Below are 72,089 nucleotides of genomic sequence, written 5' to 3'. Positions count from 1 at the left end.
TTCCGATATTTGTTGTGCAATGCAAACTCTTGTCCCCTGTGACAATCTTACTGACCTATGCAACAAGAGCTGCTACGTTAGTATTACACCACTGGCTAATAATTAAAGCATCCTTGTACCAAATATTCTAATAAACATGCTACGTGAACTTGATAACGCAGAACAAAAAAACAAAAAAAAAACCACACAAACACTAACTATTCTAAACACATACGTAAATGAAATAAAATTACACTTGCTGTCCCTTCAGGAATAAAACATATAAAAAAATGTACACAGTTACAAATACAAATACATTATTCCCTGTCTTGCGAGTCACACGGAATCATTTCATTCTATGATTTTCTTGGGGTCAAAAAGTTGCTGATAGTTTTCCTAGAAACACTGTCTCGGTGTCAAAGCTCTCCCATGGTTACCCGGACGAAAGTCTTTCAGTCACTGAAATCGGCATTTTGAACACGCACTGAACAGTAAAGTGTATCTCACATTAAACACAAATGTCATAGTCACTCTCAGAGTACCATCCACACGAATCTGGTCGTCCAGAAATGGCCCTGCAACTACTATTATCCACGGTCCTGCTCTTTCAGTTCATGGTGTAATTAAGTCTTAAGTTCCAACAAACAGCACTTATTCCCACACCAATTAAAGAAATGTCTCCTACTACAAATGCAAATGTCAATGTCCCACTTTAGTTTCTTGCGTTCATACAATAATTAGTCACTGAACGACAACTGTCCTCTTTAAGTATACCAAGCGTCCCATATGCATTTTACAAAGCACATTTAACAAGTTACTGCCAAACGTTTATAGATCCCACCATTCGGTGGTCAAGACAAAACAAAACAATCGTCCTGTCTGCTAAAGTCAAAATCTTTTCCACCACTCACAACGTGGAAACACCAGTCCTTCACTTTCCACCTTATTGAGACATACGAGCAGTCATATTGTTTCATGGCTCCACAACCCAGTACTAGTTAATAGCTGCCGTTAAGGAAATGCCCGCCGGACTCTGCCGCACGTCGTTCATTCTCCCATCGCGCCGCCGCCACACGAGCTGTTGAGCAGAAAAAACCACCCGCTGTTGCCTCCGTGGGATACTGTCTCCAGTCGTAAGGGTGGCGCAACTTATGAATGGCCATCAGTAGGTGCATGTCGCCCCAGGCCGTTGACCTGTTGTAGTGGGAGCGTGGAGTGTACCTCGACTGGCAGTGGAGTGGGGAGCACAGCGGCTCTGTCGCCTCTCCCATGGCGACGTCAGCTTGGCCTCCCGCTTTGTTATGCTGTACGGGCGCGTTCTGCTTAGCACCTCAGCGCTACGACACCCAATCAGTCGGACCCTTCCGTGCATCTTGCAACATTACAGACAAAAAGATATTCTTACAATATTTAAATACTCATTAATTACATGTATGATCTATTAGATACATTGGTAATAAAAGAATCTTTGTTCTAAAAAACATAAAATCATACACCCTAGTTTTCTACACATACAGCATCAACATTTATCCCTTTTCTATATACAGCCCACACTTGTGCTATTGATTGTAACTGTCGTCCCTCATACAAAACATGAAAGTGTTAAAAAAAGGAATAAGAAACAATCTATACAGCTCATAATTACAATATCAAATAGTAGACTACTTTAACATCCTAACACAATAAACATTTTAGAAACTGATGACTCTAAATCTACAACATACACTGCACCTTTGTGCCTGTAACAGACAGAAATTAATATCTCTTTACATATTTTATCTTTTATTATATATAACAACATTTATAGGACATGCATATACCATCCACATGACGTCATATCCTGACCTGCCATCGAGGTTCATCCAAATCAAACAATAAAGCACAATAATGTTTTAGTTATGGATCGGTAGCATCCCCTTTACAGGAGTGTGAGCATTGATCACACTACTCTACGACTCTCACTCAACAAACACCACATTTTTCTTCTCATTCAATCCATTAATACACCAACAGAGTAGGTCTAGAAGTCAGCTAACCTTAGCACCACCACACTCACGACAACATACCATATCTTTGCTCCCTTATACTCAACCACATAACACATGGAGTTGTTTCGGAGATAGCATTCCAGTCTCCGAATTCGTCCTTTCACTCTGGCACCTCTCTCCATCAGCTTACCTCTGCATTCACGTTACCGATTATTCATCCTCCTAAATATCAACTTAGAATTGCAACATTTCATCTAAGAACAAAAAATACACAAATTATTCATCCTGCAAAATATCTGTACACATTCTTGGTACCATTTTGATTAGTTATACTGGTACCAGGGTTCAACAACAACAACAAAATATTATTTTTGCCATATTGCAAATGTTATGGTAAGAATTCGATTTACACCTATTCCACGACGTTCACCACCTGGATATCATACTCCCTTTATGTCCTTTCACGTTGTGCAGTTGTCCTCTTCTCTTCATTAGTATTTCGGCTCTACGTCCATCCATTACTCCATCATTTCCTGGTCTTCCTTCGCCATTGGCATCAATCTCTATTGCAGCATACACAGGCCTCTCTGTAACACACATCTAAGACATCTCCACATTATTCAATTCTACTCACCTTTATTTATCACTGTTTCATCAAGTCGAATCTCTTTTTATCATTCACACTGCTTCACGTCACTTCTCTCCTTAAATATCACCTTTATCCACTACTATTTATCACGTCGCTTCTCTCTCTATCTACCATCTTTATCCACTCATTAATCATCACGTCGTTTCTGCTTGATCCTTATTCGTATGACAAAAAATACGTACATACACCACTCTGTTGACTCCTGTTCGTGACTCATTCGAACGGTCTATTCCGTCATACTTCCTGACATCCCGCCTGAAAATTCTTATGTTCGATTTGACCCTGCACAACGTTACACACCACAAATAAATACACTGACTATCTACCATAAATTGCCTACTTTAGATCTATCCTTAACTTTTCCATAATTTGATGTTAGAAATGTGATGAAGCCCAGGCGATTGTTTTCCCTTGATCGTCTCAATCAGTACAGCATTTTCATGGGCAATCCGCCTCACTCTGAATGGTACACTATACACAGTAAAGAATTTGCTAGTTAGGAATCTGTGCTTACATGAAAATTAAATGTGTGCAGAGAATATACAAGCTGGGAAAAATGGGACAGCCCAAGTGTTAGAAACTCTGTTGCTAGTGGCCTCTTTCCCTAACATCAGATTCCGAACAACTATAAGCAGCACTTCATTATAACTGTCACCACGACAATGACATACTATAGATCAGATGGCAGCTAATCTAAAAACTTCGATCACATTGCTGATGTTACCTGTAACAGCAGTATAAATGTACCCCATGCCATACAGATCACAATGTTGACTTTTTTCCATTACGTGTTAAGTACCTGCACTAATTAAACTGGACTCATTGGCATTGTTACATAAGGTTTTTAGCAACTGTTTTTTTTTTAGGAAACAGTCCTTTTACTTTAGTGTTCCAAATAAAAATTTGTAAATTTTGCTCTGAGAGACCAGCCTAACAGATGCCATTACTGGTGTTTTATTCTATGATCAGAAGTATGATATTTGCATTCCTACATATCAGTAGAGTATGTCTGCTACATAGACAATTTTCAGTGCCAGCGGCATGTGTTTTAAGGCAAGATGCTAAGGGCTGATATGTTGGATTAGTTTCTCCTATCCATCAATCCATTACGACAAGAATGAAATGCCAGGATTCCATGCTCTCCTGTCATTCTGATAGTTTCTGCCGTTCCTATCCTCGACTCTGTCTGACCTATGTGTCGTGTCTACATTCACGATGTTGCTCTCATTACCCATTTCCTGTAACAAGTGCTGAAATGACGCAGAATCGTCTAAGCCTCTGCCTGCTATCGCTATATCTCTGCGCAATTTCACTGGCAACTTCGTTATACAGATCCTAATGAGGTTCGTATGGCACATCCAAATACCTATTTCGTCTCAGCATTTCCTGATAGCACGCTACTGGATCTCTTACACCACCTTCGTTACAATTTGGCATCATCAATATGCTTTGCTTAACCTGGTCCTGCTTACTTTTCGACCAGAATTCATTTAAAAACTTGTCACAAAATATCTTGTAACTACTACAGTCTTTAATAACTTCCTGCATTTTCGCTCTAGCCGCGTCCCTCAAATGATTACACACAAACTTCATTTTGAGGAGCGGTCCCCACGATGAAGGTAATGAATCTTGAAATTGAGACAGCCTTGGACTACATCCAGTTGGGTTTTCCACCTGTTTTATCCGACACAACCGTTCTTCTGACTCTCTGAGTTCGTCTTCCTCTTTCTGCCTATTTTCCTTTTTTGAATTTATCTGACTCTCCATCTGCAATCTACCTGGTGGTGTGTCACCTTCGCTACTGCACGTTATTTGCAACTGTGCTAGTTCTTCCCTATGTTTCCTATTTATTTCTAATTGTGCCTCTTTAAACTGTAATAGTGATTGTATCTCCTCCTGGTCGGCATAAACCTCTCGCTGCGTACTGTCAGAGCCTGTTTCGCCTCTTATACTGATCTTTTCTACATCTGCGCTAATCGTATTCATTCTGACCACTACCTCCGCAACTTCATCCCTGTGTTTATTTAGTACCACTTCCTGCCGGGTGACTTGAGCTTCCACGCTGTCTAATGCCCCTTGTTTATCTCCAAGTAAGTCCTCCACTATCGCTTTGATTCGCTCATCCGGCAACACGTCCCTACGTTCTGTAATATCACTCTCTATTGCAATTATTCGTACCTCCAAATTATTGGCTTTTTCTTTCACGGCGTCACATACTGGCTTCAACGCACCCAGATTCTTCTCCCCCTCATCTAACCGATTATTAACTGCGGACAGACGCTCATCGACAACTGTGTGTAGCTTCCTCATTGCCTCTTTATTTCCCTTATCCATCGCCTCCAATCTTTTCTTATTATCTTTATACATCGCTTCCAATCTTTCCTTATTCGCTTCCAATCTTTCCTTATTATCTTTATCCATTGCTTCTAATCTTTCCTGAAATGAAATGAAATGTCGTTTGGCTAGGGCCTCCCGTCGGGTAGACCGTTCGCCTGGTGCAGGTCTTTCGATTTGACGCCACTTCGGCGACCTGCGCGTCGATGGGGATGAAATGATGATGATTAGGACAACACAACACCCAGCCGGGAATCGAACCCGGGCCCTTAGGATTGACAGTCTGTCACGCTGACCATTCAGCTACCGGGGGCGGGCCTAATCTTTCCTTATACTCCCTATCTCTCTCCTTATTATTTCTATCCACCTGCTACATTCATCCCATAACCACTCTTCTCCATGGTGACAACACTTTTCGACTGCAACCTAGTTAATACGGACATTACGCAAAAAAAAATTATACAACGATCTTCCAGCCTTGGACGATATAGCAATCGATTACATAAAAAATAAAAGATCCTCACCAATCCAGAAAGAAATTGCAAACAAAAAATTTTACTTCTTAGCGCTATCACAATATACGTAAAAATCCTGACAAATCCCATCAAAAAGAAAAAAAAAATTTAACAGCAAACCCGAACAGCACAATCCTGGTAGGGTCGAAATTATGAAAGACACCTACATGCCTTTCTCATACTGTGGCATCAAGCAGTCAGGCCTGCAAGATGAGTGGTCTGCCAAGCGAGTGGATTCATTCTTATTTATCGAGTAACATGAGCTCTAGTATTCACAATTAAGTTACAAATTATTCTCCTGTTTGATATTACGCAACGGAAACGGATAACGCACATCTGACTATTAGTAATTTACACAGCTCTGATTGCTCACTACGCACTGGCAATACCACATTTTCTTTCTTACCCAACGGCTTTGATCAACATCATGACAACATACTATTCGAAGGAAAAGGCCATCGATATTTTTCTTTTCACTACCTCTTTTATTTAGATAAATTCTATAACCTAAACACACCATTACATTTTCTACAACAATTACACATGAGAAACTCCGCCCAGTGGGCATGAATTTACATTGGTGATTCTCTATCTTATGGTCTCGTAATGATCTAACACTACAGTGCACTTTCTGGATAGGATGGTGGATCTTTTGCTATATCTCACACTTCGACTCTCACGCCCATCATCACGAAAATTTCCTTCAGACCGAGCAGCTCAAAAGGAACATGCATAACCCACTACCTCTGAACCTATCTTGCTACTCTCCCATGCAAACCACACATACTTAAATTACATGAAATATACCACACTGGCAACATGGAATACAACACAAGGAATAGCCACAACGTTATACTCACATCACTTTCAGCTTTCCCACTTCAATTAGTATTCATCCCAGTTTCAGACGACACTGCCCCACTTCTTAACTTTTCTTTCCTACTCTGGAGGATATATGCACGTCTTCCTGTGCAATGCAAGCCAAGTGGCGTTGCTGGATAGACGGCTGACTCACCTTGCTTCTCTCTCAGAGTATTATAGTTTGAATCAAACGTCACGCGGAAACATAACACGCAAAGTAATATTAAGAACATATTCATCACATACGCGAGTGCTCAACTGATACCATGGACGAATACTTCTCTTTATCCTTTGTCTCATACACAGATTGAGACTCACACAGTACTCACCACGTGGAAGTACTCGTCTCTAATTTCAAGACCTTACACTCCATTTCTTAAATATTTCCAACTTATAGTACACACGCCAGTAATTCAGCTTAACTTAAGCACTCGGAAGTATTTCAACTTATTGCTACATGTGGTTTCATTGTGACCGTTGGTCACTTCCGAAGATTACTACGATCCCCTCAATATTACCTGCCTGACATTTAATTCTCCCCACAAAAGTTCCTGAAATAAAGAAATTATTATTCCAAACTACTCTTAAGTATTTCACATGCATACCATGTCTCCACTCTTTTGTCTTTATGGAGCACACCTAAGGCACGCCTTAACAGCACAAGATCCAGCGGCAGAGTGCTGAAACATGGCCGTTCTTCAGGTCATCTCGCACCTCTGTCGAGGTGGGGGAAGACCATGCTACCCATTGGTCAGCCACTTTTCAGGCGCTCAAAGCTCAGGTAAATTTCAACTCTTTGGTTCCACCAAAGGTGACCAAAGGACCGTCTCAAAGATGATCATATATTGAACATACACTATCGGCGGTTAGCAGACGACCATACATTCATTCATTTCGCAGATCTCACCAAATTGGGTGTAGGGATTTTTTTTGTGGGAGTGCACATGTGATCAATTAAATGAATAAATTGTCATTCTTTCCTACACTGGTGTCCGGCTTCGGTGTATTAAGTGAAATTGAGTTATTATTACAAAAAATATGTTGTTCTGACACGAATAACAAAGAATGTTGTACCGATTTTCAATGTCGGGCGGTACTGTACCCTTTCAATATATCTTATGAGTTATCGGCAGATGTTAATGGAATTACTTGTGCTTAAATTTGTAGTTATTCGGCGGAAATAGGGCAGGTTTACTGTAAGGCAAACGACGTTTTATGTTGTGTGGTTAGTTGTGAGAACATTACAGCTACTGGTATAGTTAATTCGGATGTAGGGGACAGTATATTTGATGCTTATGAGGATGATGAAGGATCTGAGGGCGATTTAAAGCCTGCAGATGATTTAGAGGCGGCTTATGAGAATATAGAATTGGATAATGGGGAAAGTATTTGTTTAGGAGACGATATTAATACTGGATGGCACGTCAAGCAAGAATGTGACTACTCTATAAATGATTGAAGATGGTATTCAGAAATATTGAAGTCATTACTGCCTCACTAGTGGGCATAGGAAAAATATAAAGTAGCAAGAGGTCTTGAAGGGAAGAAAGACGAAACCAGGGCGAAGGAAGTGTTTAACGAACTGTTTGATGGTGATAATGAAACTGAAGGTTGGTCTGATGTTATAATGTGTGCAATAGATATGAAGGAGAAAGGAAGGAACATTGAAAATGATTTTTCGAGGGAAAAGTGTTTAGAGACGAGTGAAATTAAAAATGTGCAGCCTGTTAGTGAAATAAAAGACGCTGATGAAGGAAGTGTGCGTTTCTCGAACTGAAAAGTGATGTACCAACAGTAGTGACAAATTTTATCGGTAAACGTAAGAGCCCGTTGGTGAACGAAGAAAGAGTGCTTGGATTTGAGCAAGTGAAAAAACGCAAAAAAGTGAGATTCAAAAGGTACTCACCTTGGGGTGGGGGGTAGGGAGGGGTGAGGGTGGAGGGTAAGTGTGAGAGGCAACGGCGGCAGAGTTACACTTTGTAAAAAAAGAGCGGCATGTGTATTAATACTGTGCAGATAAGTGTAATTTCATGTGTAGTTTTAAGAATTCTGGGGGTCTATTTCTGTTTGGTGTAAAGAGTAAACATGGTGACTTTTAGATGTATGTAAGATGTATGGAAGCAAGAGTGTTGACAGAACATTATTAATTTCGTTATAAATTGTACTGTAAGCAATATTTGGGGGGAAAATTCAAGGGGTAGTTAAATGTGATACTTCTAGTATTTTTATGGAATTCTGGTGTAATATGTATAGTTTATTTTAATTACTGTCTGCACAAAATTTGGTTTATGGAAGTCATCGCATCTCATTAAAACTTTAACTGCCTGTGGGAGTTAAATGTGAAGCTACGTACAAAGTATAAGTAAAGTTTTGGGGTATATTTCGTTCAGTAAATTTATAATATACGTTATTTTGGAAGGGTTTTGAATAGATTTATGTACGTAAAATTATGGGGACAATTTCGCAACATGTTTAAGAGACTAAATCTATGGTTACGTGTTTTCTTCCGCAAATAGTGTATATTCATGAGTTTAGAATGCAGTTATCTGTTGAGAAATGAAAGTTAAATGGATGATTTCTGCAGAAGATAGTATTAGATTTAAATATTCTTGTAAGACTGTGTAAAATTGTAGAGAAATGGTAGAATGTTAGTTGTTTCATGGCGTGGAACAAATTTCATAGCACGAAAGACGTGTTTTCTAGTGGGAACGTGGACAGAGTGTTTGACTGCCGAGCTGAGTCAAACGTATTCCAACCAGCAATCGTTCTTCAGCACTGGCAGTGACTGCGAGTTGACGTATGTTCGAAGCTACGATGTGAAATCAATTGTCAGTATAGATATAAATTCATTAGTGGCTAGACATACATCTCAACTGATACATGGCTTAACATAAACTGATGGATGGCTGGTATAAAATAATTGTTTGGCGCTAAAGAGTGTAGTCATTAGCGCCCTTTCTCAAGTTCGTGGTACGGGTGTATGAGTAGTTACTCCTGTTAAAACAGAAAGCAAAGGCCATTTAACTATAGCCACTGTATTAAGAAGTTTCACATACAGTCTCCAGGGTATCTACTCATACTGTTGTCACACCAATACAAAAACAAAAGCAATGAATTAATAAAGGAAATGAATTTCCAGCGTGATCCCGCAATCATTGTGAATATTTGTGACTAAAGCTTCCTAGGTCGCTAGTAAAATATTCTTTAATTATAGCGCCGATTCGGCAACCACCGTCGCCAAACATCAAAAAGCATAGAATTTGCAGAAAAAGGTTCACGACAGCGAAAACGGCGTCATAAATAAAGAGCTTTTTAATAGCGATCTAGGCGGTTTTATTCTCAAAAAAGGCTGTGAATTTTCCGTAGAGTTTTTATTTCTTTGTTCATCTACATCTATACCCAGCAACCATCCGGCAGCGTGTAGCGGAGTGTATTTCTGGTACGTGCACTCACACACACACACACACACACACACACACACACACACACACTTTTCCCTCTCTGCTGTATTTGCGAATGGAGTGTGGAAAGGATGATTGTCGATAAACTTTAATATTAGCTCCAGTTTCTCGGATTTTCTCGTTGCGGCCGTTTCCCAAGACGTGATGTGGGAGAAAGTAATATGTTGTTCGCCTTTTCCTGGGACGTACTCTCTCAGAATTTCCTCACGATACAGAGCCTCGATTGTAGCGTCTGCGCTGGAGTCAGTTGAACATCTCTATAACGCTCTCGCGCCGAATGAGCGATACAGTGACGTAACGTGCCGTTCTTAATCACATCTTACTGTCTCTTCAATTAATCCAATCTGGTAATGGTCCCAGATTGATGAGTGATGAACAGTATTCACGAACGTTTGAACAAGTGATTTATAAGCCACTTCTTTCGTGGGTGACTTACATTTCTTTAAGATTTTTGCAGTGAATCTCAGCATCCCATCTGCTTTGTGTGATCATTCTACGTTAGGTGTCACCAGACGATTACTCTTACGTATTTTATGGCGGTCACTGTTTACAGTGAAGATTCGCCAATAGCGTAATCGAACATTAGTGGCTTTCTTCACATGCTCACGCACAACACGTTACATTTATTTACTTTAAGGGGAAACTGAGGGTACCTACGAGGGAATGCTTAAAAGTATTGCCTCCGAATTCTACATTTTTATTTCTCATGTCTACATATTTATTTCTCATCATAGTCACTCCTTCCACGAACACATTTCTCCCAACGAGAGATCAGTTTGCTGATACTGTTACTGTAGAATGTTTCACCTTGTTGGTGGAGCCACAATCTCACCTCTGCCTACACCGCTTCATCACTGTGGAAGTGAAGTCTTCGAAGGTGTTCTTTAGTTGTGGAAACAGACGAACATCGGACAGGGCCAACTTGGCACTGTACGCAGAATGATCGATGACAGTCATCCCAAGGCGTCGTTTGTTTTAGATGTCTCAGCGGTCTTGTGTGGTCTGTAATTGTCATGCTGGATGACACGGTGTTACATGTGTGGACGAAGTTTCCTGCAGTTAGAAACTCAATTACAGTTCGTTGTCTTTGCACGCACCGACATACGCTATGTTATCAAAAGTATCCGGATACCTCCGAAAACATACGTTTCTCATATTAGGTGCATTTTGCTGCCACCTACTGCCAGGTAATCCATATCCGCGACCGCAGTCGTCATTAGACATCGTGATAGAGCAGAATGGGGTGCTCTGCGCGACCAAACGGTGCAGAGGATCCTACAGCCTCTGCCCACCGCAGCATCGTGAGCACCTAGCCGCCGTCACTGTCGGGATCGAACACAGGGATTCCTGGTGACCGAGACCGTGTCGAGCCCCGCCCTCCAGTGGATATCGAATCTCGGACCCGCAAGCAAAAATCACCCAAGCGACACAAGAAGAGGCGATTGTCAGTTGAAGAACGGGTCAGGGATGCGAAGCCGGAGGAAGACATGGATTTCGTTGACTCGTCCACAGTTGCAAAGGACTCCAGTGGCATCGTTCACCAGAAGGCGCCTGAAGACAAGGAACACTCTCCTACATCTGGTGGCCCAGAAAACGTGGCGCATTGCGTCGACTCCCAAAATGTAGGTTCCTGTGAAAGCGACTGGCCACCACTGAAATCACAATCCTCTCTTGGTGATTGGGCAGACGATATGGAGGCCGATGATGCACAGCAAAAATCGATATCGCCACCAGAGCCCATGGCTGACATTGAGCCCGGAGGGCTCTGCCAGTCATGGGATCATACAGCACAGTAATGCGCAGCATGCGGATGGATGGCTGTGTGGTCTGCGAGCTCACCGTGGGAGTGCCCCAGCACGCTGCATCCGCCACTTGATATGTCTCAGGCATACCGTGTGGGAACAGTCAATGTAAATGGTGTCCACTCCACTGTCAAGACCCGCATGTTACACGACATGATCAGAGCGGCAGACTTGGACATTGCCCTTCTCCAGGAGGTCCGTCCTGAGCTGCGTTTAGACCTGTATGGATACACCACCTATAGCCTAGCCTCAGGTGATGGCGCAGGAGGAACGGTCATCCTTCTCCGAGATGGCATAGACGCGACGGACGTGACGTACTTGCCGAATGGGCGAGGCATCGCTCTCACATTTAGCGCAGTCCGCGTCATTAAAGTCTACGCTCCCTCCGGTAATTCGCACCGTGGTGACAGGCAAGTCTTCTATTCGGAGGAGGTAGCCCCACTTTTGCAAGGAAATATGGACCATTATATAGTGGGCGGCGATTTTAACAGTGTTCTGCGGCCCGAGGACCAGATACCGCATTACGTCCCATGCCCGGCCCTACAAGCATTGATACATGACCTCGCGCTCCACGACACATGGCTCTTACATCATAGGAACCAGCGTGGGTATACGCACTTTACCAGCCATTCTGCCAGTCGTCTGGACCGGATATACGTCTCGCGTGCCCTCCGCACAGCAACCCGTGATGCAGAACTCTGGCCGACGGCCTTCACGGATCATCTCGCGTATATCTGCACTATCACTTTACCCCGACAACTCATAAGACACAGCAGAGGCCCGTGGGCGCTGAACGTCTCACTCCTTCGCGAGGAAGAGTGTCGGCGTGCAGTTACTGACACGTGGCGTCGATGTATCAGGCGCCTGCCCATGTATTCTTCCACGTTGCTGTGGTGGCCGGGATGTGTCAAACCTGCACTCCGAAAGACTCTGATGGCCTACGGCCGTGACAGATCGAACTGGCAAAGGACAACGTCGGAATGTTATTATACAGCGTTACGTGAGCTGGCGACGCAACCGCCGTCTCCCGAACGTCAGATGTCCGTACAACGCATCAAAGCTCGTCTACTTCGCATCAGAGCAGAGCAGCTAGAAGGTGTCCGCGTCCGTGGGCGAGTGCAAGACTGTATCCCCAACGAAACGGCATCAGTGTATCACATTGTGCGCAAGAGGCGGCACCGCAAACGTCAGCTCATTACGGCGGTAAACGCGGAGGAGGGCGGCCGCGCAGTGACACAAACGGATATAGCGCACACGTTCGCCCGACACTATGGGACCTTGTACATGGAAGATCCGCGAAATGTGCGTGACTATGACGAGCTGCTGCACGATTTTCCCGCCCCTAGGGACGTGGCACCCGATGATTGTCTGCTGTTGCCCATTACACCCGAAGAGCTGACATCGGCCTTGGCACGTGGAGCACCGAACAAGTCGCCTGGACCGGACGGATTACCCCTGGAATTCTACCGCACTTTTTACGACCTTATGGGCGTCAAGTGGCTCCAAATGTTTCGAGATCTGATCCGCCCTGATTTCACTGTCCCCACAGAATTCACAGACGGCATCTTGATCCCAGTACCGAAACCGAATGGTGGTTGTAGGTGGCAAGACTTTCGCCCACTCACACTCCTCAACAACGACTACAAGATCTTCGCCCGCATCCTCCGCGCACGTCTCCGCACCGCTATCGGGAAAGCCATCTACACCGATCAGACATGTTTAGGTGGTGTCAGCAACATTCAAACGGTGTTAGGAGCATACCGCGACGTAATTGCTTTGACGGCGGCCTGCAAAATACGAGGCGACCTTGTCGCCGTAGATTTTGACCACGCCTTCGACCGCGTCGACCACGGCTTCTTACACGCGGTTTTGCAACACATGGGCCTCTCTCCAGAGTCTGCACAGGTAGTCCTTCGACTGGTCCATGGAGCGCGCTCCCACATGATGGTCAACGGTTATCAGTCAGGTCACATTGTTGTTGGACGGTCAGTGCGACAAGGGTGCCCCCTGTCGGGTATATTATTTGCGGCAGCGCTTGAACCAGCTTTACACGGTCTACGGCAGCGATTAACAGGCATTTCAATAGGGGACGTGACCTTTCGTTGTGGTGCATTCGCCGATGACGTGGTGTTCCTGGGCAGATCAGAGGATGAAATGCATATGGCGCTACAGTGGCTACGCCAGTACGGGGCGGTCGTTGGGAGCGTCATCAACGTGAAGAAGACAAAGTACATGGATGTCGGAGGGGGGCTTTCCCACGCAACGGCGGTGCCCTTTGACAAGGTGCCTGTACTCAAGTGTTTAGGAGTGCAATTCTACAGCAATGTTCGCCGCACGGCGGCGGCAACGTACCGCCGGCTCCTACACCAGACACGTGCTCTGCTGCAGGACAACAAATTGTGCCGCTTGGATATGCTCCTCAGAACACGTTATGTCAACACCTATCTTGTCTCCAAACTGAACTATTTTGCGCATGTCCTTCCCTTGAAGGCTACGATGGCCAACAGATTTCGAGCAGCATATGGACATTTCGTAAGCACCGGCCTTGTTTTTGAAGTCCGATACGCCACCCTGACACTGCCGCAGCGGGCGGGCGGTATCGGTTTAATTCACGTATATAACCGTGCGCGATCACTTTATCTCAACACTATGCGTCGCACGTGGACCTCTGCCCACGCCACTCTGACGGGCACCCTGATAGCGGAAGTGGCACCACATTCTCTGCATCCCCCGGTTTCTGTAGGACACATTTCACCGGCACTCGCCCACATCAGAGAGTTCTTGATTGACTTCAGCTACTTACGGTCAGAACTGCCGACGAAACATATGGCCAGCACGAAAGACTATTATCGCCTCTATCAACAGCGGCACCCTATAAATACAGTCGCCCACAGATATCCTGAAGTTGCCTGGAACATGGTGTGGCGAGCAGTACACACGCCTTTTCTACCTACGACGGCGCTTTCATTGTGGTACGTGGTTGTGAATGGGAAATTCGCCACTCGTCAGAGGGTACATTCCATTCATCTGACAGAAGACCCCTTGTGTCCGACATGCTCAGTCGTTGACTCGGATGCACACCGTCTGATTGTGCCGCGACCAGCGAGTGCTGGCTACTGACGCAGTGCATGCTGGTATTACTCTTGCGGCGATTGCCGGAGTCTATCTCCCCTGATGATATATTGCGCCCCGACGGCGTATACTTTCCATCAGCCGGGACGAACGCCGTTAACTGGCTAAAAGGCATGGCCTTTACTACATATTTTGCGATGCTCACAAAGGCACACTTGACTTTTGGTCCCTATTGATGACGACACATGCAGCTTTCAGCCGCCACCCGAAGTACAGAACCCGTTTCGCAAATTATTAAGGTTCATTATTTGCGGATCCTCCTGCTCACTGGGGCGCTCCGGGTATGAGACGCTGAAAATGAAGAAGAAGCCTCGAGCATATTGATCCTCTACGGACAAATAGGGGGGAAACCTTCCCAACAGACGAGAAGATGACTCGGAAGTTCGGCTACGGCAGTTGTAGGATCTTTTTGTAATGAAACAAAAATAAATCCATAAATACACAAAAAAATTAAAAAATGTTATAAAAGTTAAAGAAATAAATAAATAAAACAATATAGACCAATCCACTACATCCTCTTCCTGATCCTGCGATCCTCGAACACGTTGCTTGGACGTGGCGGCGGGATGGCCAGGCTTCGGGTGTCGACCCCTGGCCTACCCGTCGTCTTGCTCCTGCAGCGGTTCCTTCTTTTTTTTTTAAAAAAAAAAACGAGGGATAGAGCCTTGCCATGTAAGCAGGAGATCCCGGGTTCGAGTCCCAGTCGGGGCACACATTTTCAACTGACCCCGTTGACTTATATCAACGCCTGTATGCAGGTAGGGGTATTCATTTCATTGTAATTTCTCTATATTATCTTCATAAACACTCTGACCAAAGTATCCGTACACCTTCTAAAGAACGTTAATATGGGGTGTGACCACCCTCCACCTTTATAACTGCTTTTCACTTTCTTGGAACGCTTTCAAAGAGATGTCTTAATGTCTGTGGAGAATGATAGCTCATTCTTCGTCAAGAGCTGAAACCAGAGGAGTTAATGATGTCAGATGTTGGGGGTCTGGAACGAAGTCGACATTCTAACTCATCCCAAAGACGTTCGGTGGGTGCACATCGGAAAACTCTTGGCAGGCCAGTACAGGAATGCAACTATCGGTAAACCATTGTCCCACATATGGCTTTATGAGAGGTGCATTGTCATGCTGATACATTCATCGTCTCGGAACTATTCCTCTACTGTACACAGTAAACAATGCTGTAAATATTCTTCTGCATTTAGCGTTTTTCTTTTTTTTCTTTTTTCTTTTTTTTTTTTTAGCGCAATAAGGGGACCACACTAACCACTACAAATACCTCCATGCTTTAAGGCCACCTCCTCTGAACTTCACTGTTAGCGCTATACGTGGTATTGTGTAAAGTTATCCAAGGATTCGCCTAACTCGAATCCTTACATCGGTTTGTCACAGCGCATAGAGAGACTCATCACCCCTAATCGGTCGTTTGCATTCAGCCACTGTCGTCGCTCTTTACACCAACTCACGTCTCACTGGCACTGACTACAGAAACGAGTAACTTATGAGGAGCTGCACGACCATTGTACCCCACACTTCTTAACCCCATACACACAGTCGGCGTGCTAGCTGAACTCTGGGTAGGGCTTTCGAGGTCACGAGCGATTCCTTCCGTTGGTTTTCTGGGATTTTTTTTTTTTTTACAACCACCATCCGGAATGTTTGATAGTCCTTGTCCATCAGTACATGTGGTGTGCCCAAATTTGTTTACCTGTGGTTGTTTCTTCTCGTTCCCACTTCTCAGACATGTCACAAACAGTCGACTTGGCAGCTTTAGATGGTTTGAAATGTCTCTGATGGATTTATCACTCAGGTGACATCCAGTGACTAGTTCTCGTTCAAAGCCATTGAGCTCTCCTGACCTTATACATTCTGCCGTTACCGCTTCTTTACTGACAATACAATACTGCCAGCCTTCTTATACATTGGCCGGTCAATCTCTCGTGACATCTAATGGTCAGTTCCACATTAAATATATGTGCCCACATACTTCTCATCTGATAGTGTATGTCTGAGCCTGGCAAACTCAGCAGTTTGCAGAACGCTTTGTATATTGCCATTTGATGTAATAAATGTGGTTTTTGTGTGAAATAAGGGGTATCATTGGAGTGGAAATAAGAGAAAGGTAGTGAGTCCTCTCGCACTAAACATTCGCCATGTAAGTGTACCAACTCAAGACCAGAGGCTTGCAAGTGAACAGATGCATACAGGTTTGTTGGTAGGAGGCCTCACCATTGTCCTCATGAGTCGGTTCTCTTTCCGCTGAAAGTGATTCTCAGGCAAGACTGAATAATCTCACACGAATGCTGTCCGTAGTGCTTACTACAATAGCACAACCAGGAAATTTACAGGCGATATTCTTTCTTTACAAGAACTAACTAACATCGAAAACTATTCTTCTCTTTCAATAGGACAGACTTTTTCAATGTTGAAGTTACTTTCTCTAAAGAACGTTTACCTATTTACCTTCTCATGTAAGCATTATGTCTACATTTTCAAACCGATTGCCCTGGGCAGCAAGAGCAAGGTCATCAGCATATATGAAACTTTTAGAGCCTCAAGGATGCAAAAGTTCCATATACGCTGATGACCTTGCTCTTGCTGCCCAGGGCAATGGGTTTTAAGATGTAGAGATAATGCTTACACACGGTCTACAACAGCTTGGTACTTAATATGAAAAGAATCAACTTGCACCCAATCCTAAGAAAACGCAAGTGTGTTCATTCCATCTGAAACAGAAACAAGCTGACAGAAAACTTGAAATTTTCTGGACTGGAATTGCACTAGAATATTGTTCCCATCCCATTTATTTGGGTGTCACTCTCGACCGTACACTAAACTACAAGGAACGTCGTCTGAAGCTGAAGCAGAATGTATCCTCCAGAAACTGCCTTCTTCGGAAACTGGCGGGATCGAACTGGGGTACACAACCACAAACATTAAGAACAACAACTCTTGCCTTATGCTGTTCTGCAGGAGGGTACGCTAGCCCAGTGTGGTACAATTCAGTACGTGCAAAGCCGGTTGGTGTAGCCTTAAATGACAGCTGTAGGATTGCTACAGGCTGCCTAAGGCCAAACCCCATGGACAAAGTTCAATGTCTCGCTGGCATTGCTCCATGTGACATCAGAAGAGAGGTCGCCGCTAACATCGAGAGGCATAAATCAAATACAATGACCTCACATCCACTCTTTGGACATCAACCTGCGAAGCCAAGACTGAAGTCCAGGAAGAGTTTCCTAACAGCTTCACAGCCCTTAGAAGGATCAGCAGCGGCTACCCGACTCACCAAGTAGGAAGAAAGATGCCAACACCTGTCAAACTGGATGACACCACAAGAATACCTGCCGCCTGGACACATGGAGAAGTGGGTCATCTGCAAGTCCTTGAACAGACTACGGGCCGAAGTCGCAATATCGAGGGACAATCTCCTTAAATGGAACTTCCAACTGCCAAACGCCAACACAACACTGTGCGAATGCGGTGAATTGCAGACAACCCGGCATCTCTTCAAGTGTAACTCACGCCCAATCAGCTGTAGCATGAAGGACGTAACAACTGCAGCACCCAATGCTGTCAAAGTTGCCCTATTCTGGGTGAATACTGTATAGTTCTGAAACTTCCTGGTAGATTAAAACTGTGTGCCCGACCGAGACTCGAACTCGGGACCTTTGCCTTTCGCGGGCAAGTGCTCTACCATCTGAGCTACCGAAGCACGACTCACGCCCAGTACTCACAGCTTTACTTCTGCCAGTATCTCGTCTCCTATCTTCCAAACTTTACAGAAGCTCATTCTGGAAACTGTATAGTTTTCTTTGTATGTATTGTATATGTGTACATTTTAGTGTACCTCTGACACGAATAAAGAAGACCCCATTTATTCATCGTATAGGCTTTTTATCTAAATGTTGTGAAAACTAAATGTCTTTTCTAGTTCAGATGTTTGGTATCTATTATGGGAGAACACTAAAATTATAAAATAAGTACATCCGTGTGTGTCCGAAGGAACACTGCATCGTTCTTCTTAGCAATGAAGGCGCTGTAATATCGTATTTATCCGCCAATACCAAGCTGCGACTTTCAATTAAAATGTCCTCCCCTGTACGGGAATTACATAATGTGTGTGTAAGAGTACAGGTTGTGACGCGGAAACGACGACGTATGGATGTTTAGGTCTGATCGTGACTCGTGCGTTGGTGGCTAAAGCAGTGAAGGCGACTGCTGGCGTAAAGCAGGAAATAGTGGTTCGTGTCCCGGTTCCGCACAAACTTTCATTGTCGTCATTCACTTTTTCGTATTCTCAATTGCGAATACATTTCATGTACTACAAAACAAGGATTAAGACGACAGAAAATGACAAAATTCACTACTACAGTAGAAGTGAGCACCGTGAGAATGCGTTTAACTTTGGATGTTAGCAGACGTTGTCATGGTCCCTCGTCTTTAGAACACGCTCGGTACAATCAATTGACCACTGACGTTACTGATTCACTTGCAGCGTGGGTGGCAGGAGACACGTGAGGCCCGCCCACCGTGAGTAGTCGATTTTGACCATAAAGTCGCTCGGGTAGAACGGGATTCAGATGCTATCGAGCTCTCGTCGGGAATTAGTGTGGTAAGCGTGCTGGCGGACGGAGTTGGCGCAGTTGAGACTTAGACTGTAGAGCGCCGTCAGCTGCGAGCGTCCAGGAGGCACGTGGCGGTGGCCGGTGATGGCCAACTCGCAAGTCTGCCGGTGCGGCGTGCCGCCCGTCAGCCGCAGGCGCTGCCCGCCAATCCTCCAGCCACCAGCCTCCCACTTCCCACCTTCCACTTCCCGGCAGCTCAGCGCCCGGAGCGACGTGGGCTGGCGGCGGACGTCCACGGGAGGGTCAGGTGCAGCCCAACAAATCATGCCTCACCTCTTCTCTGCCAGTGCTGTAGCGGAGACTGTTACATACAGCTGAGAACGGTCTCACGTTAACTGCACGCAGTGAAATCTGCACCCAGAAAACGTCTAGGGAGGGTTGATTAATACCCACGTCCCAATTCCATGAGTTGCCCGACAGGTAGAACACCTGAGAACCCCCCCCCCCCCCCCCACTTCCTGCCCTTACGTGGTGTGCATTTGAAGAGGACTGGAGATGCTCTAACGAGAACTGTATTGTCTAACCAAGTTGTGTAATACACTACTGCCATTAAAATTGCTACACCAAGAAGAAACGCAGATGATAAACGGGTATTCATTGGACAAATATATTATACTGAAACTGATATGTGATTACATTTACACGCAATTTCGGTGCATAGATCCTGAGAAATCAGTACCCAGAACAACCACTTCTGGCCGTAATAACGGCCTTGAAACGCCTAAGCATTGAGCCAAACAGAGCTTGGATGGCGTGTACAGGTACAGCTGCCCATGCAGCTTCAGCACGATACCACAGTACATCAAGAGTAGTGACTAGCGTATTGTGACGAGCCAGTTGCTCGGCCACCATTGGCCAGACGTTTTCAATTGGTGAGAGATCTAGAGAATGTGCTGGCCAGGGCACCAGTCGAACATACTCTGTATCCAGAAAGGCCCGTACAGGACCTGCAACATGCGGTCGTGCATTATCCTGCTGAAATGTTGGGTTTTGCAGGGATCGAATGAAGGGTAGAGCCACGGGTCGTAACAAATCTGAAATATAGCGTCCACTGTTCAAAGTGCCGTCAATGCGAACAAGAGGTGACCGAGAAGTGTGACCAATGGCACCCCATACCATCACACCGGGTGATACGCCAGTATGGCGATGACGAATAGATGCTTCCAATGTGCGTTCACCGCGATGTCGCCAAACACGGATGCGACCATCATGACGCTGTAAACAGAACCTGGATTCATCCGAAAAAATGACGTCTTGCCATTCGTGCAGGCGCTCCTGTCTGTGATGCAGCATCAAGGGTAACCACACCCATCGTCCGAGCTGATAGTCCATGCTGCTGCAAAAGTCGTCGAACTGTTCGTGCAGATGGTCGTTGTCTTGCTAACGTCCCCATCTGTTGACTCAGGGATCGAGACGTGGCTGCACGATCCATTACAGCCATGCGGATAAGATGCCTATCATCTCGACTGCTAGTGATACGAGGCCGTTGGGATCCAGCACGGCGTCCCGTATTACCCTCCTGAAGCCACCGATTCCATATTCTGCTAACAGTCATTGGATCTCGACCAACGCGAGCAGCAATGTCGCGATACGATAAACCGCAGTCGCGATAGGCTACAATCGGACCTTTATCAAAGTCGGAAACGTGATGGTACGCATTTCTCCTCCTTACACGAGACATCACAACAACGTTTCTCCAGGTAGCGCCGGTCAACTGCTGTTTGTATGTGAGAAATCAGTTGGAAACTTTCCTCATGTCAGCACGTTGTAGGTGTCGCCACCGCCGCCAACCTTGTGTGAAAGCTCTGAAAAGCTAATCATTTGCATATCACAGCGTCTTCTTCCCGTCGGTTAAATTTCGCGTCTGTAACACGTCATCTTCGTGGTGTAGCAATTTTAATGGCCAGTAGTTTAATTTGCAGAGAACAGTCCAAGTTCCAATATTACTTACTTTTTTATTTGACTAGTTTCGAGTCTAAGCTCTTCATCAAATCATCCACTAAGCTATGCAACAAAATCAATTACACAGCGACATGGCTATACATTTCTAGTTAAACGTGTCTTGTAAATTAGTGTAGGGCTGAACTTATTCATTAGTCAGATAGATAGATGAATGCAGTTGAACGGCCGGCCGGGGTGGCCGAGCGGTTCTAGGCGCTACAGTCTGGAACCGCGTGACCGCTACGGTCGCAGGTTCGAATCCTGCCTTGAGCACGGATGTGTGTGATGTTCTTAGGTTAGTTAGGTTTAAGTAGTTCTAAGTTCTAGGAGACTGATGACCTCAGATGTTAAGTCCCATAGTGCTCAGAGCCATTTGAACGATTTTTGAAGTTGAGCGCTGCACAGATTTACAAGATGAGTTTTACTGGAATGTACACACATTTGGCTGTCGTAATTGATTTTGTTGCATAGCTCAGTGGATGATTTCATAATCATAATGACATTAGGCTCGAAACTAGTCATCATGTAATAAAGAAAAGTAAAATTGCAACTTCGATGGTTCCCTGCAATTTCTTGGAAGGTAGGAGACGAGATACTGGCAGAAGTAAAGCTGTGAGTACCGGGCGTGAGTCGTGCTTCGGTAGCTCAGTTGGTAGAGCACTTGCCCGCGAAAGGCAAAGGTCCCGAGTTCGAGTCTCGGTCGGGCACACACTTTTAATCTGCCAGGAAGTTCCCTGCAATTTGTTGCATAATTTGGTAAATCATTCAGTTGTTGACATTATGCCGTCCAGGCTCCTGGAATTTAACATGCATTGCCTAAATTTTCACAATCGGAAGTGATTATAATTTTTCTTAATTTTCTGTCGAACCCAATAATAAATTATTGCTTATGACCAGATCTTCAGAAAATGCAATGAGAAACGTTAAAAGCGAATTACGAACACAGATTTTAAAATCTGTATTTCTTCTTCTAGACAGAGGACACTTTAAAATAAAATGTGGTCTGTACTCGTTGAATAGCGTATGGTACATGTAATGTACCTAAGATGCGTTGTCATTATGACGAAAAGGCTATTATGCATTTCTACAGGATGAAACAGAGCTCCTACGACAAACTTTCGGATGTTGTCCAGGAATATTTTCAGAATATTTTGGTATAAGAGATGCATCCACTCCTCTGCCTCTTTAGAGAGTAATTACATTTCGTTTGATTTCTTACCCCTTGTTACTGCGTTGAAAGCATCAGCACAACAACGAAAATATCGACGGCATGCGCAGTGTGTCTCGTTTGGAAACAAACACGTTCCATTTAGTCACGGTACTTACTGTTGACAGCACAAGGCCTGCTTCAGTCTGTGGCGTCGCAACTAGTGCGCGATCGCCCATTTGTCTATTAAAAGCTTTACTTCAGAATGTATGTGGGCTGCAATGTAAGCTGGTAGAGTATTATAGGGTCAGTAACGGACGAGTTGTGTCCTGCAGACTGACGTCACGACCATCTGTTGCAGCTGCACGTGTGAAAGCAGTGGAGTAGCGCTGGCAGGCCAGTTACATTATATGAAACTAAAAATATTAATGACTAATAAAGGAATAACCTGAGGAACGTCATATTTGATGTACAACCTTCTGTTGTGAAAACAAACAATATATCAAAGTCTGAGATCAAAAATAGTTGTATTTTGGAAGTTAGTAAAAGTCCATAAAAAAACGTAATTTTCCGACAGTCAAGAATTTAAATAAATACAGTGATGTAATAGTTCACCTTCAGTGACTATGTACGATGATCTGATAACACTTTCAGTGTTGATATATAAATTTGGGAAGTTTTTTAGTTTCAGAAAACCTCTGTGACTTTTCTATAATAATAATTTCAAGAATTCTAAGTAAATATGTGTATTGTGTGTTAGGCTGCGTGTGAATGAGAATGCGTGCATGAGAGTATGTGGGACGTTCGGCATCATTAAAAATCATTCATGTAATTCTCTACAGGAACTGGCAAGTGTTCCAACTCTGTAACGTGGGAACGAATCCACTAGTGGTTCCCCTACTAGTGAATGTCGGATGTCGCAAGTATGTATGCTTATGTATAATACAGCCAGAACATTCGCGACTACATAATAAATTTCCAGATGTAGAATAAAGCTTATAGTTCATTTTGTTTTGTTTATTTAATTAGAGAGTTTTGTGTTACTTAATTTGATGACGTCAATGAGCCTAGAGAAGTGGTTGGTGCTTGCTAGATTTTGGCGCGAGCCGCGCCCTAGAAGTGAGTTCTCATTGGTCGTAAGTGCTGACAGCCAATGAGAAGCGAGACGGTTGGCCGCCTAGCGAGGAGATATAATTTTGAGTGTGGGAGAGTGAGAAAGGAGTCGCGAGCTAGCTTAGATTGGAGGCGGTTATGCTGGATGTGACTTTTCGCATTATGTGTAAGATGCAGTCTTGGGATGACTTCCGCGTTATGGTCCAGTGTTAATGGTATCTGGTTGTGACCAGAAACTGTTTATGAAAACTTTAGAGTGTTGTGATAATTCGCTCCGACGAAAATCGCGAGTGAACTTTGAATTATATAGCGTGGCGGTACTGAGTAAATTCTTACTGAGTATTTTATGGCGAGCATAAACTTTAACTAAAGACAACCACTGAATATCGTGTGCAGAAGTAATTGGCCGATCATTGACTGTGTTACAAGTAATTGGTTTCTGAATTTGGGAAGGTAAAAGTTCTGGCTGTTTTAGGTTTGGTGATAACTGTGAGCAGAAGCTTTAGTAATTTTCGTAAATGTGGGCTGATGGTCTTGCTTAACGGCAATAAAGATCTATTGAAGGTTTAAATTTGAATTTCATGTTTGAAGTACGAGTGACATCCCCTTTCCGAATCATTTCTTTAAAGTACATAGACTAATTTCAGCAAATTTTCCTTATAGCGGCCTCCGGCGTGTAGCTATGAGGTTACAGTCTCCTCAACACTGCTTTTCTGTGATCTCGTAAGTAGCTGCAGTCAGGAGTTTAAGTGCGAAGATCTACCGCTGTAAATTTATAAAAGAAATTGCATTGCAGCAGCAGCAACGTATAATCCGTCGCAATTGGTGCATCGCACGCACGCACGTAAAAAAATAACGTCGCAAGTCTTCCACGTAAACCGCCAGATGCCAGACACTCAGATCGGTACCCACGATTTAGTTCGTGGTGTGTGCAGTCGTCCAGTAGAACGTGCGTAAACCGTAGCAACAGAGCTACGGAGCACAGGAAAAGCGTATCTGTGAGTGATTGAGTTGTAGAACTCGCGTGGGTGGGGAGGCAGAGCGTTCACACGTCGGACGAAAGGTCTTGCGTCCAAACCCCACTGATTTTTTTAACTGTTTACGCATGAAACTGTTATGTGGGAAATTATTCTTCTGTCATGTAAAATCACTTTTCATATTTTGTAGCAACGTTCTTTTGGCAGTCTGCTTTTGCTTCGTTAGTTGAACTTTATATACTTATTACTGACCTTATTATTTTGTATTATTAATTATTATTACTATTACTTCCACGCTCGTGATGCAGTTGTTCCTTTATTTTTCTGTTCTGATTGTATATTCTGTGAAACCACAAATGTACTCTACAGGTTTACTGTTTTCAAAGAAACGAAGCGATAGGAAACTGCCAAGAGAACATTTTTGTAAAGTCCAAACAGCCCATTTTCATGTCATAGACACTTTGTCCCATGTAACACTCATGCATAATACTGTAAAAAAATTGTCTTCATTGGGGTTTTGAGCTCGGGCTCTTGGTACGGCGATCTTATGCGCTATCAGCTTCCCCACGGAAGCAAAATAAGTGACTGATTCACAGTTTTGCTTTTGATGTGCTTCGTAGTTCTGTTGTTACCATTAATTAACGTTAACGCCTATTCTGCTGGACGGCAGCACATAGTACGAAGTAAGTCTGAATTTTGGTTGATACTCTATCGACATACCAATCTGAGTGTCTGACATCTGAAGGGTTGGGTGTTAGATCTCAAACTTGCATTCATTACTGCTCGGTCCATTCTCGGGTTGGTTTCTCCGGCAGTGTTAGCTGCACGTTAAGTGATACACAACAGTACCGTTAGCTTTACTGACGAAGAAACGGACGACGTGCGTTTAGTCTGTGGGTTCATTGAATGCAATGGAAAAATACACTCAGCTGTTTCTACAGGAACGGCAACCATATAACAATAGTTTTGCCTCTGTACACGGACGCCCAGAAATAACTGCATTCATTCCTGTTACTACGTTTTGATGGTCGAGTATTACAGAATTGTTCCACTGTTGTGAAAGTATATTCACAGAAACAAACATAACTATGGTAACAAAGTCAAATAAATCGCAATTACATCATTAGTGTGTAACAAGCCAGAGGAGACCACATGTCCATCGTACGAAAATAGTCACAAAATATTCCTCATCAACTTTAGAAATTTTCTCGATGGGGTTTCGGTTCATCCTTTACAGATGCTATGAGTTTACGTAGCTTCTTCTTTCACTCACAGCGTTTTATGTACGCCTCCTCTATATGGGACTTGAAACAAAAAACAATTTTCTTGATAACAGTAATTCTACATCCAAAAGTACTTCCATACTGTGCAAATCTGTGTAATGCATGGCAGGGGGTACTTTCCATTGTACCAGTTATTAGTTTCCTTGTTCCATTCACATATAGCTTAAATGCCTCAGTGGGAGCCGTGTTTAATCTAAGCTTGTCCTCACCACCCCTATATGAGCTATAAGTAATGGGTTGTAGCATATTCATAGAATCATCACTTAGAGATGGTTCTCGAAACTAAGTAATCTTTCTCGTGATAGTTTGCCTCGATCTTCAAGCGTCTGGCGGTTCATTTACGTCAGCATCTCCGTGGCACACTCTCACTGGTCGAGCAACTCTGTGACCGTTAGTGTTGCCTTTCCCTCTAAATACTAAATATTCCTTGTTGTTTCTATTTGGTACAGGTCCTATACACTTGCCTAATATTCTAGGGTGAATCACATGTGTGATATTTAAGATTGACTGCATTTCCCCAATACTGCGCCAATGAAACGAAGTTCACCACTTGCTGTACCTGCGAATGAGGCTCTGTGATCGTCCCATTTCATATGGTTTCAAATTGTTACGCCTAGGTCTTTGTATGAGTTGATCGATTCCAACTCAGAATCGTTGGTAGAGTAGTCATTGGATACTGCACTGTTTTTGTTTTGTGAAGCGCAAAATTTTATTTTTCTGAAGATTTAAAGCAAAATGCCAATATTTACACCACTTTGAAATCTTATCAAGATCTTACTGAATATTTATGCAGCTTCTTTCAGATATTATTGATAACTGTAACATCTGCGAAGAGTCTGAGATTACTATAATATTCTTTGCAAGGTCATTAATATGCAATATTAAGAACAAGGGCCCCCTGAGGCACACTGGAAGTTACTTTTATATCTATCGACGACTCTCCATTCGAGACAGCTTGCTGCGTCGTCTATACCAAATGGTCCTCAGTCAGTCACATTTTTTTTGTCTTATGCCATACTATCTTAATTTTGATAATAAGCGTAAATGTGGTGCTGAGTCAAATGCTTTTAGGAAATCGACAAGTATTGTATCTGCCTGCCTGCCTTCATCCATGTTTTAGGAATCCATGCTATGTGGTATGGAGAAGGTAATTCTCTACGAGATACCTCATTACGTTTGACCACAGAATATGTTCTAAGATTCTACAACAAATGGATCTCGAGCATATTGGACCTTAGTTTTGTGCTTCACGTCTGATACACTTCTTCTAGATGGTGTGACTTGGGCTCCATTGTTTATTCGTGAGACTACGATATCTCAAAATTTTAAAAATTTAAAATTATGATAGGCGGTAGCTCAGACGGAAATCTGGTATCGGATCTGATAGATTCCATCGGGTCTTGAAGCTTTGTTAAATTTCAGCCATTACAGATGTTTCTCAACACTGATGAGCAATATTCAAGTAGCGGTAAGCTATCTAGTAGATGGGACTATACTTCCGACGATTCACTCAATGAATTTGTCTGGCATCTGTCTTTCCTACTTTTTCTTTTATGTGGTCGTTCCACTTTGAATCACTGCACACCAAACGTCGATCATCCGCATATCTTCCTGTATTTCATTTCAATCTCCTAGTGCTGTGGCTTCTCTATGTACAACAGTATCATCTGCAGAGAGCCTCATGGGGTCTCCGAAGTTATCCACTGTCATTTATACACGAGCGCGAACAGCAATGGTATGGCCTAACACTCTCTTAGGATTTTCCCGAATTAGTTTTAAGTCTGAAGATTTCTCTCTGTTAGCACGACATGCGTTTTCTATTTGATAGGAATTCTTCAGTCCAGTCACAACGCTGGTCTGATATTCCGTATTCTAGTATTTCGCTCATTAGGCGACAGTGTGGAGCTATACCGAACTCCTTCCAGAAGTCAAGGAACACATCATCAACCGGGATTCCCATGTCATTTGCCTGTTGGTATTTCGTGGACGAACAGGGCGAATCTGTGTTGATTCCTACAGAAGATAATTCAGTCTCGAGATACGTGAACATTAAACATGTTTTATAATTCTACCATAGGCCAACGTCAGAGTTTTTTACATCCTAATAAAATTTTCTCGGGCTTCCAGACGCGTCAGGTGGTTAAAATCCCACGAGCATTCAACCGAGCTCTCCTCAGTCATTGTCAAGTGGTCTGTGTCGCCGTGGCCGCGTCGTTATACAGGGTGTTACAAAAAGGTACGGCCAAACTTTCAGGAAACATTCCTCACACACAAAGAAAGAAAATTTGTTATGTGGACATGTGTCCGGAAACGCTTACTTACCATGTTAGAGCTCATTTTATTACTTCTCTTCAAATCACATTAATCATGGAATGGAAACACACAGCAACAGAACGTACCTGCGTGACTTCAAACACTTTGTTACAGGAAATGTTCAAAATGTCCTCCGTTAGCGCGGATACATGCATCCACCCTCCGTTGCTTGGAATCCCTGATGCGCTGATGCAGCTCTGCAGAATGGCGTATTGTATCACAGCCGTCCACAATACGAGCACGAAGAGTCTGTACATTTGGTACCGGGGTTGCGCAGACAAGAGCTTTCAAATGCCCCCATAAATAAAGTCAAGAGGGTTGAGGTCAGGAGAGCGTGGAGGCCATGGAATTGGTCCGCCTCCACCAATCCATCGGTCACCGAATCTGTTGTTGAGAAGCGTACGAACACTTCGACTGAAATGTGCAGGAGCTCCATCGTGCATGAACCACATGTTGTGTCGTACCTGTAAAGGCACATGTTCTAGCACCACAGGTAGAGTATCCCGTATGAAATCATGGCGGTGAATCGAGGAAGTACAGTACATACTGACGAAACTAAAATGAGCTCTAACATGGAAATTAAGCGTTTCCGGACACATGTCCACATAACATCTTTTCTTTATTTGTGTGTGAGGAATGTTTCCTGAAAGTTTGGCCGTACCTTTTTGTAACACCCTGTATAGCTGTACTGCTGGCTGCGATGTCACTAGTGCTCTCTTCCTCGCCATATATGGCAATGTTTTAACCTCGCGATGGGCAGGTCCTAGGCTGTGCTGAGCTGAAAACCGCCGTCCTTGTTGATGGTGTTTTCAGAGGTTTTTATTTCAGTAGCTTCTTTTATGACGCTATGCCAAATTCCCTTCGTCCTCATAATGACAGATGTTTCGTCGAATAGAATTCGGTGTCCATTTTATATGGCATGTTCTGACACGGCTGATTTTTCTGGATAGAGTAGGCGTAAGCACGTCTCGTGTTCCGTCCAGCGTTGCTCCACAGTGCGTGCTGTTTGGCCGACGTAGTAACAGCCACACTGTCATGGTATCTTGTACACTCCAGGCGTTCTAAGCCCTAGATCGTCCTTCACAGGCCTCATGAGCTCTCGAATTTTTGCTGGGGGCCTGAACACCGATGAAATGTTATCTCTCTTCAGGAGCCGGCTAATCTTTCCCGACACTGTACCACAGAAAGGCAAAAACACAAATTTCTTGCTTTCCTCTTCGGTGGTGTTCTCTCCTCTATTGGTGTGTTTCTTGCATGTCGCACCAGATATAGCCTGTGACATCTGACGCGGCTGGAAGCCCGAGAAAAATTTATTAATTCATACATTTGTTACATCTGTTCGACGATCCTTCTTAAAAACGGAAATGACCTGAAAACTTTTTCATTTACCATGAACTCTTTGTTCTTCCAGCGACCTACGGTAAACTGCTACTAGAAGAGCAGCAAGTTCTTTTGTATAGTTTAAGTACAATCGTATAGGTAGCCCTACAGTTCCAGACGCTTTTTCTCTGTTGAGCGATTACAATTATTATTCTATTATATCGTCATTTACTTCGAATTCTCTCATTCTGACTTAGTTTTGACGGCTGAAAGGTATACGATCTACCTCGGTGAAACAGTTTTGGGAAAAGATGTTTAGATATTCAGCTTTATCTGTTATCCACAGTTTCCATGCCATTATGGTCACAGAGCCTTGACAGATTGATTTTATCCATTGACTCATTAAACTTGAGAAGAAAACTTTTAAAGACTTTTCTGCCACATCAGTAGACAGAATCGTATTTTCGCATTACTTGACAGCTTCAGACATGAGTAGCAGGGCAAAGAGAGCAAGAGCGCATTTTGTTAGCGCAGGTTGCATACATTCAGGGACAAACTTGACTGAATTATGGCCGCCTCCCCTTAACCTAATGCTATGCTAATTAATTTATGACCCACTGGAGATAATCCATCCTTCTGAGAAGTCCCCACCACTCTTCCCCCTCGCCCTACCTCTTTGGGAAACCCCCAGCCTTCCCTTCCTCCACGCTGATACAAGCACACTTTTCATATCAAATTGACTAATTAATGAAATTGATCTTTTAATTACCGCCTCTCCTCCTGAGATATCCTCCAGCCCTCCCCACTGAGGAAAAAAATTGGATGGGAAAATCGCTGTCTGTGCACAGCTGTTGGTGTGGAAGGTGCAAGCATTACCCTGTCCAGCAACTACATGTCCTAATTACATAATTACACTGCTGCAGATTGGAAGCAATATCCTCTTGATAAATTTTTACATGTGTGCTCACCTTGAAGTGCAGGGATCGACTGAGCTAGCACACAATGCCACCACCAGTGGATGCCCCACCCATCGCCCCCTCCCCCCTCCCACAAAAAATTGGGGGGCAATATCACTGAGTTGAAAGGATCTCATGACAGGTCATTCGATTAAATTGCAGAAGATATAATAATATAGTGTTTATTTACAAAATTCAATTTTCAGGGGTTGGATTTCTCTTATATTTAGCAGGAAAAGCTCACCATTGTCTGCTGTTTTGGAAGATGCAGGTCTTGTAAAATACATCGAAAAAAGTAATAAAATACGTAAACAGATGGTTTTTTTACGATTATGCAAGGAATACTGTCATGAAATCGATGTCAACATAACTCACTATATGTAATTACACTGCTAAAGATTGCACTAAAAATATCGGGCGAAAAAACAAACTTCCCAATTAGACACACTTGCTGCTTCACACATGCCATCCACAGACTAACTACTTGTTTTGCATCCAAACACACACCTTCCATAAAATGTCGGTGGATGCAGATGCTGTATGTGCTCGCCGTGCCTTGTAGATACTGAATTAGTTCACAATACCACTGGCAGAAGATGCTGGGAGAAGCAACCAGGCCACTGTGGCCGAGCGGTTCTAGGCGCTTCAGTCCGGAACCGCGCTGCTGATATGGTCGCAGGTTCGAATCCTGCCTCGGGCATGGATGTGTGTGATGTCCTTAGGTTAGTTAGGTTTAAGTAGTTCTAAGTTCTAGGGGACTGATGACCTTAGAAGTTAAGTCCCATAGTGCTCAGAACCATTTGAACCATTTGATGCAGATGCTGTATGTGCTCGCCCTGCCTTGTAGATACTGAGTTAGTTCACAATACCACTGGTAGAAGATGCTGGGAGAAGCAACCAGGCCACTGTGGCCGAGCGGTTCTAGGCGCTTCAGTCCGGAACCGCGCTGCTGAAACGGTCGCAGGTTCGAATTCTGCCTCGGGCATGGATGTGTGTGATGTCCTTAGGTTAGTTAGGTTTAAGTGGTTCTAAGTCTAGGGGACTGATGACCTCAGATGTTAAGTCCCATAGTGTTTAAAGTCATTTGAACTTCCTCTCCACCCCTCCCTCCCCCCCCTCTCTCTCTCTCTCTCTCAAGTGGCTACTTTCTGCCCAGCATCTGTGGTGTGCCACACTGACCACTCATTTGTACTGAACAAAGTAGCTGATACCTGGTAAATCTCTAGCTATGGATGTCTTGCAAATATTCCCTTAGTCTATCAGATTACAAAATTGTTAAGGCTTTCGTGGCCACTTGTTGACAAACTGCCTATTGGCTTCTGTCTTGGGTTCTTTAGCCGACGTTCATCTAATGATTTTACTGATGTTTCACCAGCACGAGTGGCTAGCATAGTCAAAGCTTCACTCTCCATTCCCGGTGGTCAATAAAATCATTAGATGAATATCGGCCAAAGAACCCGAGACAGAAGCCAATAGGCAGTTTGTCTATCAGATTAATTAAATCGATACACTTTTTATGTGTGTAGTTGTTCCTAGCATCGTATTGGTGGATTATTCACAATATACATAAATGACCTTGTGGATGACATCGGAAGTTCACTGAGGTTTTTTGCGGATGATGCTGTAGTATATCGAGAGGTTGTAACAATGGAAAATTGTACTGAAATTCAGGAGGATCTGCAGCGAATTGACGCATGGTGCAGGGAATGGCAATTGAATCTCAATGTAGACAAGTGTAATGTGCTGCGAATACATAGAAAGAAGGATCCCTTATCATTTAGCTACAATATAGCAGGTCAGCAACTGGAAGCAGTTAATTCCATAAATTATCTGGGAGTACGCATTAGGAGTGATTTAAAATGGAATGGTGATATAAAGTTGATCGTCGGCAAAGCAGATGCCAGATGATTCATTGGAAGAATGCTAAGGAAATGCAATCCGAAAACAAAGGAAGTAGGTTACAGTACGCTTGTTCGCCCACTGCTTGAATACTGCTCAGCAGTGTGGGATTCATACCAGATAGGGTTGATAGAAGAGATAGAGAAGATCCAACGGAGAGCAGCGCGCTTCGTTACAGGATCATTTAGTAATCGCGAAAGCGTTACGGAGGTGATAGATAAACTCCAGTGGAAGACTCTGCAGGAGAAACGCTCAGTAGCTCGGCACGGGATTTTGTTGAAGTTTCGAGAACATACTTTCACCGAGGAGTCAAGCAGTATATTGCTCCCTCCTACGTATATCTCGCGAAGAGACCATGAGGATAAAATCAGAGAGATTAGAGCCCACACAGAGGCATACCGACAATCCTTCTTTCCGCGATCAATACGAGACTGGAATAGAAGGGAGAACCGATAGAGGTACTCAAGATACCCTCCGCCATACAACGTCAGGTGGCTTGCGGAGTATGGATGTAGATGTAGATGTAGATACTAGGACTGGTATATTTAGTGGGATTCGATCTTGCAGCTGCCGGTTTACAAACCCTAATCTTCCCCCTTCCGGATTTTCTTTCCCTTTGCCTCCTATTGATGCATACTGCCATAGTCAGGCCATTTGGTAGAAGTGCATCACGTTGGGGGTAGCTGAAAATTTCAAATTTCAGTTCAGTTCCATGATAGGCCCCCAAACATTTTGCAGAGGGATTGGACTGCTGTGTGTTCTTGCAACAACACTATCAGAAACAATAAGTTGATCAACTGGGAATTTGATGTCGCTACTGGGTTTTTAAAGCACTATATAATCCCTAAGTTGGTTCTCTCAGCTACACCAAGACAAAGAATGAGGAGGAGGAGGAGGAGGAGGAAGAGGAGGTGAAGGTGGAAGGGTCTACCATGTGACTGGATAGTAAAAACAATGAGTACCACTCCCACATTTCCGCTGCAAGACAGTCCACCAGACTGTAATGAGAAGCAGTAAACATCACAGACGTAAACCACATTCCATTCCGTAGTCATGCATAGCCCCTGGAAGTTCTCCAAAACATTGCAAGCAAGCACACGTCTGTGTCTGTGTAAAGCCATGTATACTGTTCTAATGTGGAGATGTTCAATTTCCGCCAGACATTCACTGCATGCTTATACTCTGCATCCGTTATGCCATCGCCTGTAAGGATACTGGTGCGTGCTGTTATGTCGGGTAGCCTGGTGTCATTGCGTTTTGGTATACTATCCAGACACTCCAGCCCCTTGCTAGTTACAAGTTGAAACTTCTCCCCACTAGGAAATGCAGCTAGTGTGATATCCATATCCTCCTGAGGTAGAGTTTCAACGAGTTTCTGGAGTAGCTTATCAAGAAAGCAGAGCTTAATTCTCTTCATCATTCGTTTGGAGAATGAAACATAATTATCGCCGCTTTCAGGCAGGACATTGACGTGATTTTTCTCCCAGCCGAAATTAGTCAAATGATCAACAAGAAATTGAGTGTCGTATCTGCTTCAATTATGGAAGACACCAGGTAATGGGTATGTGCCTTGGTAATTGATACTTGAAATTGCACATATTGTGACTGTGCCACAGACGTTGCCCATAAGATGACAGTGGACCCTACGAAGAGTTTCCGCTTTTCTATCTAACGGTAGTCCACAAATGTGACAGTCAACCGCCTATTTGTACAAATATTCATTCACCTTCGATTTGGTCATGGGAACGTTGTTGCTGTAAAACTTATCACCCTCCCATGAAAGGTTTTCGAGCTCAGTGAGAAGCCAAACAGTAGGATTATCCCTGACATAAGATTTGTGCAGTTAACATTTGGATCACTGGACAATATCCTCTGCAGCGCAGCTGCATATGGTACATGCTTTTCTGTGAAGGTATGAGTGGTATGCGAGGCAGTGGGATCACCTTCACAGTGGGTCACAGGAGCGAGGAGGCACTCAAAGTAGGCATTTTTAAACATTATGAATTTATTTTCCTCTGTAGGTATAACAACACATACCCGGTCTTTGAAAGTACGATCTAATGGAAGCTTTGCTAATACATGTCTTAGGGAAAGACATTTAGGCAACTTAAGCAAATATGCATTTTACTACTGTGGTTACTCATTTGGGAGGAGAGGAGTCTGGATATGTCTTTGATCCATACGTAATGATAACTGCCTTTCTCTTTATTTTTCTCACTGGAGAATAGCAGCATGTTCACATGCATCTTACTCACTGGAAAATTTTGCGAAATGGAGGGGGCTGACATCTACATACTTGTTCTGCTCATCTGACTTGCATTTCTCCAGGCCATAAACATGAACCAATATTCTGGTATTCTGCACCACAAATTAGGGTATGTCCTGGATCTTGACAGGGAATTCACTACTGTCAAAGTTATAACATCCACAAATATCAAGGTATCTACCTTATGGAAATGTGTGCTGCGGATCTTTCATGTCATTTTTCTCACAAGCCAGGATTGCCCATGCAAAACAAGCCTGATCCTTAGACATGTGTATGGATGTCCAGGTGTAGTATTCAGCTGACTATCTAACATCGATATCGGAAAACTGGTCCGGAATAGCACTCAAGCTGAAATCATGAAACCATCCGTGGACTGATGTGGTCCATATTATCACACCATTTTCCCCCTAACGATAGTGAAGACTTGTCTCTTCAGTGCAAGACGTCTGTTTGGGGGAGAGGGGGGGGGATGTGCGACAGTACAATCCACAGCACTGCAATGTGTTTAATGGAAGGATACTGCAGATCATTAACCATCTTGACGAACTCTGATTTTACGACAGGAAGACATGCTCGTAGAAACCCTGCAGGGATGTTGTACCCTTCTGCTGGATTCTCAGAAAAATGGTTCAAATGGCTCTAAGCACTATGGGATTTAACGTCTGAGGTCATCAGTCCCCTAGACTTAGGACTACTTAAACCTAACTAACCTAAGGATATCAACCACATCCATGCCCGAGGCAGGTTTCGAACTTCGAACCTGCGACTGTAGCAGCAGCGCAGTTCCGGACTGAAGTGCCTAGAACCACTCGGCCACAACGGCCGGCGCCGGATTCTCGATTCTAGTAAATGAGATTCGCTCCTCAAAGGCGTCTGTAATCCCTCAATATTCTAATTGTGGTATGATACCACTGATCTGATGTTCTTCATAAAAGAACAGGAGAGGGAACTGCCACTGGCCACAGGATCATTGCTATTACTAGCACTATAACTAGACAATGACGCCATCCATCCTCAATGAGATTTTCACTCTGCAGCGGAGTGTGCGCTGATATGAAACTTCCTGGCAGATTAAAACTGTGTGCTAGGCAGAGTGGAAATCTTATTCTGGAAACATCCCCCAGGCTGTGGCTAAGCCATGTCTCCGCAATATCCTTTCTTTCAGGAGTGCTAGTTATGCAAGGTTTTGCAGGAGAGCTTCTGTGAAGTTTGGAAGGGAAGAGACGAGGTACTGGCAGAATTCAAGCTGTGAGGACGGGTCGTGAGTCGTGCTTGGGTAGCTCAGTTGGTAGAGCACTTGTCCGCGAAAGGCAAAGGTCCCGAGTTCGAGTCTCGGCCCGGCACATAGTTTTAATCTGCCAGGAAGTTCCATCCGTCCTGTTGACGAAGATGTTTTTGGTGAGGTGTTGAGGGGTGTTTGCCGTGGGTTGAAATATCGGGGAGGACAGGAAGGTAGAGGTGGGACGCTGCAGTATCAGGCCAGTACCAGCGGCCTGGCTGCGGTTGCTGCTGCAGCGTTGAACCATTTCCAGTGAGAGGGTGGCCAACGGATGCTAGAGCGGAGCTGGTGTGGAGGGAGGAGGATGGGGTGGGGGTGGGGGTGGGGGTGGAGGCAGCAGCGGCAACTTCTTGCATGGCAACTAGTGGCGACAGTGCCAGGAAGGCACTGTGGATCCCATTTTGGCGAAGCAGGCTTTGCTACCCCCAGTATCCACGCCACTGCAGCGGTGCTGTAGACAAAGACTAACAAGAGATAAATACATCGTTCCATACATCGTCTGCTGCTGCAAGGAAAAAAAGAATGCAGATTATTACTTTTATGTAGAATGAGTACATGTATATAAATTACCTATATTACTCTGTTTCCATGGCATCTTCCTCATATCATCGAGCATCTCCTCATGGCGACATGGCTCCTCTCCATCTCCTCCACCCACTTTGACATTTCGTCGAACCAGTGCCGAGCCCTTGATCCATCTTATTGATACCACATATAATAGCAAAATATTGATTTAATACAAAAAATGCACACACATAAAACTACGAAAACTTTTTTAGAATGTGCACTTACGTGAGGTCTGCAATGGCTCCTGCTTATCCTTGGTGCATACCTCTACCCTCTCTTCTTCCAGGAAATCACCAACAACAAAGAAAGTGCATCATGGTATATACATGATATTTTTTAAAGGCATATGTCTAATAGCAACATACTACATACACAGGAAGAAAATATAGATACCACTTACAATGCAGTCGCTGCCCCTGTAGCTCTTTCTTAACATCCAGCTGGTCAGTTATCCACTGGACAAGTACTGAAATAATAAGACGAAATGTATTCATTACGAAATTCTTACAGTAAAAAGTTATCCTGAAAATCATATAAATTAGCACTGAATATCCTATATATTGTGTGTACCATGACACTTTTTAGAAAGAAATTACATACACTACGAAGAGGCAGCAGCTGCTGCTCATGCATCTCAGTACTTCGTTCATCAGTGAATTATGGATATACGAGGGGCGTTCAGAAAGTAAGCTCCGATCGGTCGCGAAATGGAAACGACTATGAAAATCCGATAAAGCTTTGCACAGATGTGTTGGGTAGTGCCTCTAGTATAACCCCAGTTAGCATCACGTCGCTCTTCTCATTTCTGAGCTCGCAGTGAGTGCGTAAAGATGTCTAGAAAATAGTGTCTGCCGCCAAGTACGAGGGCCTGGTGAGAAATTTCGCCTGAAGCTATGCAGCTAACATTACATAACTGTCGTGCTGCTTCTTCTTCAAGACAATTCTCAGCCGCATTCTGCAGGGGCAATGAAGATGCTCCTGCATCGTTTTCAAATGGAAATGTGAGATTACCCACAATACAGTCCGCAATTGTCTCCCCCTGAGTTTCATCTCTGGTCACATGAACCGCTGTCTGGTCACATGAACCGCATTTTGACACAGACAACGAGGTGTAGGCCAGCGTGGAGAATTGGCGGAAAGCACTGGCGGCTGCCTTCTATGATGAGGCTATTGAAAAGTTGGTAGAACGCTATGACAAAAGTCTAAGTCAGAACGGCGACTACGTAGAGAAGTAGCTGAAAGGTGTAGCTAATTGTTACAAGTAAAACATTTCTGATGTTCACTGTGGTTTCAATTTGGCAATCAATCGGAGCTTACTTTCTGAACAGGCCTCATACATTGAAACAATGAGATGACTGTACTCAATACTACGAAATTCTTAGTGAAAAGAAAAGTTGCAGTTTCCGATTTGAAGCTATGCTTACCACGATTAAAGCACATGAGAAAGAACAAGACAGTCGACCTCACACAACTGTGGCGGTTGAAGGCAAATTGAGACAGAGTGGAGGGAGTGCACTTTATATTGTAAGAGGTCCGAGCAGATGTAATTTCGATGTATTGCTCATGCGCTGCCTGCGATAGGCAAGGTATAAGAGAATCTCTGACCAGAGAGCAGTGTTGACTGCAGTAGGAACTGTGTAGCTGTAGTAGTAAGTTGTTGCTAGTCTGGAGTCTGCTCTGGTCTGGTATGGTGTATCGTGTTGGCTGGCCCGGTCGCAGTGCGGCGATCCATCCATTTCAATTTAAAGAATTTAGTAATTTCTCCCATCTATGATCATCCCGATTGTTGCAATAGAAAAATCAGTTGCTTCCTTTCATAAATGACAGATAGGCCGGCCAACATTGCACAGAGCTGTGCCGGAAAAATTTATTGTAAGAGCAGATATATCCGGCGACTTCATTGAGGTAAGAATTTTTCCTTTTTTTATTCAGAATGATCTTTCAGGGCCATGACGCAGCACTGCTGTCGTCCAGAATTTACCAGGTTAAATTCACAGTGAATTACTGAAAAGTCATAAGTGAGCGACAATTTAATTGAGAGGTTAGTTACATTGTTTTATTACCAGGTTACTGAATTTATTTTTTTATTGGGACGTTACACTGAATGTGAACGACATAATTATAATTTTTTACTGTTGAGAGGTTTAGGAATTTTTCTGTTTTGAGGTTACGCTAAATGTGAATGAATTTTGAGCTTAGATTAAATCAGAAAAAATTTTGCGTGGAGGTTAATGTGAAGAGAATTTTGTAGGGAGGTTACAAATGAATAACGAATTTTATAGGGAGGTTTCAAAATAGAAAGAATTTTGTGGGGAGGTTACACTAAATTAGAATCATACTCATATTATTTATTATAAAATATTGTGGGGAGGTTACAATATACCTTACTGATGCAGCATCACACAATAGGAACGCGATATTCTGGATCACCTGCAAGACTTAAATGTCAAATAATTTCCTACAACTGTGTGTGTGTGGACATATCATAATTTTTTAATAATCGGAAATGTGTGTGCGTCAGAGTGTAAAGTTACTGTGGTCAGTGTTCCGACATGTGCAAAGAAAATCACTACGTCTGGTCATGAGGCCGATTTAATATTCATGTGGATAATTGCGATTTCAACACATCGATAGCCGTAAATGGAATGAAACATTTTACGTGGAAAATTATTATGTCCAGTCATAAGAATGATATAGGTATTGAGATTTCCAGAGCCCAAGTCGTCAAGAGAAGGTGTTTCAGATACTTCGCTCATTGTTAAATCTCACCAGATTGGCGCTACAATCATATTTAATTGTAATTACACTCACAAATATGTGGCTGTGTTCCGAGGACGGCATTGCCCGGATTCCGAATGTGTGGCGGAGATAGCCAGCGACTGGAACAAATGGATATTTCTGGCTTAAGATGCGAGCTACTGCAGAGCCTCCTGAAGTAGTCAAGCGGCGTGCAAGCATGCACCTGACCTAACTGTGTCGCCCTCTGGGCAGGTGAATAACGAACTAATACTCAGTATGTATTGGGTAGCCTTGACGATCACGTGTGTTGTGAGTATTCTCCGATTTTTAGGTGGACATTTGAGAAGATTCAGTATCGATCACTGAAAAGTGCTGGAACTGGATTTATTGATAACATCCGAATTCCTACCACTCCAGTGATCCTGGACACCGTCCATGGCTGGGCAGTCCTCTCGGATGGGCCGAGTCCAGCTGCAGGCCTAGTCCACAGCGGCGTGTGAATATTGGGCTATGCACACGGGGGATGTAAGAGTGTTTCAGCGATCTCAGACGTCTAAACGTGACAACTACTACTACAGAATGGAATGTGTTTTAAGTGTGTGGTGTTTACTACTTCTCATTACAGTCTGGTGGACTCTGTCTTTCAGCAGAAAGGTGGTAGAGGTGTTCGTTGTTGTTACTATCCAGTCACGTGATAAGACTCCTCTTCCTCCTCCTCATTCTTCGCCTTGCTGTGACTGAGACAACCAACACAAGTATTATATAGTGCTTTAAAAACCCAATCGCACCATCAAAATCCCGATTGATCAATTCATCAATTAAGCCAGAAATTCGAAAATTTCAGCTACCTCCAGCGCAATGCACTTCCTACCAAATGGCCTAACTATGCCAATAGCCACAAATAAGAGGCAGGAAACAAATTCCTGAAGAGGGGAGAGTAGGGTTTGGAAACCAGGCAGTTGCAGGATCGAATCCCACCAAATATACCAGGCCTAGTATCCACCAATATGATGCTAGGAACAATTACACACACACAAAGTGTTTCGATTTAATTAGTCAATCAATCTGATAGTGAGGGAATATTTCAAAGACATCCACAGCTGAGGATTTACAAGGTATCAGCTACTTTGTTGAAGGGGATGGTGTGACACATATCCTCGCTGGATAGTGTGACACACATCGTCGCTGAGCAGGAATTAGCCAGTTGAGGGAGGGAGAGAGGGAGGAAGGGAGTGAGAGATTGTGTTTCGAGAGGACTTTCTCAGATACCAAAGTCAAACAGTTGCTGCCACCTTGCTGCTTTATTTGACAGGAAGTAACTGGGGAGGCGAGGGGGAGGGGAGGAGCGAATTGGAGGGAGAGGGGGATGTGGAGGTTACCTCTCCCAGCATCCTCTTCCGATGATATTGTGATGCTTAGTGCGATCGGTAACGGTGCAATTACATGCAGTGTGTTATGTTGACATCGATTTCATGACGATATTCCTTGCACGAACGGAAAAAGCGATATATTTACGTGTTAATTCCTTTTTTCAGTGTATTTCATAAGATCTGCATCTTCCAAAACAGCAAAAAACGATGAGCTTTCCCCACAAAGTAAAAGAGAAATTCAAACCCCGAAAATTGAATTTTATAAATAAACGGTATTTTATTGTACTCCCTGCAATTTAGTTGAATCTCCTGTTGCAGGATCCTTCTAGTCCACTAGCTCAGCGCTTTCTCCCCCCCACTTTTTTTCTGGGAGGATGGGATGTCCACTGGTGGTGACGTTGTGCACTAAAATAGCTCAGTCGATCCCTGCACATCAAGGTGAGCTCACACGCGAAAATTTTTCAAGTAGACAACACTTCCAATCTGCAGCAATGTAATTATGTAATTAGGGCCTTTTGTTGCTGGACAAGATCATACTTGTACCTTCCACACCAGCAGCTGTGCACAGACTGAGCTATTTTACCGCTAGTTTATTTTCTAGGTGGGGGAAAGGGAGTGGGAGGAGGAGCAGGAAGGGCTGGGGGATTTCCCAGAAGGTGAGGTGGTAATTATTTGATCAATTCAGTTAGTTAGTTAAATAATTTCATAGGCAATATGTGATTGTATTGATGAGGGGAAGGGGGAGAGTTGGCTATTTCCCAGAGAGATGGGGAGTAGGAGGGGTAGAGGGAGAGATGGAGGTTTCTCAGAAGGATAAATGGTTAAGATAAGAGGGGACGGAAGGAAAACGGGCTCAAAAAATCGATATTTAGATTTTTGTGTATTTGATAAGCTCGCCATTCCCTGCGTAAAACAGTTTTTGTTTCATGTAAATACCACAATTTCATCGTGAGTTATAATTGTTTTCTTGATGCTCTGTGCGATCTGGCATTTAAATGCTACACATTCTTTGTTGCGCTATGCAGGGAAAAATGCACTCATTTCGATATTCCTTGTACGCCATTTTCTGCTTTTATTGTTTTATCATGTCAATGTTTCCTACCCTTTATCTACTATCTTCCTTCTGGTCATGTTTGTTAGTGTTGTTGATTCATGTTGTTTGTACTTAGTGAAGTTCATTGCGAGCAAGTAAGCGTTGATTCAGATTTTGTATGGTTTCGAACATCCTTATAAAAATGCCACGAATAAAGTGATTCAGGGGAAATAAATAAATAAAGATAAAATAGGTTAGTGGGTCAAAGGAAGCAAGAATATTACAGTGGTGGAAATATTTATTGCATCGTCATGAATTAATTCGTGATTTTGTCTTTTGCAGCAGTTTGCTTCAGATTATACCAGTCCCATTGATGCTAAGCTTTGTTGACATATTCTTGCCTTAATAACCTGACTTCTTCAAGCATGTTTTCCAACAATACACAACTCTTTTATGTTGTCGTTTGGTTTTACAATGAAACCAGTGTTTATACTGCCATTTTGAGTTGAGACTTTGCAGTGAGAAGATGGGCAGGTCAGTTGCATTAACGCCAGAAAAGAAAGCTGCTATACTTGCTTATTCATCTGTTGGTCTCGGTACCAGAGAGATAGCCTCTAAGACTGGATTTAATAAGTCTTCGATTTTGAGGTTACTGAAAAAATACAGGGAAAACGGAAAAGTTGATTGTGAGAAAGGAAGAGGTCGGAAAAGGGCGTCTACTGCCAAACAGGACAGGGTATTAAAAAGGCTTTCGCTCAACGATCGTCGCCTGTCATCAGCTGAACTAAAGCAAGACTGGGAAGAAATGTGCGACGCCTCAGTAACCAGTAGAACTATAAGGAATAGGCTACTGGAGGCTGAACTCTCAGCCCGTCGTCCTAGAACGAAGCCTTTATTGACCAAGATAATGCAACAGCGACTACAATGGGCAAAGGCACATGCGACATGGACACCAGAGATGTGGAACAAAGTAATCTTTTCAGATGAGTCCAAATTTAATCTGCATGTCTCAGATGGAAAAGTGTTCGTGCGTCGAAGAAAAGGTGAAGAATTTTTGCCATCATGCATAACACATACAAACACCCACAAGAAGAAATGGTCTGGGGGTGCATTTCTAGTCACGGAGTAGGTAGTCTGGACTTCATCAATGACACTATCAACGCAGATGACTACAAAAGCATACTTGAAAGGAAGCTTATGCCAACTATTAGAGCCCAGTTTGGAGATGTTTTTGCATTTTTCAGAATGACTCCGCTCCTTGCCATAGAGCATTGAAGGTGAGTCCTATGACTAATATTTGTACCAAACATGAAGCAGATTACTTTCTTGGTTAAGTATCACATACTTCTACATTTCAGGTAAAATCTTTCTTTCGACAAAATGGGGTTCAAGTATTAGAGTGGCCTGGAAACAGCCCTGATGTCAATCCTATTGAGAACTGTTGGAAGGTTACGGGAAATGCTATCACCAAAAAGAAGCCACGCAATAAACGGAAGCTGTTGGAGACCCTTGTGCATGTGTGGTTTCATAAACTGAGCGAGGAGTACATTAAAAATTTAATTCTTTCAATGCCTTCAAGATGCCAAGAGGTGATTAAGGCGCGTGGTGGAGCAACAAAGTATTAAATGCAACAGTGTGTTCATATGAGGCAATACAAACACTAAAATCCATCAGTGTTTTGTTACAACATTAAAATGCAGAGTTTCTTTCAGCATTAGTATTCATATTTCAGAATAGCTGACATATTCACTTACACCCATTTTTCAAGAAAGTGTTAAATTGTAAAAAACAAACATTTTTATAGAAACCAAAATTAAGAATAAAAACAAATTAACAAAAATTATTGTGTGTATTCATTTCTGAGAGAAATCAAGAGAAATCAGGCAAATTTAGCTCAGTTGTTCAATGATTGTAACAACAATTGTTAATTTTAAGAGGTGATGCAATAAATATTTCCACCACTGTAGATGTAAAGAAAATCAGTACCTCAAGAAAAAAACTGCAGTATCTACAAGACGTTTCTTCGCAGTCAGCTTGTGGAGATGAACACTTGTTTGGAAATACTGTAGTGAAGTTGAGCATGCTCTGTGATTTTATTTCCAAAAATACTATCTCCAGAGTATGTAGTGTTGACGTCTGTTTAGGAGAGAATCAGTGTCTTCGGAAAGGGATTATGTCAAAACTGACACTGAATTGTGCAAAGTGTAAGGCAGTTGGCACAACAATGAGATCACATAAGGCAAATACTAGGCTGTATGAGAATAACATAAGGCTAGTTTGTGGTCTTAGATCAGCTGGTAAAGGGATGGATACATCCAAACTCTTGTGCCATGCTTAACATTCGAAATCTCTCTGCAAAATTTATGACTTGTAATGAAATTATTGGAACTGCTGTTACTGAAGTTTGTAACCTCTCAATGAAGGAAGCAGCTGAAAAAGCCCCCAAGGAAAGTGATGACAGTGAAAGTAATGATATTCGTGCATGTTTTGATAGCAGCTGGCAGAAATGTGGCCACACTACACTAAATGATGTTGTGATGGCTACATCATTCGATACTGGCAAGGTAAGTGATGTAGAGATTCTAAGCAAGTATTGTATAACTTGTGGCAGTGAAACTGTGAAACAGGATGAACACAGCTGTCAGAAGAATTAAGCTCGCCCAAGTACGGATGTAGCAGGACAGCTCAATTTTTATTCGTTCAGTGGTAAGTAGATGTGTTAGATACACGTAGTATGTAGAGGACTGTAACAGCAAACCTTATAACGAAATATGTGCAGAAGAACCCTGTGATCCTAGTATCAGAATTTCTAAGATTAGAATACAATGTGCATGTGCAGAAGAGAAGTGGATCCAGGACAGGAAAGTTAAAAATAGTACTGGACGATGGTAAGAAGACGGTAAGGTAAAAGTCACCTGCCAAATGCAGAAATAGGTAAATTACTGAATTACTATGGCTTGGGCAAAGGAGGAAATGTTAGGCATTCAGAAAACAAGAAAAAATCTGTATTGCCTGGCTTTTTCCATAAGCTTCACAAATGAAAATTTTCAGCATATACTTTGCCCGAATAATGCTGACACTTGGTACTAGTACAGGAGAAATGTAACGATTGTCCACAAACATTCTTTACCTGCTGCAGTAATGAATGAAATTAAACCTATATTTAGAGATCTTTGTTCAAAATGGTTCAAACGGTTCTGAGCACTATGGGACTTAACTTCTGAGCTCATTAGTCCCCTAGAACTTAGAACTACTTAAACCTAACTAACCTAAGGGCATCACACACATCCATGCCCGAGGCAGGATTCGGACCTGCGATCGCGCGGTTCCAGACTGTAGCGCCTAGAACCGCTTGGCCACCTCGGCCGGGCTTAGAGATCTTTGTTGAAAAAATGTCTTCATGGGAAAATACAAAATTTAATGACTGTGTAAATTCTTTCATTTGGTACTAGTTACCAAAAACTGTATATGCTCACATTACAGCCGTCGAATTCGGTGTTTATGATGCAATTTGATGCTTCAGCGATGGTGTAATAAGGAAACTGGATGTTTTGGAAGCACTGGGCTTAAAATTTAGTGAAAATACCGCAAAATCCTTGGTGCAAATAGATAAATAGAGAATCTACAAAGCAGAAATTGCTAATTTAAAATGCACAAAAGCAGCAAGACAGAAGAGGAACCAAGAGAAGAAAAGATCAATATGATTCAGATGATGCTCAATATTGTGCAGGAAAATATTAATTGTAAGTATTTCTGAGAATTTTTTCTTTAAATTGATTTTTGTCAAATCTACATTTTATGATTTTCTGGTACCATTGTTCTTTGAACTAAATGGCTTAGAAAAACAACATTTGATCAATTTCTACCCAGCACAGTAATACGTTGTTACAAGTAAACTGAGAACCACCAACACAACAGAAACTGTTTTATGTTCAATAATGAATAAATAAGTGAAATTTTATGAGAGAAACATAAAAAAAAATTGAAATACATGTGAGGTAATCTGTTCACTTTATTTGTAAATGTTGGCGTGCACGTTACATACATTCAGCAAAAATTTCATTGTTTAACAGTTACAGTTCTTTTAGGAGGTGCGTTATTCAAAGGGTGAAACAGCACTGACAGAATAATGGATAAAAATTACTTTTCGTTCCCCTTCAGACGTCAACGCTTAGAACACAGAATCTATGGAATGAGTAGGAAGGAAGGATATAACGTTAAATATGCTTCCCAATATAAAATCTACATCTACATCTACATTTATACTCCGCAAGCCACCCAACGGGGTGTGGCGGAGGGCACTTTACGTGCCACTGTCATTACCTCCCTTTCCTGTTCCAGTCGCGTATGGTTCGCGGGAAGAACGACTGCCGGAAAGCCTCCGTGCGCGCTCGAATCTCTCTAATTTTACATTCGTGATCTCCTCGGGAGGTATAAGTAGGGAGAAGCAATATATTAGATACCTCATCCACAAACGCACCCTCTCGAATCCTGGACAGCAAACTACACCGCGATGCAGAGCGCCTCTCTTGCAGAGTCTGCCACTTGAGTTTGCTAAACATCTCCGTAACGCTATCACGCTTACCAAATAACCCTGATCATTCCGCTGCAGATCGTTCCGTGCGCATCTATGTCTAATAAATGGGGCACGGTAGGAAACGTAAAACTCAAAAATACAATTCTGAACACTGTCTAAGAATCTTGGACTGGTTGTAAATATGACTGGAGACATAACACCCGGAATCTTTCGACTCATCAAGCTATACTGCCAAGCATCTTTAAGACATTCAACGATGTTCTGGTCTTCTGTGGCAGTAAAACTGATACAGTTTTTGATCAGTGTGTCCATCCCAAGTCGATTTACGGCTGTGAGACCTGGACACTTTATGAATATACAAAATAAAACTGAGAACTACACAGCGAGACATGGGAAGGTGGTCTTGAGATTTACAACGAAAGACAAAAAGTAGGTTAGGAATCAGTTCATGTAATGACGTCAAGTACATCCTGAGGAGAACAGCTACTATGAATGGCAGTGAACCGGCCATGACGCCAGCGGAAATCATGACCCATGGACAAAAGCGGTGCTCAATTGGAGTCCAACAGACAGACCACGAGGAAGACCGCCAGACCGTTGTGATAGGCACCTGACATAGATCGTTGCAGTTAACTGCGTGTACAGTACATCGCGCAGGACCGTTGGCCATGGAAGAAGTTGCAGACGTATATAAAAATAATTGGAGGGGCTATATTACTTAATGACAGAAATGGCTGATGGCGATGAAAATGCTTAGAAATGTCAGAACCATTATCTTCATATCAGTCCAGTGTTACGAATTCGTTCCCACATTTTCAAAGAACTCAGAAGTAGTCTGCCAATTTGTCCAGTTTTCAAAAGCAACAATATCCAGAATTCAGAGTGAGCAGGAAAATGGAGAGGAGAAGAGAGACAGAGAGAGGGGAAGACGTAGAACCGGCTGGACAAAAAAACTTCAGTTACCTACCTGTGAAGAAAAAAAGGAAAGTAACATTACACTACTTACGTAATAAGACACTCATTATTCAGTACAATGACACAGGTAACGAGTAGAAATTCTCTCTTTAAATAACATACAATAGACAGACCGACTTTTGATTATATGAGTAAATTCAATATTCAAGAACATATTCTAACAGGAAATAATGTTGATTTACTTCATTATATAAATTTGCCACAAGGTGCATTATATTAATACATTTTTCCAGTTTAGCATCCGCCTATTATGAAAGTTAAGCAAACATACACATGTTAATTGCTTATTTCAGTTATTTTAAAGGAGTAGTATAGTGAAGCAAGCGTGTGCTCAGGCAGACAGAGTCAAGATCAAAATTAAAACCAAACACGTTTTGTATGAGTTCTTTTCGTCAGCATTAACCGAAAGCAAACACTAATTTGCATCGTGCAACGCGTATGCCTTTTGTTCCTGCTACGAAGAATTTTCTTCTCTGGCTCCACTGTACGATTTTTTTAATGCGTGGTATATAATTTACTGTGCACTATACTGGTTTTGGTAATTCGGAATTTGTCGGCCGTGAGCGGGCTGTACAGTACTTTTAATTAGATACAAAGTAGTTTTTTTTAGATCACTGAATCTGATGAATAAAGACAAATAAATATGTGTTTCGGATATCTGTCCGGGCAGATAGAACAGAGAAATAGTATCAGTGCAGCTATGGTTTTTTCTGATAAAATCTATAGTGATTTAAATACCAGTAAATGGAAACATTATTTATGAACATGCAAGGGACTTCGCTCTTACGATCACCGAGATATTGCCATTGCATTCGAGCCACCAAACGCTAGGGAAACCTGCAGGGTATTATTTTTGTTCTGCTGTATCACTATTCCGCAAATCACCCTTAAATGCTTGGCAGACAGTTCTTCGAGCGTCCTTCAGACTATTTCTCTACCGTTCCACTCTAACAGCGCGTGGCAAAATTTGACACTTAAATCTTTCTGTACGAGCTCTGATTTTTCTTATTTTATTACAATGATAATTTCTCCCTACGAGGGTTGGTGACAGTGAAATATTTTCGCAACCAGAGGAGGAAGTTGGTGACTGAAATTTCGCGAAAAGATTTCGTGGAATCGAAAAAGCCTTTGTTTTAATGATTCCCACCCCCAAATCACTTATCATATCCGTGACACTCCCTTCCCCGCCCTTCTTTAGACTTTTTGGTTATTCTCTGTCAATTCTATCTGGTAGGGATCCCATACCGCACAGCAGTACTCTAGGAGATGACGAACAAGAGTAGTGTAGGCTCTCTCTTTAGTACACGTGTTGCATCTTCCAAGTGTTCTGCCAATCTGTCTTCCCCAGAACGTTCCAACTGTAGTTGTTCGTAATAGAAATCCTAGGTATTTCGTTGAACTGAGAGCCTTTAAATTTGTGTGATTTATCATATAATCGAAATTTAACACATTCCTTTTCGTACCCATGCGGATGACCTTACACTTTTACTTATTGAGAAACAACTACCACTTTCCGCACCAGAGGGATCTCATGTCTAAATCGTTTCCCAACTGTTTTTGGTCTTCTGATGACCTTACTTGGCGGTAAATGACAGATCATCTGCAGACAGTCTAAGAGGACTGCTCAGATTGCCGCCTAAATCGTTTATATATATTAGCATCAACGGAGGGCCTATAACACATCCTTGACGCTGGATATCACTTCCGTTTTACTCGATAATTGTCCGTCGATTACTATGTACTATCTCTTTCTGCCAGAAAGGCAAGAGTTCAGTCGTAAAAATGAAGCGATATTATATGGGCACGCAATTTGATTAGAAGTCTTTTGCGAGGAACGGTGTCAAAAGCGTTCCGCAAATCAAGAAATATGGAATCAACTTGAGATCTCTTGTCGATGGCCCTCATTGCTTCATACGATTAAGGAGCTACTTATGTTTCCCATGAACTATATTTTCTGAATCCGTGCCGACTATATTTCAACAGACTGTTACCTTCGAGGTAATTCATAAGGTTCGAACACAGTATAGTTTCCAAACTCCTGCTGCAATCCTGGGTCAGTAATATGGGTCTGTAATTCAGCGAATTCATCCTATTTGCTTACTCGAGTATTTGTGTTACCTGTGCAACTTTCCAGCCTTTTGGGACTAATCTTTCGTCAAGCGAGCGAATAGTTGCGTATGACTGCTAAGTATTGGGCTATAAATATCAGCATACTCTGAAAGGAACTTAACTGGTAGCCTATGCTATCTCGACCAGAAGACCGGCCTTTAAGTGCTTTAAGCTGCTTCGCTGCGCCGAGGGTATTTACCTCTAAGTTAACACACGTTGGCAATTGTTCTTGATTCTAATTGTGAAGGTCGTCTTCTTTGGTGAAAGAATTTCGGAAAACCGTATCCGCTTTAGTGGCGAAGTCATCAGTAATACTGCGAACGGCATCGTGTCTTGCCGCTGGTGTACTTTACGTCCGACCAGAATCTCTTTGGATTTTCTGTCAGACTTCGAGACAGAGTTTCGTTGTTGACGCTATAAAAAGCGTCTTGCATTGAAGTCCGCGCTTAGTTTCGAGCCTCACTAAAACATTACCAATCTTGGAGGTTTAGTGTTCTTTTACATTTCTCTATGCTCTATTCACTTTTTACTACGGTGATAATGGTCTGTTCCAAGGCTTTATTTGATTTACTGGTTTGATAATATTTGCTATGTTACTGTCAGTGTACCAGTGAGAATATTACTTTATTAGGAGCCTCAAGAAAATGTTGACTCCTAGCATGCTTTGACTCAGACATCGACCAAGACATATTTATGGCTGTTAACAATGACAAGTCAGTCGAAATCGTGTAGCCATTACACAATTTATGCGGGAAGTGACAAACTTTGTATTTACTGGTTTGAGGCCACTTACCACTGTAGACCGCACAATAGGCCTATAAGCCATCGAAAACTTACGAATTATTGGCAAACACCTTTCGCAGGTTACTGGCCAGATTAACGAAGGTGACGATACAAGTAGGAACTGATAAGAACGGCGCAACACGGGAGGGACAGGAGGTGAACAGTCCTTCTAAAAATAAATTTGCAACTGAAGAACACAGAAGATGACCGCGGTGGAGACCCATTATAAGACAGGACACAGATCAAAGACAGCCGTAGCAAAGCTGAAACGTCACCATACATTGCACCAAAGATTGTAAGTTGGAAAAAGTGTGAAATTCGGATACAAAAGCTCATCACGATAAAGCACAGAGTAAATGAAACAAAACTGCAGGTATTTTTTGCAAAAATTCTTCAAATATATCCTATTCCTCTTGCATATCTAATGTTTTTACACATTATTCACCATGAAGTGCTATTTTAGAACATATGACGTTGTATTCATAAAAGCCATGCTGTCACTTTAAAGTCCCAGATTGTCACGAACATATAGCTAAGTCTCCGAAACATGTCTTGATACAAATTTAAGTGAATGCTTACCTAGTGTTTTGTTTAGTTTCTACATACTGCAGGCTCCTTCGTACTATGGCCTCTGCTTAGTTCCACGTCAGCGAGATAAAAATCAAATTCACAGACCTTATGTAAAGACAAATGGAAGGTAGCAATGTTTTTAAAGTCTCTTCACCTAACAACGAAACTTTGCCGTAGGCTTTTCCTTTCCACCATTTCTTTTCTAAAGTATTGGATCGTCTTTGTGAAACCTCAAATTTCTATTGAACAACCGGTTCAATATGCAACTTGTTAAAGTGTACTTTGTACAAATATCTCAGACGAATCTGTACTAGATAATCAGCAAGAGTCATTTCATTTTCGACCATTGACTATCTGAAGCACAGTTTTGCTCTTACATTGTTGTATGTGGTGTTTTAGAATAGTTTTCAGACATTTGGGTTACATCAGCCATTTCGAGAGCCTCACCTGTGGGGCGCTACAAAACTTTTACTCTCCTACGAATTCATTACCTTTCATATTTCTTCACTGCGAAATATTCTGTCATTTGAGACATAGGTTCCAAACTGATTTTCGCCGTAGTTTCTGCATGATTTTCATTAATAGTACTGTTTTATCCTCTAAGTGTTTTTGACATCGACTGCCATGTATCAAACTTTCGTATGAGGGTGAAAAGTAAAAATTGGCGAAGTGCGATTAGGTCTCGCGCACTGAGGGCTTCATCTACACTTTTAATTGTATATATGTATATATACTTCATCTATCCTGGGAATAGAGAATCTCAACGATTTTTGTCTGTTTTCCATATAGATACAGGCAAAATATCAGTCCTAGAAATTCCAAGAGCGTGTCAAAATCTCTACAGTAGTTTCTCAGACTAGCCCAGACATACAAAAAGGAGCGAGCAAGGGACTTCAGTTCATACATATGTAGGTATAGAAGATAGAAAATATTGTTTGTTTACCTACTGAAATATAACTGAAATTCACATTTTATGTCTGGATGCAGTAATGTCCGTCTAATATGCTTTTGACGAATGATGAATGGAATGTATGTTCTAGTGGCAAAAACAAATTTCTTCGGTGATATAATTACCATTTAACAATTTTCAGAGTTTTTTATTTTACCTGTATAATGAAACCTTATTTTTTGCCAAATTTCGTGATTCTAGATCAACGACAATTATCCAATGAAGTTTTGATGAATGAGTTTCCAAGTTTAAAAATACGTGACATAAATGACCGTATATTTTGACTGAAATTTTTACACTGCTAAGGGACCACAGTCCTTAATACGTGACATAAATTTGAACTTGATGCGTCTATCCGCTAATGATAAAAAGGATTCTTAACAGTCGGACAGGCAGATGGACAACCAAGAGATCCAACAAAGGTTCTATTTTTAGACTGAGACACGAAGTCCTAAAAATTATAACGTTTTATGAACAAATATGAAAATGTTCATCTGTTTACTCTCAAGGCAATAGAGGCTAGAAGTGTACTCTGCAAAAAGTAATACGATTTATGAGAATTCGTTTAGCAACAAGTATGTTTTGACGAAGTTAATGTGATTTTTCCCCCTTGAGAAATAAACCATTTATACCGCCACTATCCATTTACAGTATGCCAACAGTTTCCTTATCACACGGCACTGAGAAAGTAAGTTAATACTTTTCTGAAATTGTGGGATGAGGCAGCATCTCATGAATAAATGAAGGGACATAAAATAGATGTCAAAGCTTTCCTCTATTTCCTTGCATACGTTCCGCAAGAGGGCGCTAATGTTACGACAGTATTTCTTGTGTCGGCTGCGTTTATGAGAGTTATGTGAAAAGCGCAGAACACAAAACGTGGCCGGCCATGAGGGCGGGCTTAATTACGTTTTTTTTCTCCCCTCTTTTAAATTAAAGAAAGGCGTAACAGAAAAGGCATGCGTTCAAACAGACATAGTCAAGAAAAAAATTAAAAGCAAACACTTCCGACCCATTTCGCTTGCCCGAATTAACCAAAACTAAACACTAATTTGCATCGCGTATCGTGTGCTCGTCATTTTGATGAATTTTGCTCGGCACAGCAACTGTTTAAATTTTCATTGAAAATTTCTGAGAGCAGTGCTATGGGCCCTATGAAAAGTTGGCAAGTGTAAACCGATACGGAAAGAAGATGTGAATGTCACTGTCACAATCACCTGATTAGACGGTCACGACAGCATTGCATTTATGTGCTCGAAATTCCTATTCACAGCATCTCTTGCTTACACGAGCGAAACCACGGTTGCTACCTTAGTTAGGTGAGTAGTAGCATCAACACTGACAGGTAAACACATCTGCAGTGAAGGTCGATGTCGAGTGCTAGCATCTGTACTCAACTACAAACTAAGAAGTATGGCTCAGTTCGAAGACTGCCTTTTATAAATGTATCAAAAGTGATTTATTCTTATGTTTCGCAGTCTGCTGTTAGATTATTTTACTCCGCTGTAAAGCGACCTTACATATCAGATGGTCGTATTCAATTATAAAAAAAGTGAGGTAAACATAGAGAGAGATTTCCTGAGGATGGATAATTTCAACCAAAATGGACACACTTTCGTGGCTCCTTATTTGTCGAACAATTTGTGACAAAATTGCATTAAAAATGGCGCTATCTGTTCTAATACCTCTAATGAAAGTGACTGTCGGCAAGGAAAAAATGCTGAGGCAGTGAAGCATAATAAAAGCATTTTGCTGTTGTGATGAAGAAATTCTTCTTATTACTGATTTTTGTTACGTTGTTACGTGAACAATGACAAAGATTGTGTGAGGAAGTGAGCAGTATTAGATGATACATGTTAATGCCATCCGTATAAGATAACGTTTTTCTGTTTCTGTGCTCTGTGGATCATATAAATTCATCACTTTCTTTCATACAATTTTTTTGTCTACTTGGACTTTTTCATTTGTTGGAGAAAGAGGTGCGTAAATTCGTTTACTTGAAAAACACACATGTCTTAATTTCTTCTCGGTGCAGAAGTCTTATTACATAGGGTGATTCAGCTGCCCCCACCAATGTCATTTTATGCAACCCGCACCATGTATCTGGGACTGTGTCCAGACAGATGACATTTACATAATCGATATAAGTTCCTTCTCAGAGCTTTCGGAGACCGTTAGGAAACGGAATCATACTGTAAAAAATACAAGTAAGACTAGACCATCAGTTAAATGGTATTTCTGGAACAAAATAAACTTCTGCCATATTTATCCAAGCGTTTCCAGTCTTTATTTGTGTAATTAGCAGTGTAGTCATAGAAGGTTTGGATGTTTTTTAAGTTTATTCTATTTATAAAGCTTAATCTTTCGTAAATGATTCAGAAACGTTGCCTTATAAAGTGTGATTCGCCATCTGAAACAACGAAATTAACAGAAGTAGCAAAACGGGAACCGTGGATTTAAAAACTTTTCGGTATATAAGCCAATGAATGGATGATTCATTTGCTCCTACCGACGTCGTTTTATGCGGTGACACATAATGGAACAACATTGCTGGTCAGTTCGCTCTTTAGATGTGAAGCACATTGGCAGAATGTCGTAGAATAATTGGTACCGTATACGAAGACATGTTAAACCTGTTCTGCAAACTTTTTTATGAAACTACTTCGTCACATTAACGTGGTGAATTGTATATTAATATTTATATCACACCGTTTTACAAAATATTTATTTCCAAAGACATAAAAGAGCGTCACATTCAAGTTAGAATGTTTTTCAGAATCCCGGAGTGACTGCATGAGACACACATTAATAAATCAATATCTCGATTATATACTACATGCTAAAAGATCAAAATAGGGAGAACACCCCGCGAGCAAAGACTGTCATTACACTAATTATAAGCGCTTTTATGATGTTAATGATTACTGAAATACAGAGATAAAACAAGGGTAGAAGATGCGATCATCGACTGTTGGAAAACTTAATACAGCTACCAAAAGCAAAGCGAAAATTTCAAACAGCATATATTACACCACAGTAAATTTGCTGGAAAGCTATAACAGCAGAAAAAACCTTAATCAAAGACTCATGTACTGGACACAGAAATACTGCAAGGGTAGTAATTAAGAAATTTGTTGGTAGTAGTAAAGAAAAAAATTAAGTAACATGTAAGTTTTCACAAAAAGTAAGGTCCAAGATCAGCTGAAACAGCTGGCTCCGATTTACTGAAAATATTTGTAACAGCTATTGATTGTGATGAACGTAACCGTGAGATCCTTTCAGATTTATGTGAAACCTTTGATCAGGTCACTCATGAACTCTTGGGTATAAACTTATGTTGTTACAATGTTTCTGGTATTACGAAAAATTAGTTTAAATCGTATCTTTCTGTTGACACAAAGGAATATAAATGTCACAAAATAAAGGATATCTCTCCACAAAAACGAAAGTTACTTTTTGGAATACCCCAAATCTGCACATTAGGAACTTCAATGCTTTTCACATTTCTAATGATTAATGGATATAAATTAGTAGGAGATGACGTAGAATCTAGGAATAGCGAACCTAGTGCTAGAAGGAGTGGTAGAAGTAAAAAATAGCAGAGGCAAACAAAATTGAAATATGGACAACAGTTTGTAGAGGATGTTATGTGCAACAGCTATGTAGAAATGAAAAGATTGTAGTAATACAGGAATAAGATGGACAGCGTAAAATCAATCGATAGACTGATAACTAAAAAAATTAACGGTATCACTAGTCAACTACTGAGACAGTTAGTACTGTCGATTGTATTAAATATTGACTTAGATTGTTGGAAGTTCTTAGAATATATTTACAAAACTTTTGTGGTATGGTATATGATAATCAAGCAAAGGCTGCACATTTCTCTTGAAAATGTTTTTAGATAGATGCCGTTTACAGTTTTTTATTGATTTGTTACTTCTTTTCAAGAATTCCTTGGAGATATAAAATGAGTTGACAGGGAGAAACCAGTTTACTTTGCATTTGGAAACATTTCTACGAGGTTTGGAATTTTAATAGTGGCAACTATTTATTTACAGCTCGTACAAAATAGATACGTGTTTCAAACTTTTACTGGCCTTCAATGTAGTCACCAGCATTGTATAGGAACCCGTTGCCAGTGATGTGGAAGTCGTAGGATACTCTTAGCAGTGCCAGTTGTGTTGACAGTTCGAGTGGCGTCGTCTATTGCCCACCGAATTTGTAGCATTTCTGAAGCGAAATGCTGTGAAGTGTTTCCTTCAGTTTAGAAATCGAGTTGAACTCAGAAGGGCTTAAGTCAGGGGAGTGTAGTAGGTGGTATAGTACTTACCAGCCATATCAGTCAAACAAATCAGTAACAGCTTGCACTGTACGTGCTTGAGCATTGTCCTGCAAAATGATGGTCAGGTCCTGCGGAAAGTGTCATCACTTCGGTCTCTAAGCAGGTCGTAGGTTGTGTTCCAAAAATGAACAGCTCGCCATTCGCTTCAGAACTGCTACAAATTCGTCTGACAATAGACCGCGCCGCTCCAGCTGTCAACACAACTCGCACTGCTAAGCGTATCCTACGACTTCCACATCGCTGGCAACGGGTTATACACAATGCTGGTGACTACTTTGAAGGTCAGTAAAACTTTGAAACACGTATCTATTTTGTACGAGCTGTAAATAAATAGTTGCCCTTATCAAAGTTCCAACCCTCGTATTTTATCAAACAGTTCACTCATCTGGGTAACGTGTCAGAAAGTTCTTAAACAAAATATTTCACTTCATTCTGAGTCAAAGAGATTTGCTACAGAATAGTGTAGATCATTCTCCCTTCAATTATTTTTTCTGGTAAGCTCTATTCATTTCTAATTCAAATTACGTTCTGACAATTTACTGCATTTGTGCACATATGTACTGTGAGACTGGTAATACTCCCAAGTGTCTAAACATATACTTTTTTTAGTTGAAACCTCGTTCATTTTTTAAAACAGCTACTAACTTGTACAGAAACATAATTTATTATTTTCACTTTGATGCTTCTTTCCTCGGCTTGAGAAACTGTATCATCTACAAAAAGGACAATCATAATTCTGTATCTGAATAAAACCATATACCACTAACACAAAAGTGAGAACAGTTGATGGCTTGTTATCGAACCCTGGGGAATGCCCATTGTAATTTCATTTCATACAGATAACATGGTGTCCTTACTCGAACTTCCTAATCCTTGCATAGAAAGTAAATCAGGTGTATGATCAACCATTAATTCCTAAAAACCTGTCCCATTAAGTGGCAGATGTTCCCAAGTGTGACATTTTTTTTATTTTACTGTGCACTCAATAAATAAATAACGATCTCAATAATGTGGTCATTGTGAATAAAATCTGTGATTGGCTAATTATTCTGCAATTTCAAAGATATTTTACAGCACCTGAATAGATTACTTTTTCAATCATTTTGGAAACTCATGTAAAGATTGTTTGGTAGGTATAATCTCGTTCTACTGAGTTAACATGAAACTGACTACGCCAGAAGATGATGTAAGCGACATTTACGGAAACCTCACATGGCTGGAAACCTGAGAACTTGACACTGATAGTTATTGACACCTGTGTAATCATCCTTCGTATAGGGAGGTCCAGAGTTTTGCACTGTACTCGAGTTTAATTAGGAACTGGTTTGTTTGGTAAACATTTTTCAGTTTTGGTAGACAGTTTCAGGAAGATTCACTCAGACAGAGAGAAGCAAACAAGCAATTAAGCTACACTTGTCGATCTTTCTGCCTGCGTTAGTTCACTGAGTCTTTTGAAAATAATAACAGGATCCTCCATTCTGTTTGATGCCGAGGCTCTATTCCAGTACAGCTGGAGAGCATCTGGAATGCTGTTAAGAGTTTAGGGAAGTATCAAGCGGGCTGAGGCGTGTATGGGAAGTTGATGGACGAGGGAGACATGCTAGAGTAGGCCCTGAAGTTGTGCAAAGCCACTGCGCCAGAGTGCCACAGACCGCAGAAGACACAGGTTCAGATCCCAGTGTTGGTACAAATTTTTCATTTGTCGCTTCATTCTCCATACATAGATCATAGATGTTTGCTACTTGAAAAGTTCTCTGGAGCCATATAGTTTCTTTTGTTTGAAAAGTCTGCTGTTGAAGTTTCCAGAGAAACAGATCGAATTTATTGACATCAATTAACCCTCGCCAAGTCTGTGACTTTATCCAACAATACATCCAGCTAGCTACTGGCTGCCTGACCTGATATGACGTCTCTGCTTACCGTCCATGTAATCGCTCATTAAATAGCGCAACTCTCGCAAAAAAAGAAAGACTGGCTTCTTCAGTATTTCCCACAAGGGCAACACTTTAGGTTTATTACAGGCTTTCTGTCCTTAAAACAAAAAAGGCCTTGACTGATCACCAACGACCACTGGCTACCGATTTCACCACCTTCGGCGCAGAGGGGCTCCTTCACCTTGCGATGGCTGTTGGCCGATTCCTAGAATTTGTCAACCTCTGGCAGCTTCACGAGGTTATTTGATATCGAGGCCTTTCTACCAATAGCTTCAGGGACTGAGTGCAGGCATCAGCTGGCCGTTTCCAGCTCACAATAATAGCATTACTACGTAAAGTGCTGCTTCCTGGTTGGACTTTTCAGGAGTTTTTTCCCAATTGGTTGTGGAAAACAGCAGTCTCATGGAAAATTTATAGGCCCTTAAACCAGTCTATACTTGCTCTCACAAACGATGGAATTCGAATTTAAAATTGTTCTGCGCTTTTTCCAGCAGCCAATGAGCGTTTGACAGTGTTTTGAGCGCTCTGCTGTGAATGTTGTAGCCAATGCGATTATTTAATGTAATCGTAGAGAATTATTTGGTGAATTTTTATTCCAGTCGTCATCGCTGGTGGTGGTAGGTATAAAATTCTACATAAGCAAACGAGAGACGCTTTCTTCAAGTGCAAGCACGAGTATGCACGTACTGCAGCTGTCGCTTGGAATAGAGATGGGTCGTTCGCGAACTAACGGGTCCAGAGGAACGGTTCACCAAGATGAACGGAACGAGCGAGGAACGAATTCTAAGCAACGGTCCTTCATAGTTCACGTCGGTCGCGGATTTCTACTTGTAGTTCCCGGGATCGGGAAACGGTCGGTCTCGTTCCCGCAACGGCACGTCGGCCGGTCTCGTTCCAGCCACTGTCCCGTTCCCGTCTGTCTCGGTCTCGGTCTCGCTCGGCCGGACTCGTCCTTCTTCGCGTGGCCACTCGTCGCAGTTCCACTGCCGACTGCTCATAGTTAGTTCAGTATCGAGTTGTTCGTTTCGTTCGCTTCGCACGCCCATTCTAGATCTATTTCAAACCTTTTTTGAACTCTAAACTTCTTGTTCTTTTCGTATCCTATTCAGCGTCCACGACCGGTAATTAAAATATATTGTATAGTTACGTAAACTAGATAAAAATTACGTGGTATGTAATACATACATCTTTTCAGGTAACAAAACGACGTATCAATTTACTTCACTACTTCGATAAACAGCAGAAGAAATACTTGTAAAAAGGCAAGATTTTTTGTTATTACACATGCAAAGGACGTCAGCACGGCACACACGAGTGGCCATTTTCCGTGTTTTTTTGATCGAAGGTAAAAGAGCATGTTCATTGTTATGGAAGGCAGACCGACTTACAACCGAATGAAGCCCGCGCTTGGTAGTCGAGCGTATGTGTCACATTTTGTAAAGATAAATATGGTAACTTCTGCAATATTATTTCAGTGGCACAGGGTGGCGCACGAAAAATCGGCCCCGAGTACTAGACTGCTCATTGTCGCTTACCAATCGTCATCTGTTGTTTCGAAGTTGTTGTATTAGCTTATTTGTCACCTCTTCACTGCCTAATTATTACATGTTTATCTATTCTGCTCGTAGTGGTCAACAAATCGTGCGTAATTGGCAAGCAGTCTGTACTCGGGGACAGTTTTTCGTGCGTCACCTTATATTATTTCACTGCGATCAGCCACATAACGCTACAGTTGGTTTAACGAGATGTTTTGCAGAATCACGAAAATTACAGGTGTGTGAGAATTCTGTTATGAATAAAAACTTTGTACTCTAGGAGGAGGCAAGTCCCCCTCTTGGCGCCTTCCATCTTCAGTCACCCATGCTACTAACTTTCAGTTTTTTCATAAGAATCATGTACCAAGCACAATGAACGGTAAACGAGTAAAAATGAACGGTTCCCAAAAAAGAGCGATCACCAGCGAACTAGTTACCAAGGATGAACGACTTTGCCCATCTCTAGCTTGGAACTGCCAACAATTCAAACCCTATCCGTGCCTCGAACTGCGCGAACCGCCATCGTTCGTGAATCCGACCAGTAGGCCTAGGCTAAAACCGATTCAGGAACATTATGGGAAGACCTTCCGATCACGTCCAAACTGAACAAAACCCGCGTCCACTAGATTTCAGAAACTGTCTTTGGTGTTCACAAAAGTGAATGGGACGAGTACACATTCGCGCCCACGAAATGGTACACATACTACGTATAAATCAAAGGACGATAACGCCATATCACGAAACAGCCTCTCTTAGCTGTTTTCCTGGTAAGTCTCCGTAGTGGAAACACACCTTAGTATTGGTACAGTAATTCTCGCGACCACAAATAACGGTGTCGTTTTGCCTTAAATCCTTTTGTTGAAACTGTCAGGTTCAAATTGGACATAGCGTAGCCTGCTACAGCTATTGTCTGCAAGCATGTGTGGTGCACATTGCTGAGAACACGCACAGGGACGTCCCCGACGTTAATAAAGGGTCTTCGGTTCGAACAGACAGCTCATTAGCGTTGCATACTTGAGCGCGCGATGGAATCGACAGTGCGGCGCTGCGAGACGGGAGTGCAGGGGCTGCTGCGGCGGTGCAGCGTGCAGCAGACGCGCTGTGAGGGCGGCGGGCGCAGCCGAGTGTGCGCAGTACGTGCCCGCCGTCACGGCCACACAGTGGCTGGCTGCACAGCCACGGCCGGCCTTATTACCTTTGGCCGCTCAGTGGCGCAGAAGGCCGGCGCGCCGCATAAAGTGCCCCTGCGCGGGCGCTGCCGGTTATGCGGCGTGTTTGCGCGCCCGGGCCGGGGCCGGCGTCTGCCGCCTGTGTTTGGACGCCGCTGCCGCCTCGCCACCCTCGCGTGTGTGTCCTGCCCTTCCGCCCTTAATAATGAGCACCGCCCAGGGCCCTGCGCTCCTGTCCCTGACGCTGCCCGCCGCCCTATTGGACCCGGCCATTGTTCAGGTGCTCAAGATGACCACTACTGCGTAGCACTGAACAAGTAGCGGCAGCAGGAAGCTCATCACTTTCACATTACGAACGTAAGAATAAGTAACTGTCCTACATTGGCTTCAGAATCAAAATAAAGGTAGTCATCGTCAACGTCAAGGAGTGAACGATCTCTGGTTTATTCAGAAACAGAGTGTTTCAAAAGGGCCCTTGCGATTTCACAAGACAATTTTCTAAAAGAACTGAAGGTAAAAAGAACTCTTTAGTCCATTAAGCATAGTGGATCAAGTGTTATAGTTGCCTCGATATGTTGGCAAAAATACTTGTTCAAAACCGGTGGTAGGCAGAAAACATCTTCCGAGATTGTCCTAAACGCTTTCTCCGAAAATTATTTCGAGCAGTTAGTCCACGAACCCAGACGAATTGTAAATGGTTACGAAAACACGTTTGACCTCTTAGCCACAAACAATCCAGAGCTAATAGAGAGCATCATGACTGATACAGGGTTTCTTCCAAATCCACCAGAAACAAACGCAAAATAATTTTACTTAAAAAAAGCGGATAAAGTGTCACTAGAAGCCTTCCTAAGAGACAATCTCCATTCCTTCCGAACTGACTATGCAAATGTAGATGAGATGTGGCTCAAATTCAAAGATATAGTAGCAACAGCAATTGAGAGATTCATATCTCAAAACTGGTAAGAGATGGAACTGATCCCCGATGGTACACAAAACAGGTCCGAACGCTGTTGCAGAGGCAACGGAAAAAGTGTGCGAAGTTCAGAAGAATGCGAAATCCCGAAGATTGGCTAAAATTTACAGACGCGCGTAATTTGGCACGGACTTCAATGCGAGATGCCTTTAATAGGTTCCACAACGAAACATTGTCTCGAAACTTGGTAGAAAATCCGAAGAAGTTCTGGTCGTATGTAAAGTACATAAGTGGCAAGACGCAGTCAATACCTTCGCTGCGCAGTGCCGATGGTACTGTTACCGACGACTGTGCCGCTAAAGCGGAGTTATTGAAGGCAGTTTTCCGAAATTCCTTCACCAGGGAAGACGAATTGGAATATTCCAGAATTTGAAACACGAACAGCTGCTAGCATGAGTTTCTTAGATGTAGATACCTTAGGGGTTGCGAAGCAACTCTAATCGCTTGATACGGGCAAGTCTTCAGGTCCAGATTGCATACCGGTTAGGTTCCTTTCAGTTTACGCTGATACAATAGCTCCCTACTTAGCACTCATATACAACCGCTCGCTCACCGATAGATCTGTACCTACAGATTGGAAAATTGCGCAGGTCGCACCAGTGTTTAAGAAGGGTAGTAGGAGTAATCCATCTAACTACAGACATATATCATTGACGTCGGTTTGCAGTAGGGTTTTGGAGCATATACTGCATTCAAACATTATGAATCACCTCGAAGAGAACGATTTATTGATACGTAATCAGCATGGTTTCAGAAAGCATCGTTCTTGTGCAACGAAACTAGCTCTTTATTCGCACGAAGTAATGGCCGCTATCGACAGGGGATCTCAAGTTGATTCCGTATTTCTAGATTTCCGGAAAGCTTTTGACACCGTTCCTCACAAGCGGCTTCTAATCAAGCTGCTGGCCTACGGGGTATCGTCTCAGTTGTGCGACTGGATTCGTGATTTCCTGTCAGGAAGGTCGCAGTTCGTAGTAATAGCAAATCATCGAGTAAAACTGAAGTGATATCAGGTGTTCCCCAGGGAAGCGTCCTGGGACCTCTGCTGTTCCTGATCTACATAAATGACCTGGTTGACAATCTGAGAGGTTCTCTAGGGTTGTTCGCAGATGATGCTGTAATTTACCGTCTAGTAAGGTCATCCGAAGACCAGTATCAGTTGCAAAGCGATTTAGAAAAGATTGCTGTATGGTGTGGCAGGTGGCAGTTGACCTAAATAACGAAAAGTGTGAGGTGATCCACATGAGTTCCAAAAGAAATCGGTTGGAATTCGATTACTCGATAAATCGTAAAATTCTCAAAGCTGTCAATTCAACTAAGTACCTGGGTGTTAAAATTACGAACAACTTCAGTTGGAAAGACCACATAGATAATATTGTGGGGAAGGCGAGCCAAAGGTTGCGTTTCATTGGCAAGACACTTAGAAGATGCAACAAGTCCACTAAAGAGACAGCTTACACTACACTCGTTGGTCCTCTGTTAGAATAATGCTACGCGGTGTGGGATCCTTACCAGGTGGGATTGATGGAGGACATCGAAAGGGTGCAAAAAAGAGCAGCTCGTTTTGTATTATCACGTAATAGGGGAGAGAGTGTGGCCGATATGATACGCGAGTTGGGATGGAAGTCATTAAAGCAAAGACGTTTTTCATTGCGGCGATACCTATTTACGAAATTTCAGTCACCAACTTTCTCTTCCGAATACGAAAATATTTTGTTGAGCCCAACCTACATAGGTAGTAATGATCATCAAAGTAAAATAAGAGAAATCAGAGCTCGAACAGAAAGGTTTAGGTGTTCGTTTTTCCCGCGCGCTGTTCGGGAGTGGAATGGTAGAGAGATAGTATGATTGTGGTTCCATGAACCCTCCGCCAAGCACTTAAATGTGAATTGCAGAGTAATCATGTAGATGTAGGTACAACCACAGTAGAGGGGTATCTGTTGAGAGGCCAGACAAACGTGTGGTTCCTTTTCGGTAGTTGCAACAATCTGGTTGATTGACACATTTGGTCTTGTAACATCAACTAAAACGGCTTTGTTCTTCTGGTACTGCGAACGGCTGAAAGCAAGGGGAAACTAAAGCCGTAATTTTTTCCGAGGACATGTAGCTCTACTGTATGGTTAAATGATGGCGTCCTCTTGGGTAAAATACTGCGAAGGTAAAACAACCCGCCATTCGGATCTCATGGGCGGGGCTCCTCAGGGAGATGCTGTAATAAAAAAATAAAAATAGAAAAACTCCCATTCTACGGACAGGAGTGTGGAATTTTAGATCCCTTAATCGGGCAGGTAAATGGACAGTTAGAAATAAGATTAGTGGCAATTAGTGAAGTTCGATGACAAGACTTCTGATTAGGTGAACACATGGTTATAAATACAAGATCAAACGGGGATAATGCGGGAGTGGCTCTAATAACGAATAAGAAAATAGGAATGCGGGTAAGATATTATGAACAGAATAGTGAACGCATTGTCATAACCAAGATACACAAAGCTCATGCCTCCAACAGTAACACAAGTTTACATGCCAACTAGCTCGGCAAATGATGAACAAATAGAATAAATATATGATGAGATAAAAGAAATTATTCAGATAGTTAAACGAGACAAAAAATTGTGATGGGGGACTGAAATTCGATAGTAGGAAAAGGAAGAGAAGGAAAAGTAGTAGGGGAATAAGGAATGAGGGAAAAGAATGAAAGAAGCAGCCACCTGGTAGAATTTTGCACAGTGCATAATTTAATCATCGTTAAAAATTGGTTTAAGAACCATAAAAGAAGGCTGCATACGTGGAAGGGACCTGGAGACACTGGAAGGTTTCAAATTGATTACGTAATGTTTAGACAGAGATTTAAAAAGTTGATTTTATACTGTAAGACTTTTCCAGGGCAGATGTGGGCTCTTACTACAATTTACTGATTACTAACTGTATATTAAAACTGACGACATTGGAAAAAGGTAGGAAAGTACGGAGATGGGGCCTGGATAAGTTGAAAGAACCTGAGGTTGTTGGCAGTTTCAGCGGAAGCGTTAGGCAACGGTTGACAAGAACTGGGGATGGAATACAGTAGAAGACGAATAGTTAGCTTTAAGAGATGAAATAGTGAAGAGCAGCAGAGGATCAAATAGTAAAAAGGCATGGCCTAGTAGAAATACTTGGCTAACACAAGAGATATTGAATTTAACTGATGAAATTTCAAAATGCTGAAAATGAAGCAGGTAAACAGGAAGGCAAACATTTAAAAAATGAGATTAACATGAAGTGCAACATCGCTAAGCAGAGGAGACAAAAGGACAGATGTAAGGTTGTTGGTTGGTTGGTTGGTTTGGGGAAGGAGACCAGACAGCGAGGTCATAGGTCTCATCGGATTAGGGAAGGACGGGGAAGGAAGTCAGCCGTGCCCTTTGAAAGGAACCATCCCGGCATTTGCCTGGAGCGATTTAGGGAAATCACAGAAAACCTAAATCAGGATGGCCGGACGCGGGATTGAACCGTCGTCCTCCCGAATGTGAGTCCAGTGTCTAACCACTGCGCCACCTCGCTCGGTACAGATGTAAGGATTTGGAAGCATATTTAACTAGCGGAAAGATAGATGTCGCCTATAAAGGACTTAAAGAGGACAAGAGGTCTTTGAGGAAAAGAGAATCAGTTGTATGAGTATCAAGAGCTCAGATGGAAAACCGTTCCTAAGCAAAGATGGAAAAGCTGAAAGGTAGAAAGACTATATACAGGATCTCTAAAAGGAATCATTAAAATTCTTCAGGGTATCAGACCGCATCGTCATGATTTAAAATGCGCCAACGTTTCGGCCAGCGTTGCAGCTAGCCTTCATCAGGGCCTTACGTTAACTGCTAAATGAACACACTTGGTTCCTTAAATAGCTGCACGAGAAAACTGTGTCATTTCTTGATTGGCTGTAAAAGGAGGAGGAGGAGGGGTGAAAGGTATGCTTTATTGGTGTTTCCTTTATTGTCTGTCATTGGCTGAAATAGCTGTTTTCTATTGGTCTTTATATTAATCCACCCCATTGGAGGAGACGGACGAATAGCGAACAGGTGATGACTGTGACGTCACACTGTTTCCATGCTGACCAGAAGCCGGCTGCGGCGTGCCATTGCTTTGTGTGCTCGCGGCCACTGCTGCGGCTCTCCGCGTGTCTGCATGGGCCGCCACGGCTCTGCCGCCGCTCCGTAGCCCTGCTATTGCAGGCAGCCAAGACCTCGGAAGCTTGTACCCGTCCTCTCTATTCATGTTGGCGGGTCTATTGGCTATTTCTATCGCCTCTCTAATCTTCCTTTTGAAAGTGAGAGGCTGTTTCGCCAGGACGCGGGCTCCTTGAAAAAATATTGGTTTCCCGCACTCGTCTCGGTGTTCCGCCACTGCTGACTTAGTGTGTTGTTTCAGGCGGATATATCTTTCATGTTCCGAGAGCCTTGTGCTGATCGGACGTCCCGTCTCACCTATGTAGGCTAATCCACACGCACAACCAATTTCATACACGCCAGCTGTGTGTAGTTTGTCAACTGCATCCTTGGTAGAACCGAGCATGTCTGATATTTTGTTTCTGCTTCGGAAAATTGGTTTGATGTCGGCTTTTCGTAGAATTTTGCCAATACGTTCGGTGACCCCTTGTACATATGGTAACACAGCAATGCTCTGTGCCTCCTTCTCCTCTTCCCTATTAGTCTTCTCCCTTGTCGACATGGTGCTGTCTATCATCTGCTTCCCATAGCCATTAGTTCTGAAGATGGACCTGAGGCGTTCAAGTTCTGTCTTCAGATGTTCTTCGTCGCTTATCCTGTACGCTCTCTTCGTTAGCGTGTGCAGGGCGGACTTCTTCTGCGTGGGGTGATGGTGGGAGGAGGCGTGAAGGTACCTGTCCGTATTGGTTGGTTTCCTGTACACTTTGTGGCCAAGTTTACCATGAGGTTTTCGATAAACTTCCACGTCGAGAAAAGGCAGCACCCCATTCTTCTCTGTTTCCATTGTAAACTGAATTTTCCTATGCTGTTGGTTAAGGTGCTTGTGGAAGTTCTGTAACTCCTCTTCTCCGTGGGGCCAGATGACGAAAGTATCATCGACATAGCGAAGCCAACAATTTGGGCGTAATGGTGCGGACTGGAGGGCTGTTTCCTCTAATGCCTCCATGAAAATTTCTGCTGCGATAGGCGATAGGGGTGAGCCCATGAGCAAACTGACGGTGTAGCTATGGGCTCACCCCTATCGCCTATCGCAGCAGAAATTTTCATGGAGGCATTTGAGGAAACAGCCCTCCAGTCCGCACCATTACGCCCAAATTGTTGGCTTCGCTATGTCGATGATACTTTCGTCATCTGGCCCCACGGAGAAGAGGAGTTACAGAACTTCCACAAGCACCTTAACCAACAGCATAGGAAAATTCAGTTTACAATGGAAACAGAGAAGAATGGGGTGCTGCCTTTTCGCGACGTGGAAGTTTATCGAAAACCTCATGGTAAACTTGGCCACAAAGTGTACAGGAAACCAACCAATACGGACAGGTACCTTCACGCCTCCTCCCACCATCACCCCACGCAGAAGAAGTCCGCCCTGCACACGCTAACGAAGAGAGCGTACAGGATAAGCGACGAAGAACATCTGAAGACAGAACTTGAACGCCTCAGGTCCATCTTCGGAACTAAAGGCTATGGGAAGCAGATGATAGACAGCACCATGTCGACAAGGGAGAAGACTAATAGGGAAGAGGAGAAGGAGGCACAGAGCATTGCTGTGTTACCATATGTACAAGGGGTCACCGAACATATTGGCAAAATTCTACGAAAAGCCGACATCAAACCAATTTTCCGAAGCAGAAACAAAATATCAGACATGCTCGGTTCTACCAAGGATGCAGTTGACAAACTACACACAGCTGGCGTGTATGAAATTGGTTGTGCGTGTGGATTAGCCTACATAGGTGAGACGGGACGTCCGATCAGCACAAGGCTCTCGGAACATGAAAGATATATCCGCCTGAAACAACACACTAAGTCAGCAGTGGCGGAACACCGAGACGAGTGCGGGAAACCAATATTTTTTCAAGAAGCCCGCGTCCTGGCGAAACAGCCTCTCACTTTCAAAAGGAAGATTAGAGAGGCGGTAGAAATAGCCAAAAGACCCGCCAACATGAATAGAGAGGACGGGTACAAGCTTCCGAGGTCTTGGCTGCCTGCAATAGCAGGGCTACGGAGCGGCGGCAGAGCCGTGGCGGCCCATGCAGACACGCGGAGAGCCGCAGCAGTGGCCGCGAGCACACAAAGCAATGGCACGCCGCAGCCGGCTTCTGGTCAGCATGGAAACAGTGTGACGTCACAGCCATCACCTGTTTGCTATTCGTCCGTCTCCTCCAATGGGGTGGATTAATATAAAGACCAATAGAAAACAGCTATTTCAGCCAATGACAGACAATAAAGGAAACACCAATAAAGCATACCTTTCACCCCTCCTCCTCCTCCTTTTACAGCCAATCAAGTAATGACACAGTTTTCTCGTGCAGCTATTTAAGGAACCAAGTGTGTTCATTTAGCAGTTAACGTAAGGCCCTGATGAAGGCTAGCTGCAACGCTGGCCGAAACCTTGGCGCATTTTAAATCATGACGATGCGTTCTGATACCCTGAAGAATTTTATTGAAGAAGACAACGGCCGCAGAAGCCTACGCTTACACTCTAAAAGGAAGATGAAATTGAAAGAAATATTATAGAAAGGGAAGTGGACGTAGATGATGAGATGGGAGATATGATACTGTGAGAAGAACTCGACAAAGATCTGAAAGATCTAAGTCGACATTCAGTGAGAACCACTTATAACACCCCACTTTCCTCTCTGTATGGTAGACTAATTAAAGAATTACCGTGTTGCTAAGGGTTTGATATTAATCTGGGATAAAGCATCGAATCCGAAGTGAAAGTATTACCCGGAAGAAGTAAGATGCGGTCATAACTTGATCGTTAATGTGCGATTTACTTTGATCAATAACGATCGGTAGAAATAAAAATTGTGCAAAATAATATGGAAACCAGCTAGTGTAATTTTGATCCAAAATGAGAAATTAATTTTGACTCTGTTTAGAAATTACTGTAAATGAACGGTCGCCAGCTCACTAAGCATGAGCGAAATCAATTAAAACTTCTTGAACACTGATCAACCTTAATGTTCTGCGCTGTGCCCTGTTACTTCTCCACATTATTCCTGGCCATACCGTACGTGGTATCTTGCAGTGAAACAAGTCTTGCGTCCTCCCACTGCAGAATTCCTTCTTTGTGTCCGGCCCTTTCACTCATTACTTGTGAAGCATTTTCTTTAACCATCTAACATCTGTGGTTAGGAATCATGAATGTGCAAATGGTCAAGTATGATAGTGCTCATGGGCCTAATATATATGAAACATACAATGTTAAGAGCAGTTCGCTTTTTACAAAGTACATGGGAATTAAAAAACCTGAAGTATGGAATAAAGAGTCATAGAAAAACATTACTAAGCATTTACAAACTTGTTAAGAAATGTTATGTTTATGTGCACTAGTATGCGAGATCAAGTGTCCATTTATAACGCTTATTTCCATAGTTATGACTAATCAAGTCATGAATATAAAATATGAAGCAAATAGTGGAAAAGGCAAGGATAAAGTCAAGGTTGAGATATAAAGTTACAGTCTGGATGGTCTGAAACTTGAGGATCCATAGACATTGGTTCATATTTCTTCATCAGAGGATAATATTTTTAAGTCATGTTATCTTGAAGATATTTTTTTGAACATCTCTAGGTATGTCAAAGTAGTGAGATTTGGCATTGAACAGGCTCATTGATGGCAGCACTCGATATGGTACCCAATGACAACTGAACTAATTATATATTAAGTGCTGCCTAGTGCAATTGTGAGCACAATGTATGGTGTTATTATAGCTCTTCCGTGTAGTGCAACGTCGTCCATGTCAGTAAGCTGCCATCAGTATGTAAGTGAGAAATTGATTTCATAGTTCTGTATCCAACAATATGATACATAGTTGAGCTATTCTAGTAGTATTCAAGGGATAAATACATTTACTGGTAGTGACTGTCTGTGCAACACTGGTGGTTATGTATAGGATAACAGTGGCTGTGCCAGTAAGTAGACCTGAAAACTTAATGTATACAAGCAACAATTCTAAAAAATAGTACATAAAGATTGACAGTAATAAATGACAAAATATGTAGTTCATAATTAACCACTCTATAAGCTATCAGAGCTCATAAGAAAAATCTGTGTAGTAGAATATCTCTCCAGTACTTGAGATCTGAAAATGGTATCTGTTTCAAATGTTGACTATACATGAGTAATATATCTAGTACAGAGAAGTGAATATAAAATAATAGCAGATGTAAGGAATGCAAGTAACCACTGGGAAAAGTAGGAATAAGGCAAAGGAAACTGCACTTGTGCTGCAAAAAAACATTATTATCGTCCATAGTCATCAAATTAGTCAGTAAAAATAAAGCAAGATAAAAATGTGTGATCACTAGATTATTCTATGCATACACATGAAAATGTTAAAGATATCAGAATGACTTAAACAACTAGAAGCTATGGTATAAGCAGAGGTTGCAAAGCATACAAAAGTAAAAAATGGGTGATGAGAAATGGCTCATTGTACCTATAAAGCATGAGGAAATTATTATGCTTGACTTGGTAATAGCTTAGATAATGCAAAGAAAAGTAGTATCAGCAGGTGCAAAATGTCAGTGTATATGTTATGTAAAAGCACCATTAGTTCAGAAAAATTCAATGTATCTAGTGGAACATATGACTACCATTCAGAAGCAAATCTTTTCTTTGTAATACAAAGAGTAATATATCTGTGTACCAAGTACTGTCATGTTCTTCTACAATAATTAAAAAATTAGTATCTGTTTCTCCATTAATACATTATTGTGTTTTCATGAACGTCAAATTATCATAAAACATTTCTCATTACATCAGTGTGCGGCGAACGGTCTACCCAACGGGAGGCCCTACTCACACGACATTTACATTTTACCTATCATCATTTTTCCTTACCTTACCAGTCACATATAATCACTAATATCATTAATAGAATATCATTGTCTCTTGATTACTATCACTTCATAAAATATTACCATAATCAAATTGATTGTAGAAAAATAGTTAGTACATGTCATTCTTGGTACCGATATGAGGAACTGATTAGTGAAAGCATATAAATGAGTTTGTAGTATACGGATGTTATCCTTAAGTTTATACTTCATTGTTTCCCGTAAAACCTGCAAGAAAAGAATTAGTTGTTATATGATGAAGGATGACGTTTGTTACACTGGTTTCGTTCTGTTTCCAAAACGTGTTGCATATCCTCGATGTTTCAAAATGTATATTTGTTTACTTATTTATATTTTACTTTACATGGTAACAACTTGTTCTGAAATAGCGAATGAGCACAATGAGTAAATACTAATGACAGTATACAGTAAGCATGTGAAATCTTGTCTCTACCTAAAAGGTGCTATCTGTAAAAACATAGTAGTGGGTAAAATGGTACTAACTTACAAGACAAATAACAAATACATAGTTCATAGTGAAAAATAAAAGTGCTAAAACTGGAGAAAAATGCAAAAGGAATTATTATGTCACACTGTGACAGTGTAGTATCAAATAACATCTCAATCAGGAAAAAATGGTTTCCTTCAATGAAACGTTTTACATTACTAATATGATAGTTCCATCGTGACTTTTTCGTACACAAAGTTTCTACATGAACAACATCTGGATGTGGAATATGTCTTATTCTGCACGGACTACTCTACAGCAACTCAAACTTGTTACACCTATTTTTGGCTTTGTTGGAAAGATGATGAGTATGTACTAATACATTTTAACCGATTTTAAATTTGCGGAGATTACTTATGTATTTCTGTTGTTTCTTTCTTGGTTTAGCTGCACACTTAATATTGTTAATTTCAATGTCGATGACTTCATGGTGACGTAGTCGTCGTGAAGCAGGAAGTGCTACAAATTCGTTAATTTTGTTCGGCGATTCAACATTGTTTAATACCATGTACGGAGACGACAATGTAGAATAATTTGGAATGGAGTTAATAATTTCTTGAAATGTGTAGATATATTTATCCCAATCGATGTTTCTTATGACAGTATAGACAACAAAGCTTACCAATTTCTTTCATAATGCGCTCAGGTGGCTTTGATGAAGCATGCTAGCTGGATGTGTATACAGGTGTAATCTTCTTTACTTTCAGAGTACGTATCTATATAGCTGAGTGGTCCATTATGAGAAACAGCTTTTTGTACATAGCCAAGGATCGGTAAGAAATACTATGTAAAAGCTACTGAAACATTTTTGGCTGTAGCTCTACGTAACGGTATGAATGTTACTAATTTATAAGTTAGTTCTACTGCTGCGAAAATGTAAGAAAAACCTCTTTTGCCTCTTCTGCTTTTGGTAATTGGTCCATAGATATCCACGGCGGCCATGTGACGTAATTTAATTGGTATAACGGGATTTAATGGAGCGAGATAAAAAGTCATCGATGATTTCGCTTGCTGACAAAGTTTGCACGTAGCTAGTACAAGTCGTCTACGTTCTTCCATATCTGCAAAGCAACAATTCTGTCTGAGAAT

The 72,089-nt window shown here is 42.3% G+C and overlaps 1 non-coding gene across 1 annotated transcript; it reads left to right on the top strand.

The window, feature by feature from the left end:
• Positions 1-35,841: 35,841 nt before the first annotated feature.
• On the top strand, positions 35,842-35,916 carry Trnas-cga (transfer RNA serine (anticodon CGA)). The gene has a single exon. It is a non-coding gene; the product is annotated as a tRNA-Ser (tRNA).
• The last annotated feature ends 36,173 nt before the right edge of the window (positions 35,917-72,089 follow it).

The sequence above is a fragment of the Schistocerca nitens genome, chromosome 1 (genome assembly GCF_023898315.1).
Source record: "Schistocerca nitens isolate TAMUIC-IGC-003100 chromosome 1, iqSchNite1.1, whole genome shotgun sequence".
NCBI classification, from domain to species: domain Eukaryota; kingdom Metazoa; phylum Arthropoda; class Insecta; order Orthoptera; family Acrididae; genus Schistocerca; species Schistocerca nitens.
Note: the sequence above shows the minus strand (reverse complement) of the source record. Positions and strands in the feature narration are given on the sequence as shown.